The 58,815-nt window shown below is 35.9% G+C and overlaps 5 protein-coding genes, 4 long non-coding RNA genes and 2 pseudogenes across 22 annotated transcripts; 7 read left to right on the top strand and 4 right to left on the bottom strand.

Moving 5' to 3' along the window:
- The first annotated feature begins 2,729 nt into the window (after nucleotides 1-2,729).
- On the top strand, nucleotides 2,730-10,863 carry LOC147570593 (uncharacterized). 13 transcript variants are annotated; one of them, XR_015231464.1, is made up of 11 exons: nucleotides 2,730-2,896; nucleotides 3,060-3,205; nucleotides 3,434-3,552; nucleotides 4,517-4,698; nucleotides 6,398-6,534; nucleotides 7,025-7,148; nucleotides 7,273-7,334; nucleotides 8,456-8,644; nucleotides 8,874-9,104; nucleotides 9,699-9,755; nucleotides 10,462-10,863. It is a non-coding gene; the product is annotated as an uncharacterized LOC147570593 (long non-coding RNA). The 13 variants fall into 13 exon arrangements; XR_015231460.1 differs by lacking the exon at nucleotides 7,025-7,148 and adding an exon at nucleotides 5,834-5,930 and having other exon boundaries at nucleotides 6,401-6,534; nucleotides 7,193-7,334; nucleotides 8,456-8,658; XR_015231459.1 differs by lacking the exon at nucleotides 7,025-7,148 and adding an exon at nucleotides 5,834-5,930 and having other exon boundaries at nucleotides 7,193-7,334; nucleotides 8,456-8,658.
- A 1,009-nt stretch (nucleotides 10,864-11,872) lies between these two features.
- LOC147570592 (UDP-glycosyltransferase 91C1 pseudogene) lies at nucleotides 11,873-13,474 on the top strand (annotated as a pseudogene).
- A 5,989-nt stretch (nucleotides 13,475-19,463) lies between these two features.
- LOC147570591 (UDP-glycosyltransferase 91C1 pseudogene) lies at nucleotides 19,464-21,714 on the top strand (annotated as a pseudogene). Its single transcript, XR_015231457.1, has one exon. The product of XR_015231457.1 is annotated as a UDP-glycosyltransferase 91C1 pseudogene (transcript).
- A 111-nt stretch (nucleotides 21,715-21,825) lies between these two features.
- LOC147570590 (putative cysteine protease RD19B) lies at nucleotides 21,826-24,453 on the bottom strand. Its single transcript, XM_086657138.1, has 4 exons — nucleotides 23,715-24,453; nucleotides 23,504-23,623; nucleotides 22,412-22,658; nucleotides 21,826-22,271 (listed from the first exon to the last, which is right to left on the bottom strand). Exons 1-4 carry the CDS (start codon nucleotides 24,222-24,224, stop codon nucleotides 21,997-21,999), a joined length of 1,152 nt encoding a protein of 383 aa, XP_086513264.1. The 5' UTR covers nucleotides 24,225-24,453; the 3' UTR covers nucleotides 21,826-21,996.
- A 991-nt stretch (nucleotides 24,454-25,444) lies between these two features.
- LOC147570589 (uncharacterized) lies at nucleotides 25,445-26,968 on the top strand. The gene is made up of 3 exons (XR_015231456.1): nucleotides 25,445-25,558; nucleotides 25,648-25,745; nucleotides 26,426-26,968. It is a non-coding gene; the product is annotated as an uncharacterized LOC147570589 (long non-coding RNA).
- A 158-nt stretch (nucleotides 26,969-27,126) lies between these two features.
- On the bottom strand, nucleotides 27,127-28,635 carry LOC147570588 (uncharacterized). The gene is made up of 2 exons (XR_015231455.1): nucleotides 28,376-28,635; nucleotides 27,127-27,891 (listed from the first exon to the last, which is right to left on the bottom strand). It is a non-coding gene; the product is annotated as an uncharacterized LOC147570588 (long non-coding RNA).
- A 790-nt stretch (nucleotides 28,636-29,425) lies between these two features.
- LOC147570587 (uncharacterized) lies at nucleotides 29,426-30,133 on the bottom strand. Its single transcript, XM_086664651.1, has one exon. The coding sequence runs from the start codon at nucleotides 30,131-30,133 to the stop codon at nucleotides 29,426-29,428; it is 708 nt and encodes a 235-aa protein (XP_086520777.1).
- A 3,335-nt stretch (nucleotides 30,134-33,468) lies between these two features.
- Nucleotides 33,469-33,972, top strand: LOC147570586 (uncharacterized). Its single transcript, XR_015239396.1, has 3 exons — nucleotides 33,469-33,571; nucleotides 33,716-33,774; nucleotides 33,878-33,972. It is a non-coding gene; the product is annotated as an uncharacterized LOC147570586 (long non-coding RNA).
- Nucleotides 33,973-34,606: 634 nt separating this feature from the next.
- LOC147570585 (uncharacterized) lies at nucleotides 34,607-36,327 on the top strand. Its single transcript, XM_086664650.1, has 4 exons — nucleotides 34,607-34,635; nucleotides 35,068-35,791; nucleotides 35,913-36,062; nucleotides 36,157-36,327. The coding sequence occupies exons 1-4, from the start codon at nucleotides 34,607-34,609 to the stop codon at nucleotides 36,313-36,315; spliced, it is 1,062 nt and encodes a 353-aa protein (XP_086520776.1). The 3' UTR covers nucleotides 36,316-36,327.
- An 8,100-nt stretch (nucleotides 36,328-44,427) lies between these two features.
- Nucleotides 44,428-46,236, bottom strand: LOC147570584 (uncharacterized). Its single transcript, XM_086664648.1, has one exon. It carries the CDS (start codon nucleotides 46,234-46,236, stop codon nucleotides 44,428-44,430), a length of 1,809 nt encoding a protein of 602 aa, XP_086520774.1.
- Nucleotides 46,237-49,175: 2,939 nt separating this feature from the next.
- On the top strand, nucleotides 49,176-55,497 carry LOC147570583 (uncharacterized). The gene is made up of 5 exons (XM_086657137.1): nucleotides 49,176-50,061; nucleotides 50,137-51,627; nucleotides 51,673-51,701; nucleotides 51,765-52,248; nucleotides 52,714-55,497. Exons 1-5 carry the CDS (start codon nucleotides 49,246-49,248, stop codon nucleotides 54,706-54,708), a joined length of 4,815 nt encoding a protein of 1,604 aa, XP_086513263.1. The 5' UTR covers nucleotides 49,176-49,245; the 3' UTR covers nucleotides 54,709-55,497.
- The last annotated feature ends 3,318 nt before the right edge of the window (nucleotides 55,498-58,815 follow it).

Here is a 58,815-nt window from a genome sequence, read left to right as displayed (position 1 = left end):
CAATCATGGCGAAATTGAAGAGCATTTGTATGAAGAAATAAATTTTCTAGACGGACAAAATCGGGCTCTCATCCATCTTTCAACAAAGTAAAGCCCCTTCATTCAACATCAAAATGTATCTAATACCAACACCCCATTCTTTAATTAGAGCGGAAAGTTTATGCCATACAACCATTATTGAGTTTGATTATGAGATGTCACCTCTCCAGATAAAATTACTAATCCAAAGGTTTAGTTAAGATAGCATGTTGCGAGGCCAAGAATATACTTAAAAAGAGTATACCAACATAGGTGGCTTATTGGGAATGGTATTGAGATCAATTTTTGGTGTGACCAATGGCTCGACTCTTCCATAGTTGAAATGTTAAGAATTCCTGAATCACTCCATAGTCTCCTTAGATCTACAATATCTTCTTTTATTGCATTCGACAATTGGTCTATTCTGAATAAATTTGAGATAAGTTTTCCAAACTTCGTGAGTCAAATTAAGGATATTTTAAGTTCCATGACACACTATGAAGACAAGTTAGTATGAGATCTGCTGCCTTCAGGTGAGTTAAGTTTTAAGGACGCGTATGAGTTTATGCATCCTCGCTACTCAGCAATCTCATGGGGTATGAGAATATGACAACAATATATACCCTCGCAGATCCCTTTTAGTATGGAGAATTATGCATAATCATTTGTCAATGAAGACAGGCTTATGAAAATAGGTTGTTCATTGGCATCTCTTTGCCATTTTTGTGGTCGGACGGGAGAGAGTATATCTCATTTATTTTACGAATGTACATTCAACTGGTTGGTTCTGTATTTGGTCGTAACTCAAGCATTCAACTGGTCAGTTCCTTTGGGTTAGAGTCGTTCTATATTTAGTCGTAACTCAAACATTCAACTGGACCAGAATTGATTGAGGGAGTCTTCACATCTGGCTTCTCAGAGTAGGTTGAAGGCCTATATTTATCGACAATAATCTCGAGTTTCTGGACCATTTGGAAGACAAGAGATTGCTGTATTTTTTTGACTATTACTTCGGATGGTTGCAAAGCTATTTAGGTCATTTTAGTTTGATAAATTAAAATTTGGTAAAATGAATAACAAAATAATAGAATTGTATGACTTGGAGTGAGTATTGCTATTTCATCAAGAAAAAATTGACAAGATGCTAAATTGATAACAAAATTAGCAAGAACCTTTGGAGATTTTCTTACCATAAGAATGACAACATTGTCTCAATACTAATGAGACCCCATAACTACATAATATACTACTATGGGTGAGAAGGACCACATCCATGTAATCTTTTTTTTTTGGTTAAAAAACCATGTTAGTTGTTACCATTACATTCATGGTTAGACAAGCATGTTTTATTTTAGTTTTATACCAACAAAACATCAACCTGGCCGCAAAATAATTTTCATTTTGTTGTTGAACTTGGCCCCAAGTAACTGCTTCATTGGAAGTTGAGTTGACATTCTTTTTATTCGGTCTCCTTTCACCAGCCCATCTATATTACTTGTAGAATTATTTATTTTTCACGTCGCAAGTGACAAATACAAAAATGATGAAAACACCAACATGGCAGCAATTGCTTGATTGAAAGTAGAGTTGACATATTTTTTTTCTTAACCAGGTCCACCATCATAAGGGCATTTATTGTTTGTGATATTATTTATTTTTCATGTGTGGTGCATGACAAATACAAAAATGATGAAAACACCCAAAAATAAAATCGAAAATAAATTAATGATGTGTTTGGATGACGGAATCATGAATCTGTGGATTCATGAGTCCTTCGAATCCATGATTCTACGGATTCATGAATTCAAGTAATATTTTTTGATTCGTTTGACAACAGATTAAGAGTCGTATGATTTATTATTGTTTTAAGTATTTTTAAATGCTTCTTTAATAAAAATATTGAAGAAATTTTATTCTCGAAACTTGTTTTTTTCCTCGATAACTCTTTTTCCTGAAATCTATATTTTTCGGTAACCGAGATTTCATGAAAATCGTTGTTTTTTCAAAAACCGTTTTTTCCTGGAAAAAAAACAATCTGGGAAAAATGGTCTTCTTGGAGCAAAAAAGTTTTCAGGAAATTTCAGTCATCGACAAATCGGTTTTCGAGAAAAAGAAATGATTTTTCGGTAAAAAAACGGGTTTGTAGAAAAAAAAAATTGGAAAAAATTGGATTTCGGGAAAAAATTATTTGGGGAAGAATCATTTCGGAGAAAAAAAAGGTCTGTCGGAAAAATCGGGTTTTGGGAAAAAACGATTTTTTGAAGAAAAAATGATTCTCGAGAATTTTTTTTTAAATAATTACTTTTTAGAAGAAAATATTTTTTTTTGTTGATTTTAAGTTTGAAATCTGGATTTATTAATCCAAAATTCTAACAAATCCTATGGGATAGAGTGAGACTTTGGTCCAATCCAAATTTTGGAATTAGAAATCTTTAGGACTCAAGAGCCCTAAGATTCTTGGTAGCCAAATAGATTAAGGATTCTCGATTCCTACCAAATCCTACTTTTGATAGGAATCTTACTTAGAAATGCTGCAACCAAACACACCATAAAATGGTAATCTATTATACAAAACACATCCTTGTGACTAGGACACAATAATTACATAAAATATGACTTGGCAGTGTGACTAGGACAATATCAATAGATTTTCTAGGTGACTAGGACCACCACATTACAAGAACAAATCCAGCCATCCATTCTCTTTTCCTATACTTGAATCCGACTGTCCAGTTTTGCTACCAAACCCTTCATTTTCTACCTCTCACGACTTTTTATCCCAAATGGCGGTCCAAATACTACCTTCCTCTTCCATTCTCCTCTCTTCAATCGAACATCCTCTTCCATTCTCCTCTTCCTCTTTACATTGCCAACATAGGTAACATTGATGAAAAAGCCCTAATCAATCAAAATAGTAGAGAGAGAGAGGAAGAACACTTCAATAGTCTTCTTTCTTCCATTTGGTTTTTAATTTTGAAGTTTGCTTTTGTGGATGTGAAATTTCGAAAATTGATTGTTTGTTTCTTGCTTTATTTCTTTAGGGACAGAGGTGAGAGAGCAAATGAGGGTATTAATTCTTTAGGCCTCACAAACTGGGAATGCTTTAGATGCTGCTGAGAGAGTAGGACGTGAAGCTGAATGGATGGGTTGTCCTTCTCTTGTCCTTTCCATGGATGAATTTGATCCTGTAAGTCTTCTTTCTATTTTACAATTTGAGAGAGAAAGATTTGATTTTGTGAAGTATTTTTGATGAATTCTAATATGGGTAGATAATAGAAAAAAAGGATAGAATTAATTCTCAAGTTACAATTTTATTTTATATTCTCACAAGAAGTGGTGAGTTGGCTAGAATTGGAAGATTTAATGCTATGAACTTGGTTAAGGTTGTAAGATTTTATTTTAAATTCGAGAGCAGGTGAGGAAGAATCTCATTGAGGAAGCTTTGTCGTAGTTGTTTCCCACCGTGGGTCGAATCTCATTGAGGAAGCTTTGTCGTAGTTGATGAAAGAGGACGGGATAGTGCACTTGAGTAAGGTAGGAAGGTCACCTGTATTGTTTCAAACAAGTTCCTAACTTGATTTTGATTTTGATTTTGACCTTGAGCAAAAAGTATGTCGTTTATATAATTTGATTAACAATTGTCAATTACCCTCGACCAAATATCTTGCTTTGCACGTCATATGAATCAAACAATGTAAACGAACTTGTCAATCTGATAAGTAAATAAGTAATGAATATGAATTAGTGACCGAAAAAAAAAACATTGACGGAAATTGTTCATTCAGCGAAAATCCTAATCCTATCTTTATATGCAGTAGTAATATATCATTAGTAATAAATCATTAATCCTAAAACAGTTTTGATATTTTAGATGTATTACTCATCTTGTGGTGAAACCCATGAAATGGGTAAATGTCAAAAGGTGTTCGGTGAAATGCCCAAAAGAAATGTTGAATCATGGACAATTTTCTTTTGAAACATATGGTGCTTTGTTTGTTGTTGAAAGATACGGCACTTTCAAAGGTTCAACCTTATCGAGATAATCTCACCACAACTGATAGTTTTGTTTACTTTGATCTTCATGGTGGTTCATGTTAGTTTGTGTATGTTTGATCATGAATTGAGATTTTCATTTTAGGGTAGACAAATAGGACTCCCAACTGCAACTGTCGACCTAAGAATTTTATTTAATTAGCAGCTTGCGGTAACTCCATCTTTATGCTTAAAAATATTTATTTTTTCTTCCTCTTTCAGTCAAAAATTGCTGCACTGGTAACAATTCAGTGAGAGTTATTTGATTTCGAGCATGTTGATCTTCATATTTTCAATCAAAGTCCTAACATGGCTATATCAGTATATGTCAAACAAGATAGTTTGTCTGCAAAATAGTTTTGTTTACTTTGACTTTCATTATTCATTGTTTCCTCGTATGTTTGACCAAAATTTTCTATTTTCCTGTGTAGGATGAATTAATAAGACAAACTTTTTGTTTATCCAGTTACAGGTGGTAAAGCAAGTATATTTGTTCAGCAATGACATTGAAAAGCTGCATGATTTATGTGGTCGAATGAACGTTGCAGTAGAGAGGCGGACCGACGGTGGGACACAACTGGTCTGCAAAAGTTGGTCTTGAGATATTAAAATTTAAGTGACAAGAATGCGGAGAGATAGTCCACGAAGGTATTGTAATTACTTTAATTAATTTCATTTTCCTGTTCATGATGTTTGGTAGTGACTATTCAAATTTGTTGCTTCTCTTACTCTTGATCATGATGTTTTTTTTTAACTCTAATGCAACTAGAAGTCGTGACAAACTTTAGTTCAATGGCTTGACAATAGGAATTTGTTGAAGGCTTCTTATATAATTTGTTGTATACCTTAAGGTTCCAAAGTTATACACCTGTTCCTTTATCAAAAAATCCTTTAAAATAGTTACTTAAGGCACTAAAAATTTATCAAACAGTATCTTTGGCGCGCCGGATAAATTGTCCGCCTAAAATTTTTAAGCTCATATTTATTGAACTTCAAAGAATTTCCTAAGGGAAAGATGCATCACCTACATTTGTTTACTTTTCGTCTGTGCATGTTTTTAAGTTAGTTACATCTCAATGTTTTGTTTGTTCCTGTTAGTTTTTATAATGTGATGTATATGTTTTTTTATCAATAATAAAAAGGCAACAAAGTGGAAAAAGAAGGAGAGGTCTTAGCAAGGTTTAATATTATTATGGATGTTTTCATCGATTGTTTCTAGAGTACTTTATTGATTGTGTTTTGGTAGGTTCAAATTTACCAATAAGAAGCATAAACACACACACACACACACACACACACACATATATATATCTATTATACAAAACAGATCGATGTGACTGGGACAAAATAAATGTCCATTTTGCTGACAAGGATTAATGACTGGGACAACTACAATCCGTCCAATTCACCAAAATGAGGGTCCAAATATCTAGAAGTGGCACTTCATCTCAATGGAGCGCCCCTTTCTCTTCCTCTTCTTCTTTAACCGAACATTTCTTTCTTTCACCCCAAGTCCCATTTAATCTTGTTTCTATTTCCTCCTTCCATTGCCCGACAAAGGGTTATGGGTCACATTTTTTTTGCTGTGATTCTCTTCTGGCTTCTGCATGTGAGTATTAGAGGTAAGGTTTATTAGTTGAAGTCGAAGATGGTGAAAGATGGAATTTATAGATTTTATTTTGTTTAATCTTTCCTTCAATGATATCTCTGATCGATAGATACTGTAAGTTTCTCTCGCCTTCTTCGTTACTAATGTTTATAAGTTTGCAATTGGATTTGACAGATGCTTCTGTGTCCTAAACCACACCTCTGACGAAAATTTGTAAATTTTTCAATCTAAGAGCATTCGACATTTCCATTTTGGCATCAAAGCAACAGAGGTATATTTTATTATTGACTCCCTTTTTGTATGTCTCCGAAGTTCATTCAATTTGAGTTGTTCTTAGTTAAAGAAATCAATAGATTTTATTCTATTTAGTATATTTATTTTGTTTAGAATATATGATCAACGTTGGAGTGGGCTTCATACTTTTTGGTTTCATATTTTGATTTTTCTGTATATTGGTCTGAAGATCATTATATATTTTTTGTTTGTTTTGAATTTTGCATTCAATGGTCAATTTATTGGTCATCCGAGTGATACTTGTGATCCTTTATTTGATTTGTCTGGTTTAGAAATTTCCTAGACTTTGAACATGGATTTATGACTCAATTATTGTGTGTGTGTCTGTTTGTGCTTTTTTTTTTTCCATTGATCTCGCCCTTACCTTTTTGTAAATCGTGTGAAGGCATTGAAATCTCATTTGTGTAAAATTAAACCTTTTCCTTCTGCCCTTTTGCAACTCAGTAGATCAAACTGAAGAAGGAAATACGAGGCATGGGTTGGATTCTATCATGACCAAGGACTGGGCTACATTGTCGTGTTGGGCTATATCAGAGTTATCATCGTTGGAGATGAAGCTTGGGAATTAACATTATAACGAGGTATAATTGAATTTCTATAACATTTTTAACTCACATTTATAAAAAGTTACATCTTTTCCGGTTCATAACTTCATATCATACCAATTTGTGACGTTTCGCCTTGAAAAAATGTTCATTTTGATAATTTTGTAATTCAAAAGTTCAATTGTAATCGAAATAAACAAGGTCACAGGTATGGGTTGGATGTTATCGCTGCCCACAACGGGGTAAAATTGTTGTGCCGACCTATGTATCATCATTGAAGAGAAACTTGGGGTCAAAACTTACAACACCGTATATTTGTAGTTTTGTAACATTCTAGCTTATGTTCATAAAACATATATCTTTTTCGGGTCATATCATTGACATTTGTGGGCTTTCACATAAGAACAATCTTGTTTTTTGTATGAAACGAGAGGTTGCTATTCATTTTGAAGTGTATATGTAGACACCATTATCTTGATTTGAACATTGAAGATACTTAGACTAATGAATTTTCTTAATGGGGAAGTTGGATGTAATAAGGATCGATGAAGCAACAATCTTCGAAGACCTTTATATTTTTTGTTGTAAAGCGCAACTAATCTTGACGGAAAAACTGTAATTATGCCTGGTTTAGACGGTGGTTACTTGAGGTACCTCACCCTTCATTGTTATTGTTACCTTTCTTCTCTTGCAGTTCAATAATATAAAGTTTTTGCATGTAATACGGATCGATGAAGCAACATTTTTCGAAGACGTTTATGATTTTTGTTGTAGAGCGCAACTAATCTTGACGGGAAAACTGTAATTGAGGCTGGTTTAGACGGTGGTTACTTGAGGTACCTCACTCTTCATTGTTATTGTTACCTTTCTCTTGCATTTCAGTAATATAAAGTTTTTGCATCTACCATTTAAGACAAGTAATAGTTGATAGTTCACTATAATTGTTGTAATTGACAGAATTACATTTGGTTCATTACTTAATATTCAACAGTAGCTAGCAGTTTAAGTTAACGATCCGACCGACGTGAACTATGTGGTAAACTACCTTTCTTAGCCTCTAAGGGAACAACACAAATTGAATTGATAGCCAGGTTTATAGTTCATAAACCGGTTTTAGAACTTGAGTTTGGAAGTGACGTTGGAAATTGAATCTTCTATCACAGAATCTCTTTTATCAAGTATTCTATCACTGAAAGTTTCTAGGGCTGCTTAGAGTTTGAGCAATCTGGTTTTAATTGCTATCTCTAGAACGGACAGAACCCCTATTGGTTAAAGATTACTTTCTCTGTGTTCACTTTAAATAGGAAATGAAACTGTTGCAGAGCTCTTCAATGAATTTTACTAAATTGCCATAAGATTCATTATTTGAATTAGCATCAGTAAACATGATTGACAGAATTCCTTCAACGAAAAGACTGAGTAGATGTAAACCAAGGTACTTACTGAGTACTGAGTAGACTCATATAGCAGTTTCCCTAGAAATTTATTGTAAACTCAATTTCTTGTTTCCATATGAAATATAAAGCTTTTTGTTACTTAAATGCTTTACTACCAGTAAATTAACTGCGTTTGTCAATTTCTCATGATACGTGTCTCTAACCATTTCTGAATCCTGACTAACTAATATTAGCAAACGTTGTGGACTGTTGTAGTCCAGCCCTCCTTTAAACATAAATGTTGAACACTTTGTTGAGTTGTACTTACATCCTCCTTTAATTCTAGCGTTGGATCATTTATAGTAGATAATATATTCAGATCTGATGTATCCGCAAATATATCATGAAGAAACTATAATTCAAGCTAATTTGTCAAGGACAAAGACATTCAGAATTTGAGAAGAAGTGGACAAAAACATATGAAGTCAATTGCATTTTGAATTTTTTTTTTTCTAATTTAAGTTAATTGTTTCTCAAACCAAGCGGGGAACGACCAATCAATAATAACCTCTTTTTGGCAGTATACTAAAAACAATCGGCGTATCAATCCCAATGAAAGCGATTGTCTTCGTTACTTATATAATGGGGTTGATGGATGGGTTGTAGTTTTTGGGGAGACTTGGAGGTTGAAACTTTGATTCTTTACCATTTGAAGAATTTCTTCTTGGTAAAGACTGAAAAGGACAGATAATAGGCAAAGGATCCATGAGGTATTTGTTCTAATGTAGGAAAACATCAAATTCAGCTCTACTTCTTACTTGGTATGGTTTATGCTGGGATGACTCCTTTCTTACGTTCATCGATAATAATATTGTTTGTCCTTGCAGATGTTGTTTTTCTTCATCAGGTAACCATTTCATAATTGTAGAAATCAAAATTTCAACTTCATTTCTCATCTCACTTCGGTAATAATACCTTTAATAATTCTTGATTTTGTAGATTACAAATATTTATAATCAAGAATACGAAAGTGCAGTAGGATTTTGACCAGACACTCGTGGGCGTATAATAGCTGCATTGATTATCTCACAGATTCTTCTCATTGGATTACTTGGTATGAAAGAGCGGCTCAGTCAACACCTTTCCTCATCGTTCTTCCAGTCTTGACCATTTGGTTCCTAGATTCTGCAAAATCGGTTCGAACCTGCCTTCATAAGATATCCCTTCGAGGTATGAATATTGTATATAGTATTAGTTAATGTAGTTTCATGAGTAAATGCACATATTATTGGAACTTCAAACTAACCTCAGTATTAACTCAAGAGCCAATTTTGTGCGCCCGTTATTAACTTTATGGATCATAATGTCAAGACCAACAAACTCATCTATTGTTCAGCATTACTTCCTTCTTCTTTTTCAAACGAATGACCACATATATTGAGTGGACCATTACATTTTATTTTTAAACAATTGCGAAGTTTCAACATGGTTTCGAACTTCACTTTGTTAGTTTTTTGGGCTTACCTATGAATATAAGCAAAATTCGATAAGAAGAAACCGATCTACAATTGCATGTGTCCTAAATATTTGATTTTGTTGGATCAAGTGATTATGTTTCTTGGGTTCTTCGATTCTCGGATAAAACTTTTTAGATTCGTTTTGTTATTGATTAACTGGTTACCAATCATGAATGAAGTATTTGATTTCCGTAGACCCCCCCCCCCCCCCCTCCCCAGTTTGGTTTGTGGGTTACTCTCTGCTTCATTTTTGCCGATTAAGTAAATTTCAATGTGTATGGTTCAACTGATATATATTCTGGTGTAGGAAACTGTGAGACAGGAAATACTTATTGAGGATTGGCAACCCCCTCCACTACAAAAGGTTTTATCTTCACTCAATTTTGAGAAATTTTTAAGTTTTTATTTATGTTCTCCATTTCTATGAAACGAGTATTTTTGTTTTAGGCTGCCCTTGATATGCCTTAAAGTTTTGTTCAAATTACTTTTGGATAGTTATTAAGCAATTTACGTGAAATTGACAAAAACTAACGACGGAATTAGTGATTTTGATCTTTATAAAACGGTGCATGATAATTAGTAGATTCGATTTCAACAAATAATGTGAATATGAGGCGATTCAATTAACAATGGTCCATGTAGGCAACATTGAAAACCAAAAGAACTTCTTCCTCACTATATATCTATTAACAATGGTCCATGTAAGCAACATTATCATGAGCAGTTCAATTTAGATCTCTTTGATCGAGTTCAATGAGGCTTTAACATTAGGGATTGATGGTTACTTCTTCTGTTTATTTGATCTTTATCATGACACATTCTGACCCAATGGTTTGACTTGTTGTCTTCGAAATTATCTTTTATTTATCATGGTGTTATTTCTAATAGACCAAAATCTTGAATTCGTGCAATATTATTAAGTCAAATTTTGAACAAGTAATGTATGCTCTAATTTTCAGAAATAGAAACGGTTCATTTTCCTGGGACAATGTTAGCTACTTTTTAATTTACTTGTTTCTTAGTCTTTAATAAAATGCTGTAGTTGATTTCTTTATTTTTCATTTGTACAGGAAGAGGAAGTGAGAAACAAAAAGGGTTGGAGACTGTTGGTAGAAAATCCCATGTGAACTACAATTCAGTTGTCGAGTATAAAGAAGTCACAGAAGAGAATCACGAGGAATCTCCCTTTACAGAGTAGATCAAGAAACAACAATTGTCAAATGTCTTCACAAGTATGTGACATCCACAAGAATTTTATCACAATTCCGTGAAGATTTTAGGCTAATGTTATGGATGTCTAATTTTAAAATTCATTGAAGGATGGAATTTCTTGGAATTCTTCTGTAAGTGAAAACTATTTCTCTGGATTTACACGATTGTTTATTAATGTCACAAATATAATTGTTGGACCGATTTTTTTGTATTTGGGTCGTTACTTGGTTCATTAATTGTTAATTAACTTTTTCTAAAAACTTTCTAAATTGTAATTTGTATATTGACTTCTTCTGTTGCCAAAGGGCATTCCCCCGCCCGTAGGGCGGGGGTTATGCCTAGTATACATACAATATAAGAGATTCAACTCTTTCACAAGTATTTCGATATTGGTCGGGAGTCCAAAACTTATATTTATTATTAATCTAATCGTGATAGTTTTAAGGGTTATATTTATTATTAATCTAATCGTGATAGTTTTAATGGCTAGTTCTGTTTTGGTACCTAATTTGTGTTAAGTTGGTCGTTTTAAGTTCTTGTAAGAGTCCAACAGTTTGATTTAACTTCTAAAACGAAAAAACCCTGACAAAGCAAAATAGATTAATTCCGATAATTGTGAAAACATTAAGGTATACATCTCTTCCGTTTACATTTTCACATTTTTATTATTAAATGTTTCTTCTATTATTAAAGATCAGGGGATGGGATGAAGTGAGGCAAGAACAGAAAATGATGCCGGCACAAATGTACTTATATATATTTTTCGGATTTATTTGGTCTTTGCTCCTGTGGTTATTTCTGGAAGAAGTTAGAACTTTTTGGTCTTTGGAGGCAAGATTGAGCCACCATACGTTATAGGTGGTAAAATGGTCAGTTGATCACAAATTCGAGGTCAAAAGAGAATTAACCCTTTTTAAAATAGTATTTTTTTTTTTTTTTGAGAAAATCCTTACATGAATAAATAATGGTTACAATGTTTAGACCAGCACATATAAGACTTTTTACCAAATAAAGGACTAATTAAAATGTAACTAATTTAACCTTATAAGGATCATTTGTGCGAAATTTAATTTTAAGGGGTAAAACTGATACGGCTAGATTATGTGCGTCCTGGTTATGGATTCTGTTGCAATCATCATCATTGATATAGTACTATATATATAGCTGCAAAATCTAGTTTAGCCTATGCAATCTAATCCTTCTTCCATACTTTGTCTTTTCTTAATAAACCTTAACTTGTTTTCTTCTACAAAAGCTTCCATTATATTAATGGCTGAAAACAATCATGAACATGAACATAATGGAACAACTTCACTTCATGTAGTGATGTTTCCATGGTTGGCTTTTGGTCATATGATCCCATTTCTTAAGCTCTCCAAGAATTTAGCTCAAAGAGGTCATACCATTTCTTTCATTTCAACCCCAAGAAACATTCAAAGAATTTTACCCAAGATTCCCACACACTTATCAAACCTCTACAATTTTATCAATCTTCCTCTTCCACAACTTGATGATAATGATGTCTATCGATTACCCGAAGGAGCCGAGGCCACCACTGACCTTCCTCATAACAAAATTCAGTACCTCAAGAAGGCTTTCGACCGTCTTGATATACCCTTCACTAACTTTCTTGAAACTTCTACTACTTCTTCTCACCCACCACATTGGATTATTCATGACTTTGCTCATCATTGGTTACCACCCATTGCTGCTAAATTTGACGTCCCATGTGCTTATTTGAGTGTTTTTAATGCATCATCTCTTTCATTTTATGGTCCACCAATTGCATTAATGGGTGAAGATGGAGGTTCAAGAACTACTCCTGAATCCTTCACTGTCCCTCCTAGGTGGGTTCCTTTCCCTTCCGACGTTGTATTTCGTCCTTTCGAAGCTGCTAAAGCTTTCGATATTGAAGAGAATGCTTCTGGTGTGTCTGATTCGTATCGATTTGGACGAATGCTACTGAACTCGGATGCGGTGTTCGTTCGAAGCTGTATCGAGTTTGAAGGTGAGTGGTTTGATCTTCTCCAGAAAGAAGTTTACAAGAAACCTATTGTTCAAATGGGTAGTTTACTATCATCTTCATTACCTCAAGAAGATGAAGAAGAAGAAGATGAGAAATGGATTGTAATGAGAGAATGGTTAGAGAAACAGAAAGAAGGTTCTGTTGTTTATGTTGCACTAGGTAGTGAGGCAGCACTGAGTCAAGAAGGAATGAAGGAGTTGGCTCTTGGACTTGAATCATCCGAGTTGCCATTCTTTTGGGTGGTAAGGAAGCCAAATGGTTTGTCCGAGACCGATTTAACTGGCACTGAGTTGCCAGACGGGTTCGAAGAAAGAACGAACGAACGTGGGTTCATTTGTAAAGGATGGGCGCCTCAAATGAAAATATTGGGACACCCATCTGTGGGGTGTTTCTTGACGCATTGTGGGTGGGGTTCAACTACTGAAGGTCTTGTAATGGGGAAGGTTCTTGTGTTGATGCCTATGCTGTATGAGCAAGGGTTGGTTGCAAGGTTGATTCATGGGAGAAAGATAGGGTTGGAGATACCAAGGGATGAACTTGACGGATCGTTCACAAGAGAATCGGTCAGTAAGACATTGAGATCCGGTATGGTGAATGAAGAGAGTGAGACGTTTAAGGCGAAAGCAAACGAAATGAAAGAGATTTTTGGGGATAAGAATAGACAAAACAAGTATATAGATGATCTTGCCGGCTTTATGAAAGACTATGTTGATCCAAAGATTAAAGCCTATGTGAAAGTAGATGACAAGACAAAAGGTGATTCTAGCATCCATGTTGTGGAAGTAGATGGCAAGATAAATGGTGATTCTAACATCCATGATGTGAAAGTAAATGGCAAGACATAAGGTGATTCTAACGCCGATGCTTATAAACCAAAATGACCAATAACGATAGGCAAAAGAGTTACCGAAATGACCTACCAATTCACCAAAATTAGTAAGTCGTGAAACACCTACATAGTGTCTTTGGCTTTCGGGGCGTAATATGAAATAAACTAATGTAGGAAAAAAAGATCGCATTTCTTTTAAGAAGAGTTTGTGGGTTTCTTTTGGAAGAGTCAGTCTGTAGTATCTCAAGAGCAGAGTATGTTGAGCCAAGTTTGAATAAATCGATCATGTTTTACTTAGACCTGCTTATGATCTTTGTTCGCCTAGACAAAAAAAAAAAAAAAGCTTAAAGTTAAGATATCATATCAACTTTGGAACATTAAAAGTACATAATGCTTCTGGCTGAATGAGGCTATTAGAGGACCATTCTTATTGTGGTTGCCCCCAGCCACCATCGTCCCCCGATAGAGGGTGTGTGGCTATATTACACCGCTTACTAGGTACAAGTAAAATGGGAGCGAGTACCTTAGGACATTAACCATACGCTTTTAGAACCATAAACCAAATCCAAATCAATAAAATTGGGCTCATGGGGAAGAAAGATCTAGTGTGACCCTTAGAGCCCATGTAACGCCTCTATGGAGTAAGCGGATTGCTAATGCAGCAAACTTATTATGTTTATAGGTAAAACTTTGCTTTGGTACCCCAAATTTTAGGGGTCCCAAAAATTATTTTTGTAAAGAAAAATTGTTGAACCCGAAAAAATTCAATAGGTTTTAAAGGCACTACATTGCAAGAATGGGCCACATATACACCGACACTATTACTCCTATGGGCCCCACAACAACTAAAAGATAAACATTAACAAGTCTCGTTTTTTTCTCTCTTTTATGCAAAAGCTCATATTTATGAATTATTTGATTAGTTCATGTAATTGTTCTACTCTCACTGATAAACAATCGGAGTAATATGTAACTCTAAAATCTAGAACATATCAATGTCATTGTACCTGTAAATTCATGATCAGCAAACTAAATTTCTAAGCATGATCAATCAAGCCTTAATTTGGTGTGTTCTATGTCTAAGTATATAAATACATTATGAATTTTATTTATAGTGTAATCAATCTAACATGTAAAAATCTAACTTACTCTTTTTATTACCTTTAATTTGGGGAACGATAAGTTTCTCAAAAGATACTAAACAAGAGTGAATTAAAATATCGAACTGTGTACAAGTATATTATCTTTATCGTCTTTCCTAGTGAAGAATATGAAACTAAAAATACTTTTTAGCAGAACCTTAGAACATCATTGATCAAATTATGAGAAACTTTTTTTTTTTGTAGAAAAAAGCCTTCGAAGAGTTATTATATTGAGTTTTTTTTAAATAGAGATGGTAGACTGTTATCTTACATATTATACTTGTTTTGTTTCAATGGTGATAAACATGATAGGATGTTGCTCGAATATATTCAATTTCAACTCAAAATTTCATTAATTAATACAACTTTTTATTTGCATATATAATAGGGGTCACATTTTTTGAGTTCGCTTCGGGCGACCAAAAACTCAGGGCCGTCCAATGTTTTATGCTACTACTTCTACAATGTCAGCAGTTCGATATATATGACTGATGGAATGTTTAAGTGGTGACTTTTTAAATAATACCGCCCTTATTAAAAGTTGTGTTGAAAACATATACATACTAATCAATATAAGTTCTTGGAGACTGTCAACACTTGGTTGCTCAAGTGGTTGATAGTGTTCACATAAACTCCAAATCTTGGAAGTCCCAGGTTTGAATCCTATAGGAGGTAGAATGCATGTTATGGAATTTGAGTTATTAAAGGTATAAATAATGTAACAAGTTTAGCGGGCTGTTTAAGCATCTTCCTCTTTTATTATTGGGTTAACTTAGACGGTTATCGTACTTATCACATTTTCAATGTGTAGCAATGTAACTCGTAGTCGAGTTCTCAAAAAAAATTTACCTCCTTTTTTGACCAGCTTCCTTCTTGGCCCTATATTTTTCGCAAATTCAAAATTGACCTCCTTTTGTTATCTCAGTCAACTAACTTTGATGGTTAAATTTTAAGTTATTTTTGTTTGGCACCCAAGGACGGAACAAGAACTTTTGTTGGGGAGGGGCCAACTATTTTAGTCATAGACAAATTTGAGAAATTTATACACAAATAAGTCATAGAGGTTAAGCGCAAACATCAATTCTATTCCATTCAGAACTCTTAAAAAATATCAACTCCTTTCAAAATTACCACTTAAAATACCAATTAAGTCATAAAGATTAACCACAAGTAAAAAAAAATAATATAGTACTAGTACAAGTCTACAACTGATAGTTATTTCTCTTTAATGTATTAAAATAGAATTGTCGCTCTTCAAATTTCTAAAATCATTTATAATGGATTATGTGTTAAACTTCTGAACGATTTCTTTTCCATCGTACAAAATCAAATAATCTTAGAAAAAATATGATTTATTTAATAAACGTGTCTGCTTTTGAATTACGATTTGAGCGACCACCGATTTTGGGTAATGGGAGACAAAGTTTGGATGACTTAAATTGATTTTTCTTTACAATTGGTATCAATATAAATTAACAACTAGAAAAACAATTGAAACTTGAAATAACAACTTGAAATAATATAGAAATAATAAAAACTTGAAATATAGAAAATTAATTATTTGGGCGGTGATACTTGGAAGTTATGAAGTAAGAATAGGTCACGCGAAATGTTACATACAGTCACAATTTCTACTTGTCACATTCACATATCCTTTTACTACAAAAAAGATTACCTTAGATGTAATTATATATAACAAAAATGGTGAGTATGTTTAAAGATTCCCTTAAGTAATTGTTTATTTGAAGTTGGGCTTCAGTTTTGGGTTGGGATTGGATTGAGAGCATTGGGTTAAAGTTTAAAGGGAAGGGCCGATAGAATTGAATGGGTAGTTGGGACAAAAATGTTAGGTGGCATTTGTTTAGAATGGTTAAGAGCCAAGAGGGGCCATGGCCACTCCTGACCTGTACCTACATACGTCCCTGGACATAGTAACATCCACTCAAAGTATAGGTTTGATTTGCTCATATTCTTGCATGATTTCCGTGGGAATTAAATTGCCGAAAGGGTACGTTGTACACAACTTGGATAACGAAAAAGACTGATTTTTTAGCAGGGATGGATGGTCATTTATTGGAAGTACTAGTAGCTGTTTGTTGATTATTTTGGATGGCCCGAATTAAATGTTAGGTCCACATAAAAAACAAAATGGACGAGACGTCCAAAAGTGTGTGACGCTGCTGCTTAAATAACCATACACTTGGGTTAAGGAAAAAGAGTAATACTGTGAACTGTGACTCTACAAGTGTTATTGTCTAGCTCTCTCTTTTCCTCCCACTCTCTTTATAAAATATGCTTTGAGTGGAAGCTAATAACACTTTGAGGACTCTTAACAAAAAAAAAAAACACTTTGAGGAGACAACTTTTAAATTATGAAAATAAAATTTTGTATAAACTGTCAAAATACAATTTATGAAAATTATATGAGAGTGCATATTATATGCAAGTTTATGTTACAATAAGAAAATTATATATTTATTGGTAGTTCACATTCATTATATACAAGGGCGGCCCAGGCCCAAAGCAACCAAAGCCGTTGTTTTGGGTCCCAACCTACCTGAGGGCCTCTCTCATGAAGTTTATGATGGGGTAGTTTGTTTATAATAAATAAAATTTTAACTAAAGTGTTTACAAGATGAGCAATTGTCTAGTGGTTAGAAGTTTGGTGATAAAGTATAAGTCAAGTGTTCGATCCCTCCCACAGACATTATAAAGTATTTTTTCTGTTCATTTTTCGCTTTAGTAAAGGGGCCCCATTTCTTGCCTCAATAATGATTGGGCCGACCTTGATTATACATGTCATAGTACTTTATTTTTTTAGGTCATACACGCGGCTTTCTTGTTATATGATTATAGCATGACTTTATAATTCTGGAGGTTTCAGGTTGGATTACTAAAAGAGGTGGAATCCATAGTTATTGAACTTAGGTTATTAAGAGCATAAATAAAGTAGTTTGTTGGGCTTTAGTCTCTTCAGTTAGCCTTTAAAGATGTAAATTAGGCGGTTATCGTACTTATCACATCTTGATAATGTATCAATGCCGAAAGACTATCGTATTCTGTATTCCAAAAAAGAATGGTATGGACAGAGTGCCTGTTAGAAGACATAATATGATTCTTATACTAATATTGTTCTTTTACAAAAAAAATCGTTTAATAGGCTCGCTTAAAAAATATAAAATCTATGTTTGAAGGACAATCGATAAAAAAACACACTTAATCGTAATTGGGGAACAAAAAGCCTATCGGGTGCACATCCATGTTTAAACAATATGAAGTATTGGTGGAAGGTCCAAAATATGGACCCTGGTAGCATAAGAAGTTCACTATTAACACATAATAGGCTAAAAGTAAAAAAAATTACAAAATTTAAAATGCATCAAACAAATCATTTCGCATGACATCGTTATTTTATTGTATTAAACAAAACGTAAATAACCCTATATATTTTACGGTTGAAGTTCACACAATTTGGTTTGTCTTGTTACAAAACAAAACAAACCTATTCTTACATATATCTACATATTCATAAAACAATCAACACAATAGTGATACATTTGTGTATTTGTACAACACAAAAATGTAGATAACCCTATACATTTTACTTTAGAAGTTCACGTAATTTGGTTTGTGTTGCTTACAAACACAAAATTATATATTCTTACACATATCTACACATTTACAAATACAATCAACACATTAGTGACACATTTGTATATTTGTACGAGACAAAATTAAATATTAAATTTTTTTAGAATTTTACCTATTTTATATTAAGTTTGAACTTAAAACTCAATATATTTATTTATTTTTTTTTTATTTTTTTTGTTGAAAAGAATATATTTTTTTATTTTGGATTATTAGCCCACACACTCTACAATATAGATAGCAAAATGATATTTAATAAAAATAATTGTCACAACCAAAGGCATGCCATTAAGGATCCGTTTGATATATGAAAATTAACTTTTCTGACGAGAAAGAAAACTGAATTTTTCTTTCAAAAATTTTATTTTTGGTGTTTAATATGTCATGAGAAAATATAAGAACACCCAAAGACACCCGACGATATTACTGTTGCGGTATTTTTTTACACGTAAAGGAGTGTCAATTGCAATAAGAGAAAGATAAAGAGAGAGTACATTAAAGAGAGAAAGCTTGAGTCCTCTAGACAGAGTAGATGGTGAGATCCAAGGAGAGCAAGAGTGTGAGAATAGCCTCACGTGGGGGAGGGGATAACTAATAACCAAGAATATAATGTCTAGATTATCTTCACTCGTTGCCAAATGATTTTGAGTTGGATGACCACAAACTTAACATGGTATCGAGCTGGACCCACAAGTGATAGGCTTAAAAGCAACACGTGCTCCACGTCGATCCAAATAAAAAAAAATTACGTGTTACGCTAACCACGTCACACGTGAAAGGACGTGTGAGAATAGTCTCATATAGAAGAAAGGGTAACTAGCAACCAAGAATATAATTTCTAGGTCATCTCCACTCATTGCTAATTGATTTTGATTTGGATGACCATGAGTCCATGACCATGAACTTAACATAGAGCCGAGAGAGAAGAGAGAGTCCGAGAGAGAGGGGGAGAGAGTCTGGAAACTGGTTTTCACTTGATGAGAGACGAGAGGGAGAGGAAAATTGATTTCCTTGAAAGCTCACGCACTTTTCTACCTGATTTTAGGCCAATCAAACAGAGCTTACATAAGGAAATGACGTTGAAAAGTGTCAAAGAGACGACTATTCGCTAGATTGGTACGAAACAAAAAACTCTTGCTCTCTGAGTTGACTTTGTCATTGGATCTTCACAAGAACGGGAATATAAAACCTTGGATGATCACCAAATTATTTGTTTTGGCGTTTGTAATATTTCTTTTGAGTCCCTTATTTATATATATTATTAGTTTAACACCCATTATTTTAGGAAAATAACCGTAAAGGACACGAAAATCTGTCGTGGAGTCCGTGGTTTTTTTATTCCTCCCCATCTCTCTAGTCCCTAGACAATAAATATAGTTATCGAAGTTGCCTTTTGTATATGCAAGCTACTCTTTCTCTCTTCTTCTTACTTACCACCACCAGCACCACCACTTAATCAGCTCTAATTAACTTGTTTTCTTCAACAAAAGCTTCCATTAATGGCCGAAAATAATCACGATGAACGTCACAGAACAACTTCACTTCATGTAGTAATGTTTCCATGGTTAGCTTTTGGTCATATGATTCCATTTCTAGAGCTCTCCAAGAATTTAGCTCAAAGAGGTCATACCATTTCTTTCATTTCAACCCCAAGAAACATTCAAAGAATTCTCCCTAAGATTCCCACACACTTATCAAACCTCTACAATTTTATTAGTCTTCCTCTTCCACAACTTGATGATAATGATGTTTATCGTTTACCCGAAGGAGCCGAGGCTACGACTGACCTTCCTCATAACAAAATTCAGTACCTCAAGAAGGCTTTCGACCGTCTCGATTTACCCTTCACTAACTTTCTTGAAACTTCTACTACTTCTTCTCACCCACCACATTGGATTATTCATGACTTTGCTCACCATTGGTTACCACCCATTGCTGCTAAATTTGATATTCCATGTGCTTATTTGAGTGTTTTTAATGCATCATCTCTTTCCTTTTATGGCCCACCAATTGCATTAATGGGTGAAGATGGAGGTTCAAGAACTACTCCTGAATCCTTCACTGTCCCTCCTAAGTGGGTTCCTTTCCCTTCCGACGTTGTTTTTCGTCCTTTCGAAGCTGCTAAAGCTTTTGATATCGAAGAGAATGCTTCGGGTGTGTCTGACTCGTATCGATTTGGACTAATGCTACTGAACTCGGACGCTGTGTTCGTTCGAAGCTGTATCGAGTTTGAAGGTGAGTGGTTTGATCTTCTCCAGAAAGAAGTTTACAAGAAACCTATTGTTCAAATGGGTAGTTTACTATCATCTTCGTTACCTCAAGAAAATGAAGAAGAAGAAGAAGATGAGAAATGGGTTGTAATGAGAGAATGGTTAGAGAAACAGAAAGAAGGTTCTGTTGTTTATGTTGCACTAGGTAGTGAGGCAGCACTGAGTCAAGAAGGAATGAAGGAGTTGGCTCTTGGACTTGAATCATCTGAGTTGCCATTCTTTTGGGTGATACGGAAGCCAAATGGTTTGTCCGAGACCGATTTAACTGGCACTGAGTTGCCAGACGGGTTCGAGGAACGAACAAAGGGCCGTGGATTCATTTGTAAGGGATGGGTACCTCAAATGAAAATATTGGGACACCCATCTGTGGGTTGTTTTTTGACTCACTGTGGTTGGGGTTCCACCACTGAAGGTCTTGTCATGGGGAAGGTTCTCGTGTTGATGCCTATGTTGTATGACCAAGGGTTGGTTGCAAGGTTGATTCATGGGAGGAAGATAGGGTTGGAGATACCAAGGGATGAACTTGACGGATCGTTCACAAGAGACTCTGTCACTAAGACGTTGAAATCCGCTATGGTGGGTGATGAGAGTGAGTCTTTTAAGGCAAAAGCGAAGGAAATGAAAGAGATTTTCGGGGATAAGAATAGGCAAAACAAGTATGTAGATGATCTTGAAGGCTTTATGAAAGACTATGTTGATGCAAATAATAAGGCCAATGTCAGCATTAATGGCATCACTGGACAGATGGTGAACGGCAAGACCTATGCCAACTCTAGCAATGATGTGGAAGTTAATGGCAAGCCAGAATGTGATTCTAGCATCCATGATGTGAAAGTTAATGGCAAGAGTGATGCAATTTCTAGCACCAATACGAACGTAAATGACAACACCGACCCCATTTCTAGGACCAAGATGAACGTAAATGATAGCACCAAAGCCATTTCTAGCACCAAGACGAACGTAAATGGGAAAACCAAAGCCATTTCTAGCACCGATAAGAAAGCAAATGGCAAGGCAGAAGACGACTCTGGCAGCAACGTCGTAAAGCACCCACTAGGAGCAGTTTGAATTAGTAATAGTTGTTAGTACTTGAAAGAATAAGTCTGTTGGTTTCTTTCGAAGTCAGTCTGTAGTCTTTTGATAATAAATTGTCGAGTCAAGTTTGAATATATCGATGATGTTTAAGAGTAACAAAACTTACTCATTTCTATTTTCTGATCATCATTCGCTTACGATAACATTGAACGCCTAGACAAATATAGACAGAATAACAATTTCTGAGCAAAAAAAAAGGCTGAAGGCCGAAATGGATACAAGAATTCGTGATCCATTAAAGAAACAAGTTGATGATATGAAGTTTTGAACATTTGAAGTACAAGATGCTTCTAGTTCAATGAGTCTAATAGACGATCATTATTATTTTACAGGACTAGAGTTGCATCATAGAACATTGAGAAGGTAAACTGATACTCTTTTTGCTAGTGGTTCATATGAACGGCTGCGACAGTTGAGACCATAGAATCCACACCACAGACGTCACGACCTCTGCAGATTTTGTAGTATCCTTTTTCTCCCCAAGTTTCTCCCCATGAGTTCTTTATGACCCAGTAAGGTTTGTTCTTCAACCGTACAGGAGAGTAAGCTCCAGATCCATACCCAACTAGAAGCACACCATGATTCAGCCTCTTCGAGCATATGTAAGGACATGAAACTCCTCCGACATAGGTTTGCATGAAAACGGCATTAATACCCACTGCATTCACACACAAACAACAGAGTAACTAAGGTTTGTATTTGTTCGGTTTATTCTTTATTCATTGATTCACAACACAGATCCATGATTTGTTGAAAGTATGTTTTAATAGTGAAAGCCAGTTACGGGGTCTAGGTTACCTGCAAGAGGACCATTTTTAACGAGATTCGCAGCAATTTGTTCTTCATTGAGAGAAACGACACTGAAATTTGCGACTGATGCAACAATCTTGCTTTTGTCAAATTTGCAAGTACCCTTATCAGTTCCAGTGTAAGGGTAGTCCTCTTCACGTTGAAGTCCACCAGCTTTGAGTGTATATTCGAAGGCACTGTTCATCAATCCACCGTTGCATCCTGAATCACATTCACCAGCTTGTGCAGGATCACACTGCAGGAAAAAGCAAAAGATAAATCCAATTCTGAATTTGTTTTACTCAATAGAACTCAAAGGTAACATAGTAGAATGTGACCAAGCCACAAGCTCCTCAATCAATACCACTGAGTAACATATAACGTTGAACTGTGTACCGCCTATCAAGATATTACGCCTTACGAGTTCCATACCTTATCCTAACTCAAACATGCTAGGGTGACAAATTTTATGAAAATGATAAATGTATTGCCCACCCTACCGCCTACCACACCGCCTTGAATAAATTCAAGTTCCAAATTTTATCCACCCAAATAAGCAAAGAAACGGAGAGCGGAAAATATATTCAAGTTCCAAACTTTGAACTTCTTGATCGCTTAACTAAAACCTAAACTGAGATGTCAGTTGATACGTAGAGAGCTTCGACTCAGATCTCTCTTAGGACAAGGTTAGTCATTTTTAAGCAACTGAATTATCTATGCAAAGCTATCTAGATGCCTGTATAAATAAATTTCAGGTGACATAGATCATTGAGTTTCAGGGCCTTCTTTATGTTTTCTTTTCCCGGTTTGGTTTCGCCGTTTCTTTAATTCTTACATTCTTCAACAAATAATCAATTATTGAGACACCTATCAAGGGTTCTTAACTTCTTATAGAAGTGCAAGCTATTCTTCCTCAAATCCATTTCTTAGAGGCAAGGTTTATCTAAATGAATGAGTATAACATCAAGAACCTATCTGGAATACCAAATTGAATCTAATTATTGAACAAACTATACCCACAAACAAACTATAAATATGTAACACAAAAACCCTAACAAATCAAATCAAATTGAAAAAGAAGAAGAAGAAGAAGATTAAAACCTCATGATCGCAATCAACAAGTTGTTGTTCGCTAAGACTAACAAGCTTCCCTGTTGCAAGATAATTAGCTCCTTCTAATGCTCCTGTAGTACTAAAAGACCAACAAGATCCACAAGAGCCCTAAAAAAAACAACAAACCCAAACAAGAAAAAGCACAAATTTAAACAAAAACCTAAAAAAAAGTACAAGAAAATCAAGATTTTTTTTTTACCTGGTTCTTGACATTAGTCACAGCACCATGATCTCTCCAATCGAAATCATTGGGAAGATCATTAGTAGGAAGAATAGGAGCATTATGAGCTTCATTAGGAAGTCTAAAACGACGACGATGATGATTCAATCCAAGTAGGGTTTTTTTGAATTCTTTAGGTGTTAAATCAGAAAACTGTGTGATACCATGAACAGCAGATGGATCAAGAATTTGATGACGTTTAGCTCTATGAAGATTAGTCTTGAATACTGAATATCGATAAGCGTGTTCATTTTCATCAGCGTATTTTTTGTTGAATTTCTTCAAGAAGGTTTTGAAATGGTGTTCTGCGTTCAAGATCAGATCATCATCGTGGTTGATGACATTGGTATCATCGTCGTCGGCGTGAGATACGACTTGACGAATGAGAAGATTGTCGTCGACGGGAGAAGCATTGGCGACGGAAGTTGTTACAGAGGAGAAGAAGAAGATTAGAGAGAGAAAGAAGAGAGAGAAAAGAAAGGAATCCATGAAAAATTGGGGGAAGTTTGTTTGGAGGGGAATGTTCAGTTAACCGACTTTATATACATTGAGGGATCTTAAAAGCGCCTCTTGTAACTAGTATAGGCGCCTTCCTCAAAGAAAATTTGAGAGAGAATTTGTGACTGAAGGATGCGCCTTTGAAACTTCCCATCATTAGTTCATTACCCATACAAGAACGGCGTTGAACCGTTTGATTTTGTATAGGGATTTGTGTTGTAAGTGTGTGGTTGTTGGATAACTTATCCTTTTATTTCTTGGCAAGAGAGGTATGTTGTATATGTGAGATAGAAAATGCAATCACATTTGGGAATGACCCAACTTTAACAGTTCTCTCTAACGTTTAGCTAACCTCAGCTAACTGGAGGTCAGTTATTGTTGACGGAAGATCGAAATTAATGATATGATTGATTACTATAAATAACTAAAACTATTGCAAGGGAGATTTATTGTGATTGTCTCGGATCACTCGTGAGGGTGTCTGGAGTTTGGACTATAGATGAACATTCAAGCTTACTAAATGTCGAGACTTTTTGAGTTGGTTCGTGGAGCCTTTGCCAATAACAAGATCCTATACATGTGGACTTGACCTTGAGTTGTCTAAAGTAGATGTAATACCAATAACTATTAACTTATTAAGGCGTCACAATATTTTCTATGAAGTGATATTTATTGCCATCAAAGATAATATTACCTTCGGGTAGTCAGTTAGTACAATTAATAAGAGATCTAATACTAGCCACAAGGCAATTATTATTCAACAAAACTCAATTTTCTAAAGTAAGGGTAAAGAAGATACAACTGTGGGAAGAGAATAAAGAGATCAAAGATAGGTACAGAGGGAAACATATCATGATATTGAGGTCAAATTTGAATGCCAGACGAATACCAAACGCAATTTTTGGTCACAAATTGGAATTAACCTTGCCATTAAGGAGAACTCTTCATGTAGGCATAAGTAAACTCATAAGTCGTCATCCATCCATGAGAGAGAAAAAGAGAAAAAAAAAAAAACAAAAATGATGCTATGCCCGGTTGAATCCCGGCCCCAATCCCGGCCGGGTGAGTTGGCAGTCCAACCGGGCATAGCAACATGACGTGGGTTGTGTTTTTGGGCATTTGAGTTTTTATTTCATTTTGGATCCCCCGAATTTAGCTTCTTTTAAAATCAGTCCTTTTAGTCAAAACAGGGTCAAATCTCTTCTTCTATCATTATTTTCCTTCTTTCAGTCCTAGGGCAAATTTCAACCGGTTAAGAGAGCGAAACTTTTTGGGAGAAAAACATCTAGGGTTTTTCATCATTCTTCCTTCTTTCATTAACAAAGGTAAGATTCAAATCTCTTATTCTATCATCATCTATCTCTCTTACCTCTTTCTCTTTGCTAACTCTCTTTACAAATTTCTAATTCTATAGATCTCTCTCTCTCTCTACGAACCTAAGCTTCATCTTAGGTTCGATTTCAAGCTTGGTGTTGGCATCCCGCCACTTCCTAACAACATCTTGGTTTGAAGGTACTTTGTTGTTATCTTTTCAACTCTAATTTTTGAGAACTTTTTATGGTTTTGCCCTAAATTGATTTTATTTGTCTGTCTTGATGAAATTTTGGAGAAATTTTTATGATTTTGCCCTAATATGATTCAAATCTTTGGGGTTGTCATTAACAATCTAATTAAAGATTAATCAATTAGGTTTGTGCTATCAAATATTTTGTCGAAAATATTAGTCTATCCAGTAGTTTATTTAACATTTGGTCTCCTGTCAGAATCTGTTGGTTGGAATTTGTTTTCTTTGGAAAAACTCAAATGAGAGCATAGTAGTAGAGATCCTCAGATAATTAGAGCCATTATCGACAAATTTCATTAAGTATTACCGGACGAGTAATTTCTTCTGAGGTTAAGTATTTTACCAAAGTTTGTAGTTGGGTTGTTAATGGTATCTGTATTTGTATAAGATTTGTATGTCAAATTGGAAGAGTGCTAAGTATTGAGTATTAAAGTACCTTAATTTGGAACTTTCACAAGGAATACAACAAACACCAAGCATTAAAGAGAGGAGACATTGCCGTCTGATACTCTGATTAAATATCGACGAAATTACACAGCTTACAAGCATGACAGATTTTATAATCGATCATTCCTTCTTTTTTTAAGTTGAATGAGTTTGGACTATTGGTCCTGATATGTTGTTTCAGTTATTGCATCAATTATACTAAAGCTCATCACAGCAAAATCTGAAGGTTGAATGTTCTATTGTGATGACATACCGGAAGCGTCTACGAGAGAAGATGACGAAATAAGTCGTATTGCTGAAAAATTGATGTCTTTGGAGTTAGAAGCATTTATCTCGTTGTTCTGAGTTGAAGTTGTGTCCCAAAGTGGAAGGATGATGCTATGCCCGGTGGAAGGCGAAAGTGGAAGCTTCCTAACTGCAGGTCTGGGTGGTCTTATAGGGAAGCTTCCTAACTACATGACTTGGTGTATAATGGCAGACTATTGGGCAATGTCCCTACTGACGGAACCCTATTGCCCAAGGCAGGAGACTTGGGACAACAAAGAGCACGCACATTGCAGGATTATGACGAAGGTCTTAACTTTGCCCTGGAGTCTGTAAAATCTCACTAAGTTGTAGTGTTGTGATGTCCTTACTCTAGAAGTTTTTGTTTTGAATCCATTGTTTTGAGTACTTAATATTAACAAGAAATCTTACTCAAATTTTTAGGTTTGTAATTGGTTAATGAGTTGGTTCTTGTTTTCTCACTTCATAACTTAAGACATTTCTCAAATGATAACTCGAGGCATTTCGGTCTAAAATCTTGAGACATTTCAATTAAAAAATCTTCCTCTGAATTCAAAAATTTCCACAACAAATTCGAAACCAAGGCAACCCAACATAGTTCAACAAAAAAAAAAAGCAACCCAATATATATTCAGTTTTATCAATAAGTTAATAACAACAAAATGTAAACATTGTTCATCAAAAAAAAAAAAAAAAAAAAATGTAAACATTTATTTCATTAAAAGACGTGAACTGCTCACGGTTAGTCTAAAAATCTTGCACTGGGACAATGATTTCTTGAGATACAAATACTATAAAGACAGAGAAAGAGTGTTTTGAGTTCAGCAATTAGGCAAAAACTCGACACTTCTGTTTACTTCACAAATTGTTCGAGTTTTCACAAAAATCTTAATTTACATCAACAAAACCTTCAAGTCTTTAACTATAGTTACTATACTAGTAAAATATAGTCAGAACACCTCTGCTCCTTTCTGTATACCAGAACTAAGTGGGTTTGCTGCTTCGTGCTAGTCCTCCTTATTCTTTTGCTGCTTTTGTTCCATCTGCTGGAACCATGTCGTCTTAGTTTCATCATAGACCCATGACGATAAGAAAAGCGGCAGTGAAGTGCAAACAGCCTGCATTATTCTAGCCCCTGGAAGCCCGCAAAAGTCGTCACTTGTAACTCCGGAATATGCCACGAGCCCAACACCAAGATACCAGTTACAATTGAAGCAAGGGCAACGCTAGACATGATACATGCCATTGGAGAACCTTCACAACCTTAAAGACAACCTTCACAACCTTTCTGTTTGCCAATGTCATTCTCGGACGTTTTGTCGAAACTATCAAAATCCTCACTCTCTCAAGAGTTTGACATTTCTGTAGCCAAAATTTCAGAACATATAATCAATTTCAGAACATACATCTTAGTAACATATAATAAAAAATTTCCGAAATACATCTTAGTTTGAGTGACAAAGAAAGTGAACAGGAATCGACACAATCATAACCCAAACACACCATCATCTATATATTGTGACAACAAAAACATCCAAAATCTAGTGAGAAAAAACAGAGAAACCCCAAAAAATATAGCTACTTTTCTCACTATACATATGATCACACGAACAACTCAAGAATGGAGATTGAATGAGCCAAGTGTGACTGTAAAAGAATGGAGATTGAATTAGCCAAGTGTGACTGTTGTGGATTAAAAGAAGATTGCACCCAAGATTACATAAATGAAGTAAAAGCAGAATTTGATGAGTAAATGAAGCTATGAAAGCTCACATATCACATATCGTTTCGTTTAGGTCTCAGACGTGTTAGAAGCAAAAAATTAGAAAGTTATATGAATATGTACCTGTTAGGAAGTGGTTTGATGCCAACACCTAGCTTGAATTCGTGTAGAGAGAGAGAGAGACAGAATGCCCAAATTCGTATAGAGAGTTTGCAGAGAGAAATCGTCCCTAAGATGATGTTGTTAGGAAGTGGTTTGATACCCTAAACCGAGCTTGAAATCGTCCCTAATAAAACCCTAGAATCGTCTCCTTGGACTGGAATCGTGTGAAGAAGAGGTGGAGAATGAAAATGGTGGTTTTGCTTTGCCCTAGCTGTTGTATTAAAAGCTCAAAATCCCGCGTCTTGTATTTTAATGAAGAATGGCCTCAACTCGAATTCTATATAGTCAGAGGGATCAATTTGTAAATTTCGTAAAATACCTCTTTTTTCTGAGATGAGTCACGATGCTATGCCCGGTTGGACTGCCAACTCGGCCAGCCGGGATTCAGGCCGGGATTCAGCCGGGCATAGCATCATTTTTGAAAAAAAAAAGTATAAAAGAAGAAGTGGAGAATCTCCGAAAACAAATATATCTACATGGTCGCTAAAATACCCACTTTAGCGGATAAGAAAAATAAAGGTGGTCATGAGACAATCACAAGAGATCTGTACAGAGTATGGAGTGAAAAACCTAGGGGTGGACAAAAATTTATATGGATATGTTCTCAACACTATAGCCACCGTCATAAATTCAGATTGTTGTTCGATCTAACGTATATTGTCTCGCTTACAAAATGTTATAAACTTGTGTTTTTCTTTTAAAATATAAATATGTATTAGTAGCTAAAAATATCGATCCAAAATTTATGATGTAACTTGCTGCCTACTTGAATAGAATCGATAAAAAAAAAAAAAAACTATATCAATGTGTTTCTTGATTGTCTATGCTTCTGCATAGTGAAAAGCTTCCCAGTTTTAGATATTTAAACTTGATGAGAGAACAACAACCATTCCATATTTAAAAATTCTAAATTTGTCAGAATTCTATATTAATGAACATACTTTCATGAAAAAATTGTATACAATCCAACAAGAGTAATCTTTAAATTAAAACAAGTTCAAAGGCAAGTGTTTAAGGAGAACAAAAAGGAAATATAAGATTGCGACACATTGGGCAACGTTCTGAAATATTCAACCATTGAACAAGACAGTCGACATGGAATAGATGGTTGCAATCTATCGTTTTGAAAATGTTGACCCCATTCTCAAACTCATTGAGACAAATCGAGCATTCATCTCCCTTACCACAATCGTCGTCCTCATTAAACTTCTTCAAGTGAAAGTTATTCAATACAGTACAAGGTTTAAATGGTTCAAAATTATTAACACAAATTTGAACATCTTTGGGTATATCTTTCTCGTCTTCGAGATTTATCACTTCAATAATATCTATTGCTGCCGTGACACCCAATACATCAAATTTTTTGTTCGCTAGAGATTGTGCAAACCTATTACAAACCTTAGATGCTTTACGCAAAAAGAATTTCCAAAATCTTCGACTGTCAGATTCATTAGTGAGGTTTGTAGACATAAGCAATTCTAGATCGATGTTAGCAAAAGGATTTGGAGCAAATAGATCGATCAAACTAATCTTGAATAGGTAGAATGGTTCTTCCTCTTCTTCGCCAATCGATAGTGGATGGTTGAGTATTCGACCATAGCTATTACGATACATAAATTTCCATCTAATTTGGACTTCGAAAAACACTTGAGTTTCTGTTGGGTTGTTCTCATCAAATTTAGCTGTAATCCTTTGGAATTTTTGCAAACGAATTGCCATGTTTTTTTTGTGATTAACAACTTTGGCCACTACTCTATTCATATAGTATACAATACACACAGAGAGGGATATTGAGAAATAGAAATACTACTAGAAATAGAAATAGTATTGGAAATAGAAATATAGAGTTTATTTGTATTTAGTTACAAATTCAAAAATTCTATGGGGGCCAGAAAGTGAGACCGACTTTGATTACAAATTCAAATCGGACCAGCTGTCATAAAAATTTGTAATTTGATTTAAGTCCCTAAAATATATTAACTAGACCCATGTTTTCAGTACAATTGAATTCCGGTCTCTACAAATATTTTACCTACATTCCATACTGTGGGCCATCTCTATTGGATTAGTAATATAAATAAATCACCGGGCCGGACCTGGCCCAAATCGAGCAAAGCTTCGCTTTGGGCCACCAAAATTGAGGCTCATACACGCTTTATCAAAGAAACATTTTGAGGGCACCTTTTTAATTAAGCTAATGGGCCACCAAACCAGAGAATCAACCCAGCCGAACTAATTACCAGTCAGAACAGCCGGCCAGTTCCCAACGTTCCCAAATAAAGTGGGTCCCACGGGTTACTTCTTACTATTAATGGCAGTGGTTACTTAGGGCCTAGGGTATTAAACGTCAAATAACTAACAAGTTAGGGTGTTTGATTTTTTAGCACTTGTAAGTGCTACCACTTACTAAGTGATAATCACTTTGTAAGTGATATGGCGTTTGTTTTCTATCACTTCTAAGTGCTTGTATATTAATTCTAAACGTTATAAAAATGAGAAATTGTCTATTTTGACCTTAAAGTATTTACATATTAGCATTTCATACAAATTCATTATGCTCGCGAGTTTGGATACAAGAGAACTACGATTTATGAATGCTTTATGTCGAAAATATTAACCTCAAGTAATTAAAAATTATGAAGGAGAAATAACTTACGTTGCATCATGGAGTTTAGGTGGTTCCGTGATTAATGAAGGAAGAGATGTGAAAAAATTTAAGAGCAAAGCTTAGGTGAAGGATGAGTGAAGAAGGAAAAGGGTCATTGATAAAGACATAAAAAGATTTTTTTACTTATCAATTGTTTAAGATTTTCTTTTTAGTTATAATTACATTGGTAATTATTATATTCGGTAGGGATAGAAATGTTTTTTTTAGCACTTAGAAAGTAAGTGCAATAAAATAAGCTCCAAATTGGATCTTACTTTGACCCCACTTACAAGTGATATTCACTTATTAAGTGAAAAAACAAACGACCTAAAATTGTCGGCCCGCACTTATTAAGTGAAAATCACTTAATAAGTGCAAAAATCAATCACTTAGTTTCATTTTTTACTGCTAGCTATTTCTTCCATTTTAAATGAGTAAATTCATCTATCCACCCATAATACCCCACACTTAACTAATGCATCATGTCAGATCCCCTTCATAAATCCTAACCTAAAGGTAAAATGGCAAAATTCTCCACTTTTACCAATCTCTCTTGCTAAACTAATCAAGCAAAGCTTTACAAGAATGATAAATTGATAAAATAATCATTCAACAACCAATTTTCTTTTCTTTTTTGTTGAAAGTACAACCAAGTTGTTACACTTCTTCTTTATTCACGCTGGAACTTCTCACCATTCACCACATTCCTCTTTTGGTACCTCTCTCCATCTTTTCTGTCTTCGTTCCCACTCCACTTCTCTCCTATCCTCTTGGGCAGTCTTTATTTCTTTGTTCCCATTCTCTTTACTTAATATAATATATACGTAGAATTATTTTAGTCATTACATTTTAAGGACATGCTAAAATCTTCACTTTTCATGTGTCTATCTTGTTAAAATTATTAATTGGGAATTTTGGTCAAATGACCTTTGACCGGGTCAAATTTGTTAAAATGATCCTCATTTTGAAGTATTGGTCAAATGACCTTATTTTAGCCTGTTTCTTCCGTATTTGCCCCTCACTATAAAAGATTGTCTAAATAATCTAGACTATCTAATTTCCCCAAAATCAGAGTTTACTCTCTCTCTCTAGTCGACCGGAAAAGTGAGAGTCATCTTTTTCTCTCAATCGATTATTCTCTCTCTCTAGCCTGGTTCGATTATTCTCGGGCAATCTCTCATCTTTTTCTCTCAATCGATCACTCTCTCTCTCTCTCATCTTTCTCATTCTCGGGCAATCTCTCATCTTTGTCAAAATCAGAGTTTACTCTCTCTCTCTAGTCGACCGGAAAAGTGAAGGGGCAAGGCTCTCTCATCTTTCTCATTCTCGGGCAATATCTTTGAATCGAACTCTCTCTCTCACGCAACACTCTCAATCGATCACTCTCTTTGATTCAGGTATTCCTCTATCTCTCTTAAAATTTTGGAACCCTAACCCCCAAATTTTATTTCCTAAAACCCTAGATTTTTTTTGAACAAGCTTTCTACTATAGAAGAAGTTGTTTGTGGGTGTTAATGGAGGTTTCTAGGGCAAATTTTGAATTGTTTGTATGTATCACTCGTTCTGATGATTACATGGGGGACTTAGGGTTTTTTCTCCCGTCGATTTTGATGTGAAAAACCTTTATTTTGATCTGAACTACTCGTTCTTTCACATTTAGCTAATTCAATTAGGGTTTAGATCATAAGGGTAGAAGATTAGATAATGTGCACTCATTGTGCTTGATGAAATGTCTGTGAGAACTTGAATACTTCAGCTCATAAGTATATTATGCATATAAACACTATGAATTTGATTGCTTTTGCTTTTGGCTTACAAAGAAATGTTATTTGCTGGCAATTTTGAGGATTGGAGTTCAAGAATAGTGAAATGAACAACTAGGAAAATTTTTGAGGATTTCGTGGCAAGTGTTTGATATCTATTTTGCCTTTTAATGTGCCCACAAACTGGTCACTTGTTCATGTTTTCGCATAGTTATTCATCATTTATTTATACAAACAAGGGTATGATTCCATTACCTGTCAACTGAAATTTTCATGTTTGGTGTTATTGTGTTTGTTAGGTAAACTGATATTGTCTTAGTGAAGTGGGAAATATGAGACGTCCGAGCCATAAACACATGAATCAGTATAGTTTAGACTTAGAGGATATACAAATCACTGTGATGGGATTCTTTAGTTTGGGTTATGAGTCCGACTATGGTGTTTGTATGTATCGCTATTTTACACATTTACCCAAGAACTAAATTAGGTTCTCTAACTAAACTTCCTCGATTTTGCTTGCTTTTTTGGTGTTAAACCTCTATTATAAGAGTCCGATTATGTGCTTTATATTTGATTGATGAGTTTGGTTTTATTAGGTGTTTGTTAAGTGTGTTATTGTTGTCATATAGGTTCCAAGAAGATTAAATATAGTATTGGAGTATTGTAAAGGTGGAGATCTTTCTAAGTATATTCAACGTCACGAAAGAGTTCCAGAAGCAACTGCCAAGCAATTTATGCAACAACTAGGTATGTTAACGATGTGCCAATGCATCAGGAGATGCCTATTTGGTTTCTTCTTTTTGTTGTCATTGACTTATTTCTTATAGGTTTGTCTTAAATCTTAAATGATTTCTATGTATTGAGATTGTATATGGTCTCTTTTTTCAACAGCTACTGGACTACAAATCCTCCGACAAAACAATCTTATACATCGGGATCTAAAGCCACAGGTTTGTTCTCATTTCTCGCAAGGGACTCTCTTTGTAGTTTGTAAACACTGCTATTTGACATGGTGACAAAATATGATTCTGATATTTAACATTTTCTGCACAGAATCTCCTCCTTTCGTGAAACGACAAACACTACGTACTGAAAATAGGGGATTTCGGCTTTGCAAGGTTAGATCGCAAGATAAATATCATTTTACATGATTTATAAATTTAGTATGACATCTTAAGAACCCTTGAGAGAAAAGAACTGAGTACAAAGTAGGAATGTGAAAGGATGACTGTCGAACCGGGAAAAACACTTTTGGGTGTGTAACATTTCTGAACATAACAAGGATGAAAAAGAAAAACAGAGTTAGAGAATATGATTTTTTTCCCTCAATGTCAATACTAGAAAGAAAGACAACTTGATTAGAAATGGAAGTGAATTACGAGGATGTCAAATCCTTAAGCTTCAGTGTGCTCTGTACTCTCATCCTTCGTAAGAGTTTTAACTTCATACAGAGAGTGTAGATACTAGCCTAAACTCTGCATTGTCATTGACTTTAATTAACAGAATTATGAAAAAGAAAAAGAAAGTTAGAGACGGCTGAAATGCAAGGTTTATCTTGTATTTCTTGTATGTTTCTACACTAAATACTGTCCGTCCTGTCACTGTCTAAATAGGTCTGATGATTTATTTCTTAAACTGTGCAATGTTTGGGTTGATATAGTTTGCCTGTTTTCTTAGTTGGGGTGCTTGATTGACTATTTCGGGCAAGTGCATAATATCATAGGCTAAGGATTAATTTATCTCCATATAGATCTGAAATAGACTGAAAATCACTTGTTAGCTATGGGGTTTACTCGGTTTAGAAAAGGGAGGTATTCTGAAAGAGACTTGGGTGTTGTATGTTTGTCTTGCATTCTTCAAATCAGACTCGTCTTTATCTGGATAGCTGGATACAAACATTCATTATATATTGTTGTTATTGTATTATCTTAAGTAACTCATATAAATACATAAAGCTATATGGTCTGATCTTAAGCAAAGTGTGTATGATGTTCATAGTTGTTCTTAAGAAAAGTGTGGATAACTCCCATTGAGATTGCTGAATTATGAAATTGTGTTATATATGCTTCTTCACATGTTTATTATATTGTTCACTTAGACATGTTTCTTCATAGGAATCTATTGTGTTTGAATGCACATCAATATCTGATTGTAAAATGGTGTTTGTTTAAATTTTGTTTGGGTAAGTTATATTTAGTACTAAAATTGGAGGTTGACAATATGATTTCTTATTTGTTATGCAGGATGACACGTAACCTACCATTAAAGACTAAAGAAGCACCTCGTGCGAAAGTGACGTGCATTTCAAGGATCGAGGATATGATTTATGTTAAAGATAACTTGACAAATGATAGACAAAAGCAAATGTTCAAAGAAAGTTGTTTTGGACATCTTTTAGATGTAAATGACCTTAAGTTTTGTTATGTACTTGTGCATAACATGTTGCTGCGTGAAACTAAATCATCGGATATGGATGATGGTTCGATGAAGTTTTTCGTGGGTAAGAAGGAATTGAAGTTTTCAGTTGTTGACTTCTCTGAGATTATGGGGTTGAAATATGAGAAAGTAGATGAAGAAGACACTCTTGTAGAAGACATGGAGGAAGATCTTGACGAGGTATCATTGAGAGAGAAATACTTTTCTGAAGAGTCAAGCATCAACAAGGAAGTCTTAAAGAGATGTATTGAAGACTGTGAAGTTGATGTAGATAAGGTTAAGCTTTGTTTATTGTTGTGTCTAGACTATTTTTTGTTAGGTAAAGATGCTCGTAGGACGAGTGTGGATACAGAACATATAGAGTTGGTGGATAATATAGAGAAATTCAATAAATTTCCATGGGGTCCTAAGGTTTTCCAACGCACTTTATCTTGCCTGAAGAAGGCATTGCCTCGTGCAATGGAATCAAAGAAAGAGAAGAAGGAAAATGGAATAACTTATTATTTGAGTGGCTGCCCATTTGGATTTCTGGTAATGTTATTTGATTTTATTTTCTAACTTTTATTAGTTTTACACAATGAGTTCAAATCAAATAAGTATTTAAAATTAAAGAATAGCTTTGTGAAATTGTCTTTGTTCTAATTGATTGCAGGTTTGGGCATACGAATGCCTACCCACAGTTGCAGAAGAATGCGCAAACCGAAAAGCTGGAGGGAATGGCGATCCTCCCATCGTTAAGTGGAAATCCAAATGCAAACCTGCCACTTTTGAATCATTAAGGAAAAAATTTGTAGATCCAAATGTAAGATGTTTGTCTCAAATCCTCTTATAATTCACGTATTCTTTGTAACCCTATAATTACTTATACTAACATGTTCATCTTCCAATGATTTTAGGTGGAAGTGACACCTTATAGTAGAGAAGGTGGAGAAGATAGAGAAGAGACTTCAGAGTTAGAGAGGCCACGAAGCGAAACCGAGCTACTTAAGAAAGAGATTTTTGACCTAAGAGAAGATCTTCGTCGACGTGACGAGATAATAAAAAATTGGGAATAAAAAAATATGTGTTTGTGGTGGATTACAGAGATCTGAAGAAGATATGGAAGAGAAATCACAGAAGCTTATGTCCGAAATGGATAGAAAGGTACTTAATTAGTAGTAGTTTCCTTTTTTGTTTGAACTATATTTAGATTACATCATACAAGGTATTTATACAATAAAATTGCTTACCGTAGGATGATGTAGAAGACACCAATGCAGAGGAGAACCTCTCAGAGTTCCATGACCGTTTGTCTCTGGAGGTAACGTTATTTGGTAGTGTAGTTGCATAACTATTTCATTATATTGAGGAGTTTGCATATCGGTTTATTGCAGGAGAATCTAGGCGATAATGATGTAGATGATCGTCTTGATCAAATGGAAAATGAATATTCTACAAAGGTAATATATGCGTGTATTAGTATTTGTAATCATTTGAACAAAGAAGGTATTTATTGAACAAAATTTGTAGGGTGCGACAGATGTGGTGGGAGATGATGTTGATGGAGTGAAGAAATTTCCTTTGTCTGAGATGAGAGAAGGTCAATCCGGCCCCCAATTGCAAAAAGATTTGATGGAGGTAATAAAATTTATGCAACGCTAAAAGTTTATGTTTTGATACTATTATAATTGGTTCTTTTTTATTCCTCTACCTAATTTATTTATATTTTAGGATGCGACCGAAGGGTCATTAGACACGATATATAGCGTGTTTAGTGAGGTGTTTAAGGTAGATGAAGATGCAAATGGTGTTAACGATGCTCGAGTGAAGGAAGTAGACGATTTATTAAAAAAATATCCGTCTGTAGCCCTAAGACCTCCCAGAGATAGCATTCAAACGAATAAATCACCTTACGTAGGGGTGAAAAGGAAAAAATGTAACGTTCGTGAAACATTTGAAGTCAACGATACTATTAGATTTATGTCGTGGGTAAATGCATGGAAGAAGCACCAGTAAGTACCTATTTTAGAATTTACTATAATATGTATTTTCTCTTCATAATTATAATAGCTATATATTTGACTCATGAGTACCTTTGACAGAACAAACCTACTTATAAATGTTGGCGTTGCAACCGTAGAAGGTAAATGGTTCAAAGAGCTATGGATGCAGAACCATTGGTTGACATGCGAGGTATAGGACTATTGGAGTTATGTTTTTGTTTATATTTATACAATTTGTAGTCTAATTTAATGAGAGAGTGAAAGACTTGATTATCACTATCATTCTTATGTTGCAACAAATCGATGCTGGGTTGCATTACTACCGTACAAGAAGAAACTGTGACCCTTCAAGATTCGGGTTGGATTGGACAACGACCGACTGCTTCTTTTCTGTAAGTTTGTGATTATTATGTATTACGAAGTGTTTGTATCTTGTGTGTCATCTTTTATAACCCTTTGTTTCATTCCTTTTGTCAATCTCTTGTATCCTAGATTTTAGTCTCGTTAGGGACTAAGTGTTAATGCTTAGAACTTTTTTATTTAGTTTAGCAGTATTGCTGGTAACTTAATAGTTCTTTGTGTGCCCCTTTCGTGTTTTGGTTATCTTCATTACTACTCTTAGTAGTTTGGTTATAAACATGATTTAATATTCATGACTAATATTGTGTTTTCTCCTCTTTTTGTCGAAGCAACTACTACAAACTCGTAACGAGAAACCCCGTTTTCGGAAAGATCCATTGTCGGGCGAAGAAGACAGATGTTTGAGATATTTGAATGGAGAACTTCCACTAGCAAGCAAATCATGGAAGATGCTGAACCAAATATATTTCCCGGTTAATTGTAAAGGTATTCATTGGGTCCTAGGTGTTGTTTACCTTAAAGAAAGAAAGATCGTAATGTACGACTCAAATCGTGGAGAGGTACGACGGCAGACCAGGGTATGAGTTTTTTAAAGTCTATGTTGCCATTTTTAATGAAAATGTTGGAGGACAACGAAGAAGAAAAGAAAACCGTGAAGAAGAATTCATGGGCAGTCGAACACGCTGAATTTGTCCCGCAACAAAAAAACTCGTAATGTTTATCTCACAAATTGATATTATTATAAATTATATTAGGCCACTTAAAAACTGTATTTTTACTAATTAGGACTGTCATATTTGTACCACAGGGATGACTGCGGACTTTATTTACTCAAGATACTCGATTGTCTAACATCTGGAGAACCATTAGCTGATTGGTCATTGAATGATATAACCGAATATCGACGCAACCTATGCGTAAAGTTGTTTAATTACCACAGTCTCAGATGAGGTACGAGTTGGAATCTTAGTGTCTTAGCATATTACTTCATATATTACTGAAACTAGGTACATTATCATGAAAAAAATGAATTACTAAAACTAGGTACATAACCATGATAATCATGCATCTCTTTTTGTCGTAACTCACAGCTCGATGTTGGTTAAATTCTTTTGTCGAATCCCGAGGTCCTTGATGAATGTTGTATAGTTTGTGTTGCTTATATGTGTAGTTTCAGGAGTGAAGGAGTTTGATCCCTAATTTGGTGCACTAATCCTCTACATGACCTTCTTGAGATCTAAGCAAGTTCCCCTGTTGACCGAGTTGTGTAGTGGACTACGACTCCTAGTATTGAACTAATAAATCTCCTGTGCGATAAACAGAAGAGAAACTCGATAACTTTGTCTCTATAAATTCCCTTGCTTCCGACCTGCTGGATCTTTTTGAGTTTCACCTATTATACTTATAGCTCAAAGTCCTAAGAGTTGGGATTGGCCGATCCACCTGAATGATACGTGGATGAGCTACATTTTGGAGTGGCTTGAGTCGATCCTAACAAAGGCCAAGTTGTTTTTTTATGTTTAAATCGTTGAAGTTTAATTTGAAGTATTACAGTTTGTAGCATCTCTCTCTCTCTCTCTCTCTCTCTCTCTGCATATATAATGTGAAATCTCTTAGGTTGAAGTATTTCATTATTTTGTGTGTCTGAATCATGTGGTGTCTTTTGTTCAGGAGCATGGGATGGTAAAGAAAGGGGAAGAGGTTGCTCTACTGCAGAGAGGGAAGCAACCAATTTGGCGGTTCCAGTCAACTCACAATATCCAGGTCAGGCAAGTGTAATTCTGCTACACCAAAGAGTAACTACAACTGATCGGACTTCGCCTACCCTTTGGCATATGTTTTCTGCCATATTCGTTCGATGGGGGTTTTCGCTAGAAGATTCCCTTCTCTCATGAATAGAGAGGTCTTTTGTCTCCTTGTCAGCTTCATCACATATTGTTGATATTTTTCTTTGATTTTGGCAAATATGTTATCGATGACTAAAAAAGTCTATTACTAGACAGTTGGCCTTTTTGTTTGAATTTCGTTTCTTGTGCTTTTTGTGGACAAGTCTTTTGTTGTGGACAAGTCTGTATTTCGGTTCTTGTCTTTTATATGTTATGAATCATATATTCCAATTAGTTTTTCTTCCTGTATTCAAATATTTCATGAATCGTTTAAGTCTGGACTCTGTCTACACAAATGTAGACTCTGTCTAGACTTTGTCTAGACTAATGGAGACTATGTTTAGACATGTCCACTTTGTACCGATGTTGCCTATTACGTTAAAACAAACCAAATTACATTTATTATACTTCATAACTATTACATTACTTACTAACAGAACTCTTAAAGCGCTTGAATAGTATTATTGCAATACTAATTGCAAACTTCATAATGCACTAAAATAGTTGTCGAACATGTGAGGTTGGGTCTGCACTCAATACAGCTGGACATATTGTACTGTCGTGTGAATCACCGTCCCAAGCAGGACATGGTTTATGTTGAGCTTCCTGTGTGATACAAAAGATAATCGAAATGCACATTTTAGAATGTTGTAAACTAAACTAGTAACTGGTAATAAAACACAGACATATACTTACTACTCTGTTACGTTCTCTAGCGTCAGAAACCCACTCAAACCTATTGCAATTTTTGTTTTTACAGAGAAGGAAATAACCTATCCCATTATTATTAGCATCAGTAGCATACATCAACGACATATAACTGAAACAACCCATTTCACAATAGCAAAAGTTCCAACCACATTCGTTAACGGAATGGTCTAAACTCTTACATATTTGACAATGAGTAGCAATGGACATGGTAACTAGTCTAAGATTTTGTGGTAACTATCTTGTGTCAACAAAGAGGGAGTTGTTGTGGTATATATAGAAGAGAATATATTCTCTTCACACAATCTAAATCATTTAATTTTTTTTGTTTACAATTAAAATATATTTTTTTTAAACAAAATTTAACTTTTTATGAAACCTAAAAGTTGTACTCAAACCTATTTTTTGGTGTCTTTGAGAATTCCGCGTTTCTTCATGACAGCATCATGTTTTGCCAATGCATCTTCGGTCCATTCGAACTGGTTGCATTTGAAACACCTAACGAATTTCCGACCACGACTACCACGATCCTCTGATGAGTGAACACGCATCCAACCTCCGCAGTTAGGCTTTGTGCATGGATAACCATCCCATGGACAATCTTTTATGTCGTGGTTATCCTCGTCGCAGTAGTAACAAGTCTTTGGAATAATTTGTTTAACACTCGTTGTTTTTGACTCGTGTATGGCATGATCAAGCCACTTGAATGTTTCACACCAACTAAATTGACATGCTAAATATCTTCTTCCAGGACACGGATGCCCTTCGAATACATGTAACTTTTGAATGCCGATACATGTACTAACAGAACACCTTGAATACATCCATGGGCATTTTGTTGCAGTGTGTGTGGTTTCTTCGCATAGTTGGCAAACCTCCATCGAACTTGAACTACTCATACTTTGTACAATTTGAGACAAAGTAAAGCTTGATAGAAATATAAAAGGTTTGTAAAATTAAAGTAGTCCTGTACCCCTTTTATAATGAAAAAAGTTTTTATAGAAAACACTAAAATATATTGTGCCAGTACATAAAAACAAAACCCGATTTGTTATTTAAAAAGTTAAGAATATACCTATATAAATATGTGTGGTGTGAACTGAACTTATTTCTATAATAGTATGAACTAATAACACAACTACTCAACAATTATTTCATGGCTAATTCAAGTGTAGATATTTGTCCTGCTTGTAAAATGGAAGGACATTTATTGACCGATTGTCGATGGAACTATTCTGTATGTCAATACGGTTGCAACGGATTCATGTTATTAATGTTTACTCCTGACGTTAGAGGAAAGGGTTACTTTCTATTATGCGGAAATAATGAGTGTAAGACTTTTGAATGGTTATGTGATGCGACGCTGAAAGAAACAACAGTAAGTTGGTTTAATTTCATTAAAGAATTTATATTCTTACAAGATTACTAATTTTTCACATGTTATGATATGTAGGATGAAATATGTTGTTTATGTTATGAGTTCGGCCATAATCTACACAGTTGTCCGTCGGGATTAGCTTCATGGGAATGCACGTGCGATGAGATATGCAAGGGCAAGGATGTTGCTTAGTGTTCTTGTAGGAATTTATTCCGTTTTGATGTTGCATTTTATATATGTACAATTTATTCACAACGTTTTGTCTGGGGTAGATTGAAAATAAAAGTTCATTTGATCACATAACCAAAGATACATATTGCCACATATGCCTATCGCTATTACTACTAATCGTACTAATGAACCAAACACATTTCCAAATAGAGAAACAATTATTTAACTAGTACATAGGGGTTTAGAAAGCATCACTATCAGACGAATTTTCAATGAGATTAGGATCGTCTTCATTGTCGGAACCAACGGTATAAATATCCATATTGGTTCCCAACATAGTTCGAACATAATCCGAATAATAGTCTGTCTCGTTGCGCATCGAGTACGGAGAACACAAATGCTCGACATCTAAACCATTACGTAAATGACTATGACGAAGTAGCCTTAGTCTCATTCGATCATTGTCTTCTCTTACATATAGTAAAGCCCGGTTATAGTCTCTAGCGTTGTCTCGAAGATGGACAGCTTCACGGAAAATTGGTACCCTAACTCCTAAATTAATGCATTGCTCATGTAGCTCAATCCTGGTTCGAATCTCTAAATCTAACCGTCAATCTATTTCTTCGCCCGTTACCATTCCGAAAAAATTCTTCTTCTTCTTGCAATCTTCGAGCCATTTGTCGTAATTGGAATCTTCGTCTATTCAACACGGTAGAATCGTTTAAGCTGTTATTACCTGTATTCATTATGGATTTGAATTGTTAGGTTCCTTAAATTGTTTTAGTGTGTACTTAAGTAGATGAAGTGTGGAATTGGGTAATGAAATTACAACATATATAGAACTCTAAAATGAACTCAGGAATAAAAATGATGGAGATTTTGAAAAAAAAAACTATTATATGACTCAGTCTAGACTGCATCTGAACGAGTCTAGACTGATTCATACACTAAATCTTAAAGTAATAAGACAACTCAAGCCTTTCAATCAATCAACTTTTTGGGTAAGTTTATAAAAAGAATATTGACTAGCTAAATTTAAGAATAAGATATTTAATTGTGAGGAATAAAAATGATGGAGATTTTGAAAAAAAAAACTATTATACGATTCAGTCTAGACTGCATCTGAACGAGTCTAGACTGATTCATACACTAAATCTTAAAGTAATAAGACAACTCAAGCCTTTCAATCAATCAACTTTTTGGGTAAGTTTTTAAAAAGAATATTGACTAGCTAAATCTAAGAATCAGATATTTAATTGTGAGGAATAAAAATGATGGAGATTTTGAAAAAAAAAACTATTATATGACTCAGTCTAGACTGCATCTGAACGAGTCTAGACTGATTCATACACTAAATCTTAAAGTAATAAGACAACTCAAGCCTTTCAATCAATCAACTTTTTGGGTAAGTTTATAAAAAGAATATTGACTAGCTAAATCTAAGAATCAGATATTCAATTGTGAGGAATAAAAATGATGGAGATTTTGAAAAAAAAACTTTTATATGACTCAGTCTAGACTGCATCTGAACGAGTCTAGACTGATTCATACACTTAATCTTAAAGTAATAAGACAACTCAAGCCTTTCAATCAATCAACTTTTTACACGTCAATCAAACAACTATTTACTCACATGGCAACTTGGAGAATCCATAAATCTCATTTTCCAATTGACTATAATAATGGGTGATAGCATCTATTACAAAGTTGTTATTACTACTAGTCTATCAATCTTCTTATTCTACTTCTTTATCATCTTCTTCTACTTAGTCATGGGAGGATTTAACGACGGCATTTGCTTCAGTTGTCGGGATGCTGGGCATAAATTGGTTGAATGCCCTACAAGAAAAATGTGTCCGAGGTGTGGAGAGGGTGTAATGCAATGGTTAAGGGTCAACAAAAACAATGAAAATCATGGTAGGTATTTTTTCAATTGCTCGTCACGTTGCAAATATTTTAAGTGGGATGAGGGCGAGACATCACAAACAATTGAGACTAATGAAAATATCTCAATTAACGGGAAACTGAAGGACCAGGAAATTGCCCAGCTCGAGAATATGTTTGAAAATTTAGCTCAAATTGCTGAGAAAAAAGATTTAGAGATCACAACTACTGTGACAAAAATTGTTGTGTCGATGAAGAAAAATAATCTTTGAATTCTCGTTGTGTGTATGTGGTTTTTACTTGTTGCACTTTTGAATAATGATATGTATGTGGGTATTTCAAGGCGTAAATTAATGTTTTTCCATGGTTGTAAGTAACTTAGACGATAACAATGATGACAAGACGATTGCAGGAGTCTAGACTCAGACTGTGATTCACGTTTTCTCGTGGAGTCTTTTCGTATACAAATTTTAACTAGTCAAAGTATATAATAATTGCAAATCAAAAATACAAATTCATTCATCGTGGCATACATCAAAATTGTACTACAATCACTCCAAAATATTTAACCAAAGTATATAATAAGTGTTGAACCTGCATATTTTTGTTCAAATAACTGGTGTTATACACCTACAAATACACAACTAAGGTAGTAAAAAACTTAATAAGCAAAGATATTTTTTTTTTACAATTGCATCAAAGAGGAAGGGTCTGACAAAAAGATGGAACTGCTTCATTCGAACGGCAAGTCTTCCGATTATGTCCCAATTGATGACATCGACTGCATGTCTTCCTTTGTCATGGTAAAGACTCCCCGCGCGATTCTCTTCTTGCTATCTTTGGTCTACCTCCTCGACGTCTGGTAGTTGGAGGTCTAATAAATGAATCATCATGAAGGTCTGGACATGACCAACCCGATTGAGATGTGACGGGGAACACAGATTCGGCATAAGCTTTGCGCATTGTTTCAAGATAGTAATATTTGTTGCAATAGTCGTAAATGTGTAAGTCCTCGCGTTTAATAACCGCGATAGCATGTATACATGGTAGTTGCTCTAGATCAAACACCCTACAACTGCAAGTTTTATTAAGTATGTCAACTGTTTCACTTGTACGATCATAGTTTACCTGGAACTCGGTTGAACTGATTGGTATAACGAAATATGGGGCTGCCTGTTCCATCCGTGAAGTTACCTTGTCTGCTGCCCATTGGGTTAGAATTGTTTCCCTCGTACTAGATTGTTGCCGACGTTCAAAAAACCATTGTTGTATGGTTGCTCTAATGTATTCAACGACATGTGTGATAGGAAGTTCCCTTGCTTCACGCATCAAACCATTAAAACTTTCAGCTATGTTTGATGTCATGATGTCATACCGCCTCTTACTCCCATAAGCACGAGTCCATCTCTCAACTCCAACATCACGCAAATAACGACCAACGTTTGGAAAAGCAAGATCCAACTCAAGGAATATCCGTTCAAACTCTGAAAGTTTGTAACTCTTGCTTGCTCTAAAAAATAACGAAAGGAAATCATCTTTTTTAAACTTTGCCTTCAAATTATTACTAAGGTGGTAAATGCATGTACCGTGCATTGCATTAGGAAATACAGTTCGAACTCCTTTCAAAATACTCCTATGTCGATCTGAAACAATGACTAAGTCGTTAACATCGCCAATAACTCGACGTATATGAGATAGAAACCAATACCAAGACTCATCATTTTCCGAATCACCAATGCCGAATGCAATTGGGTATATGTTATTGTTTCCATCAAGACCAGCAGCAACAAATAGAGTACCAAGATACTTAACTTTCAAAAAGGTCCCATCAATCACAATAACTGGTCGAATGCATTCCTTCAACCCACGTATGCAACAACCAAGTGCCATAAAATAAAATTTGAAGTGATTTGAGTTACCTTTTTCAATGTGGCATATGGTACCTGGATTACTCCGACACAACTCGTTTGAGTAGTTACTCAATACAGCATACGCTTCATCAGGAGACCCCCTCACCAAATCAATCGCACGTTCTTTTGACCGCCAAGCAACATCGTAACTAATAGTGATGCCAATATCGTTTTGTATGTCCTGGATTATGTCATGCGGTTTGTGTTTTCGTTTCACTCCTACAAACTTCTGCCTTATTAACTCTCCAATAACTCTAGAAGTAGCTTGTCTATGCACACGGTGGAGGTTGCCAATCTTGCTGCAAGTATGAGTGTCGTCAAACTTAGACACCCTAAAGAAATTAGATTCGCCGATTTTAATTGCTCGTAAACTCCACCTGCAACCTTCAACTGCACAAGCTATTGACCATAAACTCTTTGTTGATTTCTTTACTCGAAACTCGAATTTTTCACTGACAGCCCATAAACTCATCTTATCTTTTAATGCACTCTTGCATTTAAATACCTCATACACTTTCACACCCAAGTCTTTCTTTCCTGAACCTGACCCTTCGTCTTCATCTTCATAGATGTTACACATAGATTCAAAACTACTCGGAAGTGGTGGTAGATCATGTAAATGAGGAACAATTATAGGCACATCAACATCTTCCGTACCTAAGTCTTCTATAGGTGATGAGACATGAAAATGTCCCATCTGAGTCTCTTAATTTAGACGAGTTAGTCTCTCTAGAGCAGTTACTCTCACGAATTACTCTCTTTTATGTTCAGGTACCTTTTTACAGAGTTACGCGTGCAAACCGGATAAAATCAGAAAGAATACAGACTAGGGGCATTTTGGTCATTTGTTGATTCTGATTTCTTGATCAAGATTAGTGTTCGGATGGAAAGTAGAGTCCAAGACGAGCCCGTAGGCGAAAACGGAAGTCAAATCGGAGTCCGGATCAATAAAATATTCAAGGTCAAAGATTGGGGTCAAAATCATTTGACCAAAACACCTAGAGCCACGTGGCGCAGATCTATCAGGAGGATATGACGCGATCTGACGGTACCAGGAGATTGTGGTATACTGTCGGGAGGCTTGGTCGGTCTCTGGGGTGTTTTCGGGATGAGTTACAGGCCGTGATTCGGTGCATTGCGATCTATTTTACTTTGGTGCTCCTACACACGGGATTTTATCATCCAACGGCAGATGCTTGTCAGATTTGATCTCGCGATCCAGAAGCCACTGTCGTATCTGCTCCAACAGGCCGCGTTGCACGCAATCTTACTCACTTAACAACCATGCTTATCCTCTCTCCCGGCTTCTTTAGAAATTTGAACAGATTAGAGATTGTAGAGAGCCGAGAGAGACGGATCTAGGAACGGGCGAATCAGAAGTAGAGAGGGATTGGAAGCTGGTGGTTTAAACAGAAAGTCGAAGTAGAGAGAGACCCGGAACAGAGATAGAGAGAGAAACCGATTAAATCGAGAGATTCGATTGAATTCGAATCAAAACCGAGAGAGAGAATCAAAACAGAAACTTTGGTTGGTTTTCTTTTTCTATAAAATCAGAAGAGCTCGGCTGAAGTGAGGGATCACGGTTTAGAGAGAAGAAAAACAGAGAAGGAGGAGTAGAGAGAGAAACTAAACCGAGAGCTTTGATTCAATTTGTTTTTAATTTCTTTTTTTGTTTCTTTGATTTGTAATCTTGATTTCTTAGTGAGAGAGAGAGAGAGATTACAGAGGAAGAGAGAAAGTTAGAGAGAGAGAGACAAAGAGATTTTGTAGAGAGAGAGAGAGAACCGAGAGGTTAATCAATTTAGTTTTTTCTTGTTTATTTTTTATTTCTCTTTGTTATTTTCTGCTTCTTAGTGAGAGAGAGGGAGATTAAAGAGAGAGAGAGAGAGATTACAGAAAGAGTGAGAAAGAAACTTAAAGATAAAGAGAGAAACAGGAGGTTGAAGAAGGTGAGAAAATTATTTTCCAGAGAGGAAAATATTTCCGGGAAGACGAGAAAATCGTTTTCCCAGAGGGTGCGTTTGGCAGATTCTCGGGAAAAACAGAAGGAAATCAACTCCTTAAGGGTCTGTTTGGTGGGAAAATCGCAGAAAAGTAAGTTTCTTTCATCTTTTTCTTCTATTACTTCGAATATTTATCGTTTCTAGCATGAGTAGCTAAGTCTTTTATATCTAGGGTTTAGATGAAGTTTAAATAACTATTCTAATAATAAATTTATTACAGTTTTTATTGTTTTAACGATAATATCTTCCGGGTTTTTAGACCGTTCATGGACTGAAAACCTGAGTTATACAAAGAACTATCAAATTAGACCAAAATTAATTTGTCCTTAGAATTGTTAGGAGAACGGATTCGAAAACCCTAGGTTCCCTTTTTCTGAATATCGAAATATTTATTTATTTATTTATTTTTCTTGAGTTTTATATTTTAATTCTATTTTATCACCATCAAAACCAATTTTAAATCTCAATAGTTTTAAGGTTAGAATTAATTTAACTTAGTCTCTGAGGAACGAACCGGTCTTACCGGAACTATTACTTGACGCCCGTATACTTGCGGGTGGAAACCTATTTAGGTAACTTTTTAGGCCCATCAAGTTTTTGGCGCCGCTGCCGGGGACTAAGTTTAAATTTAATCTAATTTTATTTCTATTTTTAGTAAGTTTATATTTTTGGACACTTTTACTTGCTTTTCCGTTTTTGGTGTAGAAAAACACTAAGGAGCAAAGGAGAAGACGCAACAAGGAGAGGAGCTCAAGAAGAAGAATTTACATTTTTTGTTATTTTTATTTTTATTTTATTTTATCTTTTTTTGGTGAGAGAGAGACTTTTTAGACTTTCTAGTTTTATTTTTTATTTTTTTTTAAGTTTTGACCCTAATTTAAAGGGCTAAATTGTAACCGAAAAAAAAAACCAAAAAGAAGTCTCGGAACACTCGCGGGTCATCTACAAAGGTCATCGCCCGTCTTGAACGGGAGGTAAATTTCTTGAACACCCACGAATCTCCTGTCAGTGGGTTTTTGGTGTGAATTCGTGTGCTTAATTGCTTTGATCGGACTGTTTAGTGTAATCATTCTAGTAAGGGCACTAACCCAGTTACAAGATAAGAAACGGATTTCATCACCGTTTTCTTGCCCACATAGGTAACAACATTCACGAACCCAAACCTCACTTAAAAAACCTAAAATATTATTTAGACATCAGCCCCTAAGGTATCGAGCTCATAAGACCCTTCAAAAACAACTCGAGGAATTGACTTTTATCTAGGCATTCTCAGAGGAAAGTTTGTAAACAATTCTTGTCAAAAAGGCCGCCTCGAGAAGAGGAAACGTTTGCCGAAGGAAGACGGCTATCACAACGTTCATCGTTGGTTGTCTTCCTGGAGAATTGTCTACCGACTACTCTGGTCGAGTAACCTTTATAAACAGTCAAAGTTCAAGTGTTGTGGAGAAGTAGGAGCTGTCTAGATTTGTAGGGTGAATCTGACAAACCTGTCTATTGTCTAGATTTTGTTTAGGTTGCTTGGTGGAGTCAGACTGTTTGTGTTTGCTTTCCTATAGGTTCCTCGTAGTGATTCTTTGGTTCGAATATCATTGGTCGTTGGGCTCTAGTGTATGCCCAATAGATATCGTGATAAGAGAGGTCGTTTCATCAGTAGAGAAGCACATTTAAGTAATCTTTTAGCGAGTCTCTCTTTGAGTGACACTATGGGTGAGAATCTAAACCAAGCCAGGGAAGGAAATCAGCCTATGACACTCAGGGATTACATGAATCCCACTAGAACGTGTCAACCGTCATGCATACAGTTACCCCAATGCACGACTCAATTCGAGTTGAAACCGAGCACTATTCAAATGCTCCCTGTTTTCCGTGGGGTTGAGAACGAGAATCCCTACTACCATGTTAGGGATTTCGAAGAAATCTGTGGGACTATGAATTTCCCCAATATGCCTGACGAAATATTGAGACTTAGGTTGTTCCCTTTCTCACTGAAGGAGAAAGCAAAATCTTGGTTGTATGCCTTACAACCCCATTCCATTACTACATGGGAAGAATTGAGCAGTGCATTCCTTCTGAAATTCTTCCCGAAACACAAAACTACCTCTTTAAGGCAAAGTCTTAACAGTTTTGTGCAGCAAGAAGACGAATCTCTCTATAAATATCTTGAGAGATTTAAAGAAATCTTACTACAGTGTCCACACCATGGTTTTGAAAAAATCAGATTAGTCCAGATTCTCTATGACGGACTAAATTACCCAACTACATCCATGGTAGAATCATTCTGTGGTGGCGGTTTTACTCATAAATCCGCCGATGATTGCATGGCTTTTCTAGAAGATCTAGCTGAGAAATCCCAGCAATGGGAAACTTCTAGAGGACCTCCTACTAGGGCTAATCCTACTCCGAATAAAGCTGGCATCTATAGAGTTGATGAGTCAGATCTTAAACTCGCCGCCATGACGAGAAGGATAGAAGCCCTAGAACTTGGTCAGCCTAAAGCATTCAGGGAGGATCCCACTCAAGTCATGAGTGTTGGAAATGAATCCATCTCTTATCCATGCTCGGTCTGTGGAGACCCATCTCATACTGGAAATAAGTGTACCTTATTTTTTGTTCCTGACGAAAAAGAGCATGCTAATGCTCTTTATCTAAACTCTAGGCAAGATAACCGTCAGAAATATGATCCTTATTCGAACACTTATAATCCGGGTTGGAGAAATCACCCCAATCTTTCTTGGTCAAAGGGTCAGGGTCAGGGCCAGATTAGTAGTTCAATGAACCCTCCTGGGTTTAATGCTCCTAGGAATCCTTATGCTCAAAACCAGGGTCAATCTAGTACCCAATATCCTTCTCAAAACAGTGAGTCTTTAGAGGAAACCATGAAGCAACTAGCTAAAACCCATAGAGAGTCTATGCAACAGACCAACCAGGCTATACAACAGACCAACCAGGCTTTACAACAGACTAACCAGACTGTACAAGAGACCAACCAAGCTGTAACTAGTTTAAGAACCGAGGTAGGTCAACTTAGAGAAGCCCTTAGGCAGAGAGAACAAGGTATATTTCCTAGTCAACCAGAGCCAAACCCGAAGGGTAAAATGGACCAGGCCAATGCAATAACCACCCTTAGAAGTGGTAGGGCAATTGACAATAAGGTAGGAGTTCCCGAAGATAATGAACAAAACTCTGAACCACCAACCTTACCAACTAGTACCCCTAGTAAAGAGCCTGTGAAGGCTCCTGAGTCTGAAAACCTGCCCATTGTTCCTGAGCCATATGTCCCTAGAGCCCCTTATCCTCAGCGTCTGGTAGAACCTAAGAAGAAGTCTCAGTTTGAGGAGATAATGGAAATGTTCAAACAGGTTAATATTAACATTCCATTATTAGATGCCATTAAACAGATCCCGTCTTACGCTAAATTCCTTAAAGACATATGTACTCACAAGCGTAAGATGAACGTGCATAAGAAAGTCTTCTTGACTAATCAAGTGAGTTCTATTATCCAACAAACTCTTCCATCTAAGTACAAAGACCCAGGAAGTCCTACGTTACCATGCACCATAGGAGAACATGAGATCGAACGAGCATTATTAGATCTAGGTGCTAGTGTTAACCTCCTTCCCTACTCGGTGTACTTACAGTTAGGTTTAGGAGAAATAAAACCCACTCCTATAGTTCTCCAGTTGGCAGATCGGTCTATTAGACGACCACGTGGAATAGTGGAAGATGTTTTAATAAAAGTTGGTGAATTCATCTTTCCTGTAGATTTCATCATCTTGGATACCGACCCTGTTCGTGATACCCAGAGTCAGATTCCAGTCATTTTAGGACGACCATTCTTAGCCACATCAGATGCTGTCATATATTGTAGGAGTGGACTCTTAAAATTATCTTTTGGAAACATGACTGTAGAGATGAACATCTATAAAGCTGGACTTTTTCCAGATGATGTTGAGGATTTTACCGAGTTGAATCTGATAGATATGTTTGTTCAGGATTCTTTACCTGAAACTTTATCTGAGGATCCCTTAGAAACACTGTTGGCTCATTTTGGCTTAGACTTTGATGAGGAGGGAAGTATCAATGAGGTAAATGCTTTGCTGGATTCTACCCCATTACTGGATACTGATAAGTGGAAAGCGAAAGTTGAACCCCTCATTTTGTCAAAGCCAATTGACTCGCCAACTTTAGAGACAAATCAACTATCATCGACCAATGAGTTCAGTGGTCCATCTATCCCAGAGTTGTCTACATCCACAGAAAAACCACCTTCCTTAGAATTGAAACCCTTGCCCGACAATTTAAAGTATTCGTTTCTAGGCCCATCTGAAACTCTACCTGTCATTATTGCTTCTGAGTTAGAAAAAGAACAGGAGAGTAGACTGTTAGATGTCCTTAGAAACCACAAAGAGGCCTTAGGGTGGTCAATATCAGATTTAAAGGGTATAAGTCCTTCTGTTTGCATGCACCATATCTATCTAGAGGAAGATGCTAAACCGTCTAGGGAAATGCAACGTAGACTTAACCCTCACATGAAGGAGGTAGTTAGAGCTGAAGTCCTGAAATTATTAGGTGCGGGTATCATATACCCTATTTCAGATAGTACTTGGGTCAGTCCTGTTCAAACTGTACCCAAGAAATCAGGCATTACTGTAGTCAAGAACGAAGCAAATGAGTTAATACCCACCAGGATGACCACTGGGTGGCGTGTTTGTGTTGACTACAGGAAATTGAACACGGTCACGAGGAAAGACCATTTTCCTCTTCCTTTCATTGATCAGATGTTAGAGAGACTAGCTGGGCATAGCTACTACTGTTTCTTAGATGGCTATTCTGGCTATAATCAGATTCCTATAGCCCCTGAAGACCAAGAGAAAACCACTTTTACCTGTCCATTTGGAACTTATGCTTATCGTCGGATGCCTTTCGGGTTGTGTAATGCACCCGCTACTTTTCAAAGATGTATGATGAGCATATTTTCAGATATGGTAGAGAGGTTTCTCGAGGTCTTTATGGATGATTTTTCAGTCTTTGGCTCATCATTCGATCAATGTCTGCATCACCTCACACTCGTGTTGGTTCGATGCAAAGAGAAGAACTTAGTTCTTAATTGGGAGAAATGTCACTTTATGGTTCGCTCAGGAATAGTTTTAGGGCATGTCATTTCTGAAAAGGGCATTGAAGTAGATAAAGCAAAAGTTGAGTTGATAAAAAGCCTCCCAGTCCCTAAAACGGTCAAAGATATTCGATCGTTCTTAGGACATGCTGGATTTTATCGGCGGTTTATCAAAGATTTCAGCAAGATATCGAGACCTCTTTGTAATCTTTTGGCAAAAGAGAACAAATTTGTCTTTGATGGTCCTTGCTTAGAAGCCTTTGAAAAACTGAAACTTATGCTTACATCCGCCCCTATTGTTCAACCTCCCAACTGGAGTACTCCATTTGAGATCATGTGTGATGCATCTGATTATGCCATTGGAGTCGTGTTAGGTCAACGTGAGAATAAACTTCTTCACGTTATATACTATGCCAGTAAGACATTGAATGATGCACAGCTAAACTACTCTACCACTGAAAAAGAGTTGTTAGCTGTAGTGTATGCCTTAGAGAAGTTCAGATCATATCTCGTTGGGTCTAAGGTCATTATATTCTCTGATCATGCTGCATTAAAATATCTCCTTTCTAAAAAGGATGCAAAACCTAGGCTGATTAGATGGATTCTACTGCTACAGGAATTTGACATAGAGATTCGGGACAAAAAGGGTTCCGAAAATTTAGTAGCAGACCACTTGTCTAGACTTGTAGTCGAGTCTGTCAAAGACAAGTTACCCATGAGAGAGAGCTTTCCTGATGAGCAACTCTTTAGTGTCTCCCGATTACCTTGGTTTGCTGATATAGTGAACTATCTTGCTACTGGTCAAATACCCAAACACTGGACCAAGCAAGATCGTGATAAATTTTTATCTGAGGTAAGACGGTTCTTCTGGGACGACCCATACTTGTTTAAGTATTGTCCCGACCAGATCATTAGGAGATGTGTTCCTGATGAGGAACAAATGAAAATCATCTCCTTTTGTCATGATCATGCATGTGGAGGGCATTTTAGTAGTAAAAAGACGGCTGCCAAAATTCTGCAATGTGGTTTTTACTGGCCGTCTATATTTAAGGATACCCATGCATATTGTTTGGCATGTGAACGATGCCAAAAGTTGGGAAGCATTTCACGTAGGAATATGATGCCCCTTAATCCTATTTTGGTAGTTGAGGTCTTCGATGTGTGGGGCATCGATTTCATGGGTCCCTTCCCAAATTCATTTGGAAATCTGTACATCCTAGTGGCAGTTGACTATGTGTCTAAGTGGATAGAGGCGGTTGCTTGCAAAACGAATGATCACAAAGTTGTGATCACTTTCTTGAAGGAAAACATACTTTCACGTTTTGGTACACCGCGGGCAATTATTAGTGACGGGGGCACACACTTTTGTAATAGGCAGTTTGAGCTTTTAATGAATAAATATGGTATTACCCATAAAGTGTCTACCCCATATCATCCACAGACTAGTGGTCAAGTCGAGGTGTCGAATAGGGAGATTAAACGCATTCTGGAGAAAACGGTTAACACCAATAGGAAGGATTGGTCTTTACGACTAACCGATGCACTATGGGCTTACCGTACAGCGTTTAAGACCCCTATTGGAATGTCTCCATATAGACTAGTGTATGGCAGAGCATGCCACTTACCCGTTGAGTTAGAGCATAGAGCATATTGGGCTATCAAGCAATTGAATTTTTCGCTTGACAAGGCGGGTAGAGAGAGAAAGTTGCAACTCAGTGAGTTGGAGGAGTTGAGAAATGATGCATATGAGAGTGCTAGGTTATATAAACATAAGATGAAAATGTTGCATGATAAAATTATTTTAAGAAAAACATTTTCACCGGGTCAGAAAGTTTTATTATATAACACACGTTTGCATTTATTTCCTGGTAAACTCCGTTCTAGATGGACAGGGCCTTTTACGGTCAAGTTTGTGTATCCTTATGGTGCGGTTGACATTGAAGACAAAAATGGTAGTGTGTCCAAAGTGAATGGACAACGACTGAAACCATTTTTAGAGATGTTGACCGATACAGAGGACGTTCCTATCGAAGATCCTGTCTATCAAAACTGATCTGCTATGATCAGTTTCGTCTGGCTGAAGACGTTAAACTTAGCGCTTTCTGGGAGGCAACCCATGCATAGGACTTCTGAATCTGGTAACATCTTTCCCTAATCCTGTTATTTTGCATAATCTTCAGAACATTGAGGACAATGTTCGGTTTAAGTTTGGGGATGGGGGATTGAATTTTTAGTCCTTATTTCAAAAATTCAAAAGGGTTCAAAATTTTTAATTTTTTGGATTAGAAACGTGAGTCTAGTTGTTTTTGCTTGTTAATAGTTATAGAGTCTAGTTGGTTGTACTATGCTTTTGCTAAAGGTTTTTCCACGAATTTTGAGTCTTGAAGTTGTCTGTGCACTAGCCATGTGAGTATTAGATAGGTGAAGAGTAGACTTTTCTAAGAGAACTTAGTCGATCATTAGTGGAGACTTAACCCATGTGAGATTCTGAGCCTTTCTTGTTGTTTTGAGTGATCTCTTCTGAGCTAATTCTGAGTAGAATGAAGAGCTACTCAACCTCGCAGTATTCATTAGAACTCAGTTGATCTCTTGAGTTCAAATTTTACAACCACTAGGGATGTCATCAGGAATGCAAACCTTCTCTTGTAGTTTGAGAAACTTGAAAACAGTGTCAACTAGAGAAAGATAGAACGCCATCATCATTTAGAACCCTGAGAATAAGGCATGAAGCAAAGTGAATAGAATTTTACCCAAGGAAAGAATAATGTGAAGAAAGTATGTTATGCATCTTGAGTTTTATTACCAAAGTCAGTAGCAAAAAAAAAAAAAAAAAAAAAAAAAAAAAAAAAAAAAAATGAATGATGAAAAAAATGAAAAAGAAAGAAAGAAGAGTGTTTATGTAGTTTTGTTTGAGTGTTTACCCCTTGAAGTAGTTCTTGAAGATTTGAAGACGTCGAGTTCTCAGGAGTTCTAGTCAGATCCTCATTAGTGTCTATCGACCTCTAGGAAGCATTGTTAGATAGTAGATCAGGTGAGAAGAGTTGGTTAGCTTCCCCATTCCATATTAGTGGTTGTTTCCTTCTTTGAGATCAGTCGTCCACAGAATTTTAGTCCGTCTTTTTCATGTGTTGAGTTTTCTTCATATTCATACCAACACATAGAGTGAACCATTCTTGAGTGACTTTGATTTTTGAGTGTATGACCGTGAGGCAGTAGTCGAGGCGAAATGGATCGAGACGGTAATTGAGGTCTTGTCTTTTCAGAACCGAAATGATACTTATATTGGCTAGTCACGTGCACTTCGAGTCTTGATTACTAGTGAAAAGATTTTTAGCGTTTGTGTGGTTCGATTGATTTGGATTTCATTTCTATTAACTTTCGAAAATCTACCGGATGAACATTTTTAGTCCACATCATATTTAGACCCTTTTGCATTTTTGATCTTTGAATTTTGTGGGTATATTCACTGCAAACCCTCACGAGACAAAACTCGTCCTCTTGGGTAACCTAGAGGTTTAACGGCTTGTTGCACGGGCTAAGTGCAATCGTGGGTCCCTACGAAAGTGGTGAAATGGGTTTAGTTTTATTATTCTGTTTTGCTCGAGGACTAGCAAAATTTAAGTTTGGGGATGTTTGATGAGACATGAAAATGTCCCATCTGAGTCTCTTAATTTAGACGAGTTAGTCTCTCTAGAGCAGTTACTCTCACGAATTACTCTCTTTTATGTTCAGGTACCTTTTTACAGAGTTACGCGTGCAAACCGGATAAAATCAGAAAGAATACAGACTAGGGGCATTTTGGTCATTTGTTGATTCTGATTTCTTGATCAAGATTAGTGTTCGGATGGAAAGTAGAGTCCAAGACGAGCCCGTAGGCGAAAACGGAAGTCAAATCGGAGTCCGGATCAATAAAATATTCAAGGTCAAAGATTGGGGTCAAAATCATTTGACCAAAACACCTAGAGCCACGTGGCGCAGATCTATCAGGAGGATATGACGCGATCTGACGGTACCAGGAGATTGTGGTATACTGTCGGGAGGCTTGGTCGGTCTCTGGGGTGTTTTCGGGATGAGTTACAGGCCGTGATTCGGTGCATTGCGATCTATTTTACTTTGGTGCTCCTACACACGGGATTTTATCATCCAACGGCAGATGCTTGTCAGATTTGATCTCGCGATCCAGAAGCCACTGTCGTATCTGCTCCAACAGGCCGCGTTGCACGCAATCTTACTCACTTAACAACCATGCTTATCCTCTCTCCCGGCTTCTTTAGAAATTTGAACAGATTAGAGATTGTAGAGAGCCGAGAGAGACGGATCTAGGAACGGGCGAATCAGAAGTAGAGAGGGATTGGAAGCTGGTGGTTTAAACAGAAAGTCGAAGTAGAGAGAGACCCGGAACAGAGATAGAGAGAGAAACCGATTAAATCGAGAGATTCGATTGAATTCGAATCAAAACCGAGAGAGAGAATCAAAACAGAAACTTTGGTTGGTTTTCTTTTTCTATAAAATCAGAAGAGCTCGGCTGAAGTGAGGGATCACGGTTTAGAGAGAAGAAAAACAGAGAAGGAGGAGTAGAGAGAGAAACTAAACCGAGAGCTTTGATTCAATTTGTTTTTAATTTCTTTTTTTGTTTCTTTGATTTGTAATCTTGATTTCTTAGTGAGAGAGAGAGAGAGATTACAGAGGAAGAGAGAAAGTTAGAGAGAGAGAGACAAAGAGATTTTGTAGAGAGAGAGAGAGAACCGAGAGGTTAATCAATTTAGTTTTTTCTTGTTTATTTTTTATTTCTCTTTGTTATTTTCTGCTTCTTAGTGAGAGAGAGGGAGATTAAAGAGAGAGAGAGAGAGATTACAGAAAGAGTGAGAAAGAAACTTAAAGATAAAGAGAGAAACAGGAGGTTGAAGAAGGTGAGAAAATTATTTTCCAGAGAGGAAAATATTTCCGGGAAGACGAGAAAATCGTTTTCCCAGAGGGTGCGTTTGGCAGATTCTCGGGAAAAACAGAAGGAAATCAACTCCTTAAGGGTCTGTTTGGTGGGAAAATCGCAGAAAAGTAAGTTTCTTTCATCTTTTTCTTCTATTACTTCGAATATTTATCGTTTCTAGCATGAGTAGCTAAGTCTTTTATATCTAGGGTTTAGATGAAGTTTAAATAACTATTCTAATAATAAATTTATTACAGTTTTTATTGTTTTAACGATAATATCTTCCGGGTTTTTAGACCGTTCATGGACTGAAAACCTGAGTTATACAAAGAACTATCAAATTAGACCAAAATTAATTTGTCCTTAGAATTGTTAGGAGAACGGATTCGAAAACCCTAGGTTCCCTTTTTCTGAATATCGAAATATTTATTTATTTATTTATTTTTCTTGAGTTTTATATTTTAATTCTATTTTATCACCATCAAAACCAATTTTAAATCTCAATAGTTTTAAGGTTAGAATTAATTTAACTTAGTCTCTGAGGAACGAACCGGTCTTACCGGAACTATTACTTGACGCCCGTATACTTGCGGGTGGAAACCTATTTAGGTAACTTTTTAGGCCCATCAATAGGCTCCTTACCTTTAACTTTTTCCTGCTCGCAACCACTTCTACCAAATGGATTTTCACTAAGTACTTCAACATCATCAGATGATCCACCCCCTACATCAAAATTATCTTCATCAGAACATTCCCAAATCTCAGAACAACTCAAATCAAACAAATAGTCTTCTTGTTCTCTAGAACAAATGTCTGGTTTTAACTCTTCTGCGAGTTCTTCCTTTACACCCGAAGAACTCAAATCTACCACATAATCTTCTTCATCGAGAGAATAATGGTCATGTCTAAAATCTCCGGGTTCTTCTTCTCCACCTACCTCAACACTTTTTCTGATCATAGGTTCTTCTGTAACTGTTCTGTTTGGTGAGGTGGTCGTATAGTTAGTGAATGGAATGTTCAAATCTATCGAGCACACTTGTTCTCTTTGAGGAACTTCCTCTGGTATTAGGTATTCCTTTTCTACGTTTTTAGAGTGTGAACCACCTTCCATAGTAACATACAATGGAATACACTTAGGGAAATTACCTTTGACAAGTCTCCAGAAAAATGTGAAGTCACGCTCAACCTGAATTTCCATAGGTGAAGGACTCTGAATCGTCCCCGGAACCATAA

The sequence above is a fragment of the Eschscholzia californica genome, unplaced genomic scaffold, assembly GCF_041429995.1.
Source record: "Eschscholzia californica isolate CP2 unplaced genomic scaffold, dmEscCali1.0.p SCAF_1, whole genome shotgun sequence".
Classification (NCBI taxonomy): Eukaryota; Viridiplantae; Streptophyta; class Magnoliopsida; order Ranunculales; family Papaveraceae; genus Eschscholzia; species Eschscholzia californica.
The sequence above is the reverse complement of the archived record's forward strand: the minus strand, read 5'-3'. Positions and strand labels throughout refer to the sequence as shown.

What these genes read in the sequence shown, in the direction of transcription:
- LOC147570583 (XM_086657137.1), top strand. Translation starts at nt 49,246, where the DNA reads ATGGGTGAGAATCTAAACCAAGCCAGGGAAGGAAATCAGCCTATGACA. An exon ending in AGGAGGGAAGTATCAATGAG is followed by an intron (nt 51,628 to 51,672) that starts GTAAATGCTTTG and finishes GATACTGATAAG; the next exon opens with TGGAAAGCGAAAGTTGAACC. An exon ending in AAAGTTGAACCCCTCATTTT is followed by an intron (nt 51,702 to 51,764) that starts GTCAAAGCCAAT and finishes CAATGAGTTCAG; the next exon opens with TGGTCCATCTATCCCAGAGT.
- LOC147570590 (XM_086657138.1), bottom strand. Translation starts at nt 24,224, where the DNA reads ATGGATTCCTTTCTTTTCTCTCTCTTCTTTCTCTCTCTAATCTTCTTC. An exon ending in TGACTAATGTCAAGAACCAG is followed by an intron (nt 23,624 to 23,714) that starts GTAAAAAAAAAA and finishes TGTTTTTTTTAG; the next exon opens with GGCTCTTGTGGATCTTGTTG. An exon ending in TTGTTGATTGCGATCATGAG is followed by an intron (nt 22,659 to 23,503) that starts GTTTTAATCTTC and finishes TTTTTCCTGCAG; the next exon opens with TGTGATCCTGCACAAGCTGG.
- LOC147570587 (XM_086664651.1), bottom strand. Translation starts at nt 30,133, where the DNA reads ATGGCAATTCGTTTGCAAAAATTCCAAAGGATTACAGCTAAATTTGAT.
- LOC147570585 (XM_086664650.1), top strand. Translation starts at nt 34,607, where the DNA reads ATGGGGTTTACTCGGTTTAGAAAAGGGAG. An exon ending in GCTGCCCATTTGGATTTCTG is followed by an intron (nt 35,792 to 35,912) that starts GTAATGTTATTT and finishes AATTGATTGCAG; the next exon opens with GTTTGGGCATACGAATGCCT. An exon ending in AAAAATTTGTAGATCCAAAT is followed by an intron (nt 36,063 to 36,156) that starts GTAAGATGTTTG and finishes CAATGATTTTAG; the next exon opens with GTGGAAGTGACACCTTATAG.
- LOC147570584 (XM_086664648.1), bottom strand. Translation starts at nt 46,236, where the DNA reads ATGGGACATTTTCATGTCTCATCACCTATAGAAGACTTAGGTACGGAA.